The sequence below is a fragment of the Lampetra planeri genome, chromosome 27, assembly GCF_965212315.1.
Source record: "Lampetra planeri chromosome 27, kcLamPlan1.2.h2, whole genome shotgun sequence".
In the NCBI taxonomy this organism is placed as follows: Eukaryota; Metazoa; Chordata; class Hyperoartia; order Petromyzontiformes; family Petromyzontidae; genus Lampetra; species Lampetra planeri.
Genome location: NC_136133.1, coordinates 3638991 through 3696135, shown reverse-complemented (window position 1 = coordinate 3696135; position 57145 = coordinate 3638991). Strand labels below are relative to the sequence as shown.

The following is a 57145-nucleotide window of genomic DNA, read 5'->3' as shown; positions in this document are numbered from 1 at the left end:
GGAAACCTTGTATCTCCATATTTATATTATAATAAATAATTCATTTTATAACTAAAATAAATGTATTTATTTTGTCAGGTCTGCGACACAATCTTGGTCCACACCAAAGAAAGGTTCTCATTTACCGACCACCTTGTAAGTGCCACGCTGCTACAAGGAGAGATGTTTCAACAGCATGGCCATACATTCCCTGTTGAGGCTCTGAACATCACTGTCAGGGCATACCCTATGTTAAATAAGGCGAAGCTGAAGACTGAACTGTCTCTCATTTATGAGAGTCCAGAATTCAAGGGCTGCTGTGGTGCACTGGCGCTGTACCAGGTTTTGCTGAAGTACAACCTCCAGGATACTTTTTCAGAGACTGTTGCTCTGTTGAACATCCTCATAACCACTCCCATGACAACTGCTGAAGCTGAGAGGTGTTTCTCAACCTTAAAGAAATCAAGACATTCCTGAGAAATGTAATGGGACAGGAACGTCTGAATGCAATGGCTATGCTTTCCATGGAGAGGGAACTAGTCAGGAACATGCCTGCTTTCAATGAGAGAGTAATTGATCACTTTGCTACTTTGAAAGAGAGAAGAGCAAAATTTCAGTATAAGTAAGCAGTGTATTAAGCGAGTAATGTGATGTAAGCAGTGTAATAATAGTGAGTATAGAAACAAACAAGGAGATGTATTGTAAGAGTCACTTTATTTTTAATTAATATTAAAGTAGTGAAGTTGCCTTTACATGCTTAAGCTGTTAATTTATCCATTGCATGGGTGGACCTTATCCTTATCAATCATCCAGACATTTGCCCCCCCTGAGAGATTTTGCAGGAGCCGCCACTGGTATGGGGTAGTCCACTTCGCCTCCCTACTTGCCCGCGAAGAGGGGGAAGATGTTCCCAACAGACACGGAGTACAACTTCAGCAGCATCTTGCCGCTGGTGTCGCCAAAGTCCGAGTGTGACCACGTGCTCAGACAGCCCCTGTAGTGACGTCATCATTTCCGGCCGTGACGCGGGGGTTAGAGATTTCCTGTTGTGACACGTGGTTTAGAAATGTGACTGTGACGTCACAAGCGTCGCTATGTGTTATTTATTTATTTAAGGGACTCATTCCTTTCCTGTACTCACTTGAGTTCAACACAGTGACCTCTGCATTACAAATTTGACGTGATAATCATTTTCTAAAATGGTCATTTTATTTAACATTGGATTCAAAATAAACTATTTTATTCCTTTCAATGTCACGGAAAAAATAGGCAATTCATGCATGTGAATGCAATCATGCGGTGCTTGAAGGACACGTGTCTATCTCAGCCACTGTGTGATCAAGGAGATGGACATACAGAGACAGAAAGATAAACACAAAGTTACAGGTGTGACAGTATACGAGTCTCTCCACTCGTGTCCTCTTACACCTAGATGTACTGTAACACCGAGATATACTGTAGGTGTTAGTGACTTACACAGCGTGTCCTGCCCAAACTGACTAAAGGAAAATGCTATTTCTCTGTCTCTCTGTCCCGTGTATGTGTGTCTGTTTCTCCTTATCTTTGTGTGTACGCCCGTGTCTGTGAATGATGGATGTCATGCAGCGAGACCATGGGTAGGGGTTGAACAAGTATTGGGGACGCATGGTGAGCATAAAAGCCAGGGTAAGGATAGTGATGTTAAGCATAACAACGGGGATGTTCAAGGTTGACAAGGCCGTACGGGTACGCTGAACAGCATGAGAAGGGGGTAGAAAATATATTGGTAAAGAATTAATCAGTAGGAAACAGGTAGCTGATAGGATAGCAGAGGTCAAGAACCGAGGTGAAAAATATTGCAACGTTGGTGGGTTCGAAATAGCGATTCGATTTACAGAGGGGGTCTAGATGAGATTTGGAGGAGAGTCAGAGTGCGGCATGAGTGGACACAGGAGTGCGACAAAGTGGGGAGAGAACTTCTAGATTTGAAGCTTTCGTGACTGCAAGGATTCATACTCTTAGTTCTTTCGGTAAAGTCACGAAGGTAAAAAATGAAATCAAAATTAATAAAAAAATAAAAATAAAATAAAAACAATAAAATCACGACGTTTCGGAGGCAACCCAAGCTTCACCTGAAGACGGAAGCTTGTGTTGCCTCCGAAACGTCGTGATTTTATTGTTTTTTTTTTCATTTTTTACCTACGTGACTTTACCGAAAGAACTAAGAGTATGGGGAGAGAACGCCAGGGTAGCGCAAGTGGATTCGAGAGAGCGGTCGTGGGAGTTTGACATAGGCCGGTTCAATAGTTGAAAGTGAACCCCCCCCCCACCCCAAAATGTGGGGATAAAAGTTGATCCAATAGGTTTCCAAAAATTGTCGACCCCCCAAAAAAATTCACTTCCACCCCCCCCCCCCCCAATTTTGTTTAAATTTGTAGCCAAAATAAATGTCTACATACAATAAAGTATTTGTGTATGCGTGCCCCCGTGTGTGTGTGCATTTGTGAGGACGTAGTCATGCCCCTTCTAACAAGCAAGTCAGCATCAGCACTCAAAGTGAAAATAAACAGATATTTGTCTTTTCAAGTTACTTTACTTTATTTTATAACTTATATACCATACAGCATTTGTCATAGTTTTACGTGCTAATGTACAAATTACTTCTTATTTACGACTTTAACAATGCTTAATTTTTACGTCCAGTATGTGCAGTACATAGAATGTAATATTGAGTTCCGAGGTCCAAACAAATTGACTTTCGAAACGCGTGTTCATTCATAACATGTGTGTGAGTGTATGTCTGTGTCAAGAGCGGTGGCACTGCAGTTAGCTCAGTATTAAGAACCCGCCCACCGGAGTTCGATTCTCACTTAACGATCAATAATAGTTGGGAATTTTTATTTTATTTTAGCCTAAAATTAGTTCTTAATGCGGTGCATAAACTTCAGCACTGGGACGATGAAGATCTTCAGGCATGGCATTGATCAACAACCGCTTCGTGTGTCGATGCTGGCCTTGATTGGGCCTTGCTAATAGCACTTGTCCAACAGTCTGTTCAAGGCTGGATGCGGGATCTTTTTCGTGTATTCTTTCCGTTACTTTTTAATTGGAGCAACTTGAAGCTAAAGCGATTTTTAAACTGCCCGAATGGAAAAGTTTACAGGAAGAATTGTCTGAGCCATCTAAATTCAGATGTCTTGGCTGTCGTCGTGAGGATGCTGTTGGTGAGGGTGGTAGTGGAGGTGGCGGCCGTGGTGGCGGCAGCGGTGGTGGCCGTGGTGAGGGTGGTCGTGGAGTTGACGGCAGTGGTGTCCGTGGCGGCATCGTCTGTGGTGGCGGCAAGACGCAGCATCTCCATCTCCTGGTGGAGCATCTCCTTCCGCTGAAACAGCACCACGATCTCCTGATACAGCGTCACGTTCTCCTCGTGCAGTGTCTGGTTTTCTTGACGCAGCGTCTCGTGGTAGTCGATCGCTCGCTGTTGCAGGACATCCTCCCGACGCAACGCCTCCATCTCCTGAAGGGCCGCCTCCATCTGTTCGCGCAGCACCTTGTTCTTCTGAAACATCTTCGCAATTCGTTCTTCCTGCACCTCATTCGCCTGACGCAGCAGCTCGTAGTTTTGTTTGTGCGTTGACATAGCCGAAAAAAGACATGGGTAAAAACGAATAGTTTTGAAAGCGACAGGCACGGGAAATATTCCGAAGCACTGACGATGGCACGACATGACGCCTATTATTGTAATCGCCATCAATATGAACCCACTCGCAAGCAACGCCAGAGTCCATGACATTACGACCACGTTGGGGTTCGGGCATGGTGGCATTGATATGGGGTAGTCGACTTTGCCTCCCTCCTTGCCCGCGAAGAGGGGGAAGACGTTCCCAACAGACACGGAGCCCAACTTCAGCAGCAGGAGCAGCAGCAGCAGCATCTCGCCGCTGGTGTCGCCAAAGTCCGAGTGTGATCACGTGCTCAGAGAGCCCCGTGTAGTGACGTCATCATTTCCGGCCGTGACGCGAGGGTTAGAGATTTCCTGTTGTGACACGTGGTTTATAAATGCGACTGTGACGTCACAAGCGGCGCTATGTGTTATTTATTTATTTAGGGGACTCATTCCTTTCCTGTATTCACTTGAGTTCAACACAGTGACCTCTGCATTACAAATTTTACGTGGTAAAAATTTTCTAAAATGGGCATTTTATTTAACATTGGATTCAAAATAATCTATTTTATTCCTTTCAATGTCACATAAACAAAGTAGTAAATTCATGCATGTGAATGCAATCATGCGCTGCTTGAAGGACACGTGTCTATCTCAGTCACTGTGTGATCAAGGAGATGGACATACAGAGACAGAAAGATAAACACAAAGTTACAGGTGTGACAGTATACAAGTCTCTCCACTCGTGTCCTCTAACACCAAGATGTACTGGAGGTGTTAGTGACTAACATCGTGTCCTGCCCAAACTGACAAATGCTATTTCCTTGTCTCTCTGTCTCCGTGTCTTTGTGTCTGTTTCTCCTTATCTTTGTGTGTATGATAACCTTAGACTGGGAGTGATGGATGTCAAGCAACGAGAGCGTAGGTCGTTGTTGAAGTTGTTTAATAAAGAAGATTCCTCGAAGAAACTGTCTCTGAATCGTTGATACTACACATGGGTTAATTTTATTCAGTTTGGATCGAAAGCATTTAATGCAACTGCCCAAACGTTTTTGGAACCGCCTAGTTTAGTTTATTGGCATCTCCATTCTGCCATATCTGCCCTCATTTAAACTGACTCGATTAAAATTACAAAAAATGTAAGTTGATTCGGGAAATAAACATCTTATTCCGATCGACATTCACGAATTATATTTTTGTGCAAATTTTCAAGCACTTAACCCTCGTGTTTTTGTAGGCCTTACCACATTCGACAAACGTTTTACCCGCTGGCTGGCTGCAGGGCAGAAAGGATGGATGGATATATAGATGGTCAGTCTTCTCTCTCGAAGGAGGATTAAGGAAATCCGTATGCAATACAAATTCTATATTCATAAGAATGATAATGCACTGCACGCATTCTTAGACAATTTTCAGTCTACCATGTTCACATGGCCAGGAATTACACGCGATAACAGATTGTGTTTGGTCCATTCATGCTCATCCAAGCCTGTCTGCTTAATTGGAAAAATAAATCTTGCATGACCGTGGGTGGCTTGCGTTTTGGAATTTTACAAAGTGACAAAACCATTTAGTCTAGCGTAAGAAAAATGTACCGTTCGCCGCATGCCGACATGTACATCGGTTGGGAGTTTCTCACAACCAGTTTCCTGCACTGCGGGGACTGGGCCTAGAAAATGACCTTCACTATCTCGGGAAGTCTTCTTGGTTCTTTCGGTAAAGTCACGTAGAAGGGAAATAATAAAATAATAAAATAAAAAGATATTATATTATTTAATTATGTTTTATTTTTATTATTTTATTATTTCCCTTCTACGTGACTTTACCGAAAGAACCAAGAAGATGAATCCCTGCAGTCACGAAAGTTTTAAATCGAAAATAATCAAAAACCGTTTGCGACCTCTGGCGTTCGGCCTTCTGTCTTCTCCGTATCCGAAAACACCCCAAGTCCCACCAGGGAGCGCTGCTGCTGCTGCGTCCTGCGAACACGCGGCTCGCTGGACACTCAAAGAACTGTCCACCCGTCAGGCTTGATCCACCGCTGCAGTTGGCTCGCGACTCTCCAGCCAGGTGACAAAGAAGAATAACTGCTGCTCTAGCTACTTGGGAAGCCCTTCAGCCTGTGCTTGGGTTGTTGCCAATGATCGGAGAGTATTTTAGCGGCGCGTGCGTGTGTGTTTCATTGAACGCGCGGGTGATACACACTCGTGCTGTATTACTCCGGATCAAGGCCGTAATTGTACACATCCCCACCCCCCCCACCCCCAATATTCAAATATGCTCAAAATGTCCCCCCCAATATTATGATATATAAAAAAAATAGATTATGCTATGTAAATAATTCTTATGCTATGTAAATAAAAACAATCATTTGCTGAACCCTGGCCACAATATCTGGACTTGTCTTTAAAAAATCAATGCATAGATTTCTGTTTATATGATTGTGGTTATGGTTGTGCTTTATTAATCCCTAATCTCTACCATTACATACGATGAAACAAGAAATGGTAAAAAGTAAAAACAGAGCAATGTAATACAATACACTATAAGACATTATTGTAAAAAATAGAATAAAACTCCATCCCATGTGTTAGTGAATGTTTTTAAATTTTAGGCAGGAAATTCGTTTTAAAATTTAGATTTTTTTTCTGGGTTGGGACCCCCAGAAACCCTGAAAGATTTGCCCCCCCCCCCAATGTTTTTGACTCCATGGCTACGGCCTTGCTCCGGATTATAAGACGCTTCGGAAAGTAAGACGCACCCCTCCCCCCAAACTTACCGCATCCTCCCCCCCCCCCCCAACTTTGGAGTCGTTTTAAAATAAACAATTTGGAAATTGGGATTAGAGACCGTCTTCTTGTATAAGATGATTGCGGCCAGCCGGTGGTGTTGTCTCCTGACCTCTAGCTGGAGGTCATGTATCACCGTGGAGAGAGTGTTCTCAAACAGATTATACTGAGAAAACACACCTCCTGGAAAACGCATTGCATTTTCGCACACCAACTTCTGCTTTAAAATGCACTTGCAGAAAGGGAGAGGCGTGCGTGTCTATTGTATTCTGAAAAATGCGGTTATAGCTGTTTCGTGAAATAGCCATCTGCCACCCCGGGATAGATGGAGTGTGTAAATACAGTGTAATGATGCCATACCACACGCAAGACGGGACAAAGGCCAGGTTCAGACACATCGCTTTAACAGACTGTTGGGGCCAAGCGCTGTTAGCTAGCGGCAGCAGCGCCTATGCAGGCCGACACGGCACACGATGGGGTCGGTGGCCAGCACCAATGTTTACACACCGCACCAGGAACTCATTTTGAGGCTGAGTCGACCTAGGGGAGGCCCAGGACCGGTTCAGATCATCGTTACCGGTGTTGGCCGTGAGCGGGAATAAAATCACGACGTTTCAGAGGCAACACAAGTTGTGTTGCCTCTCAACACAAGTTGTGTTGCCTTCGACGTTTCAGAGGCAACACAAGTTGTGTTGCCTCCGAAACGTCGTGATTTTATTATTTTATTTTTTATTAATTTTAATTAAAAAAAATTTATCTACGTGACTTTACCGAAAGAACTAAGAGTATGAGTATCTACATGACATTCTTTGTTACGTGCGCAAGCTCTGTGAAAAAAAGAGAGGAGGCGGACCACGTGCATATTTCTACACACTCTGCCTGGCAGAAGCCACCCTCTTCCCACGCCTGAGCACTGCCGGTCAGACGCTGGCTACGTACACAACACGCGCGTCGTCACGCTCGCGCGAGCATAGCCGTCCCGTAGCTTTCACCTTGCTGCATCTGGGGGCTTGTCGCAGTGAGGATGGCACGACACGGCTCAATGTTAAACAAAACACTAAGCAAGATGAATAGCAGATTCGATCTGCTTTTGTTATGCAGTGGGCCCTTGCTCAATAGTGGTCTATTGACTGAGCCTATACTTTTATTGTACGCGTTCAAGCCTCGCTGATGATGAAACCCCGAATGTTGAATGCCAGTGCTTGCCCATAACCATCTGAGAGTTCACAAGGATTGAATCAAGCAAAAGCCCATCTGCTGCCGAGACAATAAATGTCAACCCCGGGTCCAGAATGTGCTCTCGTATTAAACCAATGCTCCTAAAATACATCACTCCCAGAAGGCCGTTTGGCCGGTGGGATGTGTTTAAAAAAATACGTTAATATGATGATTATTTTGATGTGCAGAGACATGAAAAGGAGACGTCTTGTTTTGTATTTATTGTGCTACGTACTTGGATGAGCGACTGTAGAATAGTATTCTCCGTGTTCTCTTTTTTTTAGGTTTTAGTGATTTTTATTCGATGTTACATCACAATAAAAAAAACTAACATGGAAATGGAAAGAACGACGAATGTTATTGATATTTAAAGTTCATGATTGCCTCAAAAGTCACCAGCATATAGTAAGGTGTGTGGGCGGATGAGTGGGCTCACGCTATCGCCAGGACTTTACTAAAATCCGTTTTTCGCTTTGAGTTCTTCCACCAACGCAATGTATGCTCATCTTCTTGGTTCTTTCGGTAAAGTCACGTAGAAGGGAAATAATAAAATAATAAAAATAAAACATAATAAAATATGGATGAGCGACTTTATTTTTATTAATTTATAATTTCCCTTCTACGTGACTTTACCGAAAGAACCAAGAAGATGAATCCCTGCAGTCACGAAAGCTTTAAATCGAAATGCAATGTATGCTGCTATGGCATCGTCTTTACTTTTGCCTTTCTTGGCCTTCCACGCATTCCACTTGGCTTTTCCTTTAAAGTCGAGCATGCCTGGAGCGTCGGTCGCGTTGTCCCCCACCATGACTTGCTTGAAACGGGGCGTACACTTCCAGCATCTCGTTAGTCTGAAGGTTTGGTCTTCAGATTCTTGACATCGGCGGCAGCTTGGTCAAACGTCTCCTCGCCCCGCCTCTAACTCGACCTCTATAAAACCAACGCCGAGCTGCAGCTGACACCGACATAACCGAACACCCGAGTTCTCAAGTTTGTTACTGAGACTCCGTTTCACTCTTTCTGCCGGAAAGGCCCCACGTTGAGCTGAACAACTCTTTTCTAAAGGATCACCGCAGCCCGAGACTGTCGGCTGTGGCAGGTTACAGGACGTTGCATGGTGGGAAAGTGCAAACAAAAAAAGCAAAAACTGATTTATTTAAAGAAAACACGCGTCGACACTTACTGCAAAACGGGATAAAGAATAACGTGCTTAATAACAAAATACAAAAAATATGTGTCGACAACCTCGTCACAGGTGAATATAAATAAATCATACATACGACCCCAGACTGCACGGCTTGTTGTTGAAAGCTTTCACAAATTATGGCAGAGGCGACTGTGCAGCGTGGCCTTAAGTTAGATTGGCTCTGGAATCAGACCGAGTTCTCGACCAAGGAATGATCGACAGACAATCGGAGGTCCGTCGAGAAGATTCCTTGGATTTTTTTAATGGATGGAGAATGTCAGTTAAAAATACTGAGCTCATTTGGATGTAAGAAGTATGCCGACGAAGATCGCCCGGTGGAGAGCTCTACGTAATTCTAGCGACGTTAGGTCAACGTTAGGTCAACGTCAGAGTCATGCTCAGAGTGATGAGTTTTGCAAGTAATAGAATTGGCTGGAGCGCAGGACCCTCCTGAAAAAAAGATTCTTGGAAATTCAATCATTTACACCATTGGAACTTCCTTTGCCAGTAGCAAAATATGATAAGGTGTCAGTTTTGATGCTAGATAAAAGGGTAAAAAAACAATTATCAGGACATATCATGTTCACACATTTTTGGTCAGTGAATATTACGAGTCATCATTGAGACTATTAAACAAAAAAAATGTACCAAATAAGGCCCACTGAGCTATATAGCTTTTTTTCAGAAGCGACCTGGCCACAAATGATAGCTCAACCAGACGCTTATCATCGTGTAGAAGTTGACTGCAGCCAAATACTCTAAAACGCGTGTTTCTAATTATGGAGAGGAAAAACCGGAGAACCCGGAGAAAAATCCACGAGATCACGGGGAGAAAAACACGCAAACTCCAAATATACAGCAGGCGTCAGAGGGTCTGGATCGAACCCACGACCTCCTGTATACCAGGTGAGGTAGTTAACATCTCACCACTGTGGTAGCACAATGAAAAGAGGATTAACGAACTCATGATGATGGATATTACATTGGTCAGGACCCATAGCTTAGACAGCAGTTTGCACGATCCCCAATCAGTTCCAATCCCAGTCTGTGGTCACCGCAGCCACTGTCATCCTTCCGGGCCAATAAAATGCCAACCAATTTGTGACAATTTAACACGTAGTAGGCTTTCGCGACCAATACCATCCATTATAGAGTTTTTTTTGTGTTAGATCGCATAAATATATAAGTGTGTCATTAAACCCGCCACCACCCGACACAGCCAATTAGTGAATTAATTGGTAAGGTAATTGGCTGTGGCGGGTGGTGGCGGGTTTAACGAAACATTTATATATTTACGCGATCGAACCCGAAAAAAAAATCTGTATTATGAATTCGTGACAAGTCATCGGCGGTTGTCGTACAGGGAAACGCATCCCCCGCCCCCGCCAGAGGAATGTGGAGTTTCCACCACTGGTTCGGGGATGTAGCTCAACACTTGGCGTGTGCGTACGGGCATTCTCTACGCAGCAATACAATACGAGCGAACGATAGGAATATATACATACGGTACTGTGCACAACACTGGAAACAACATAAACTACATAGTCATTTATTGGGCGTTAGCATTCACATTAAAGGGTGATTGTTTAATCGCGATGTTCACTTTCTTTTTTTATTTGAATTGAAAATAAGTTCGGAGTCTTTTTCTTTATCACATAATGCGTAGAAAACTTTTTTTCTAGAAATATATAAAACGTATACGCAAATCCTCTATATAAAATGAATTTATAACACAGTAAATGATGTACATTTGAAAAATTCTATCCAGTCGGAGACAGTTACAATCAACAATGAGACATACATACTCTTTGGTTCCTTCGGCAAAGTCACGTAGGTAGAAATATAATAGATCACGACGTTTCGATCGCAACACAAGCAACCGTCATCAGGTGGGAAACCCACAGCAAGCAAAAAACTGCTGAAGTAGGCGAGATATCTGCCGTGGCACGAGGTTATATAGTAGGCCTCGGCAGTAGGGGGGGGGAGTGAGGAGGTGGGGGGGGGAGTGAGGAGGCGAGGGGGAGAGAGGGGGCTGGGGGGAGAGAGGGGGCGGGGGGGGAGAGAGGAGGTGGGGGGTTGAAAAAAACATTATTTTATTACAAATCGAGAGATTCGTGTACTGTAAAAAACAAACACTCGATTTCACAGCACACGGAGTTGGCGAAGGCTGCTAGATGGATGCGATCCGCCGTACAGGTGACATTTCTCAGTTAAAAATATTTTTCGTGGACTGCTCTACTTACGAACATTCGACTTACGTTCAGATATACGAAAAACCTGTCCGCATGTCCAGTCATCTGTTCGGACCAAGAGTCGCAAGTTCGACAGCCGCGCAATAGATGGCAGTGGTGGCATCTACATCTGCATAACGTGAAGAACCAGTGGCATCTACATCTGCAGAACGTGAAGAATTGGTGGCATCTCCATCAACAGGAGATTCTATAACTTGTAAAGCCATTCCCCGTGTTTAATGTGCATGCCGTACAACTTGTTTGGAATCGACGGGAGTAAAGTTGGACTTACGAACAAATCGACTTACAACCAAACCTCTGGAACCTAACTCATTGGCAAGTAGATGAGTCCCTGCACAGGATACAGGATACAAATCCATGCTGCCACGGTATATTGGTTAGCACCGCTGCGCTTGCAATCCAGGGGTTGGCAGGTTCCATTTCCCGGCACGGCAATTGAAATGGTGTGGGACGTTGCTTAAATGCCGCTCGCTGCCTCCATCCACCAGAGGTTGCAACCGGGTACCCGATACCCGTACCCTACCCGATACCCAGCTACCCGTACCCGGCCGGGTATGGGTACCCGTCTGCGACCCTGGTGCGGCCGGGTACGGGTACGGGTAAGGAATCAAAACCCGTTTGCGACCTCTGCCATCCACCCAGCGTTACGAACGGGTTGGCCACGGTCATTCGATGGCCAAATCGCGTGCGGTGCACTCCAACGTGGGTACCACCACCACCACCGCCGCCGCCGTCGCCGTCGCCACCATCACCTCTTCCAGAGACGCCTGGCCAGTGTGGAAGAGAAGGCCAAAAACAACTACCGTCCAGAAAGAGGGAATTCAAAAAAGGCCCTCTGGCGAAAGGACCCTTTCCTCCAGTAAGTGGCGTAAGTGAGCAATTGCAGGGCTGAGCCTTCACCTTTTATTTTATGAACTGCTGAAACCGAGTTGCTTGCCCTCCTTCTCAGCGGAGCGCTGGCAGTGGTTCAACACTGCTCAGTCAGTGGTGGTTCGAGTAGAAACTCGCCTTTGTCGTGTGTTTGGTGATTAACCGTTCGGTCTCCTCCGATGATCAATTTGGTTCTTTGATCATTCTGTCTTCCCTCGCTTGCGTTGATGGATTGGCTCAGGGCAGCGCGAGACGTCCTTAGAGTGTACTGCGCACAACACAGACCAGTAATGAGTGACTCTGGTTAAGTTTCACATTTTGCAACGCCCACCAAATTCCTTAGATTCGGAGGCGTGAGAAACCACGGAGCAGAATCAGAATTAAATTTCGATTTGAAGCTTTCGTGACTGCAGGGATTCATCTTCTTGATTCTTTCGGTAAAGTCACGTAGAATGGAAATAATAAAATAATGAAAATTAAACATAATAAAATAATTCTAACGACGTTTCGGCCACAACGCAAGCCGAAACGTGGTGAGAATTATTTTATTATGTTGAATTTTTATTAATTTATTATTTCCATTCTACGTGACTTTACCGCAAGAACCAAGAAGACAGAATCAGAATCTTTATTCAACCGAGAGAAAATCCAATGAGCTGTGAAGCTCTTTGTTGACAGATGTCCAATAGGGGTGGGTCACACAGTTACAACAACAAACAATACGAAAAACGATCGGAGCGCAAAGTATAGAAAAGCTAAACAAATCACTAATCGTAAAGTGTATAAGCTAAACTCACACAAGTACATCAATACTCAAGGTTGAGCAACGCAGCAAAACAACAGCAAACACAGTCCCAGTCCACACCAAGACAACGGACACAGTCCCTCAACAAAAGACGGCCAGAACTAACAATTCCCCAATCCCTGTGGTCCTGTGTTGGGGTTGTATTAACCGTACATTACTCCGCGTGGTCCGCTTCGCAGAGGTAAAAGTTCCTGCAGCATCATTTTAACCGGGCAGGCCATTGGCGTCGATAGAAAACACGTGGCCGTGACCTCGAGGCCCAGTTGAGCAGTCTCTGGGTAAATAATTGAAATAATAATAATGATGATGATGGAATAACACGTCGTACGTACCCACAGTCTGGAGACGATGCAAATCAGCAAGACATTGAACAAGAGGCTGGCGACCAGTGTCCCCGTCTGGGCGTGAATTCCCACCGAGGATTTGCTTTCTGAAGATGATGCTTCATTCCCTGCAAGACGGACGACAATATAATTTATTATCTTCAGTGGGGGGGGCGGGGGGGGGGGTGTTGGTACTCACACTTTACCCCACCTATTAAAAGAGCATTTGAACCACACACCCTGTCGGAGGGCACCCCTCTGAGTGGGGGCTACCGGCCAATGTCGTTTAATGTCGTTCTCCCACATTCCTAGACTTTGTACAAGCACTGGTAAGCCCCCCCCTCCCTTCCCTTCGCACGGTTTTTCTGTCTCCCCCCCCCTCCCCTTTTCCCAATGAGAAATCCCCGGCGCGTTTGCGCAAAAGTGAACGAAGCGATTGCCGCGGAACCTCGTATCGTAACGGTCATTCGCATCGCAGCAGAGGCGGCGGCAGATGTGATGTGCCTGACGGGGGTGAACAGGCGCTACCCGGAACGGTTTCCTACTCGTGCACCGCGAGTTTTCGGTGAATCAATGGTGCTGAACTGCCGATCAAAGAATGGGGGGTGGTCCCCGATTAGTTCCTCAGTTTAAAAGGTGAAGGTGCAGTCCTGCAATGTTCTTTGTCATGCCACTGCCGGAGGAAGGGCCTCCGCAAGAAAGAGCTCTCGAGGTGTATTTGGCCTACTCTTCGTGGAGGAGGTGGGCGTACCGACATCTTATCCCAACACATGCGACTTACTGGACATCCGTGAAAAAATTGCTTTACAGCTCATCGAAATCCTCCAGTATAAATAAATGTCCTGATTCTGATATAGGACCTAATATATTTTAATTCTTGAAAACTGAAATTCGGACAATTTGAGTGTAGAACTAAAGTTAGTGGGGTTTCTTTTTTTTTCGTGCGGTCATCGGTGACTGGGCTGAGGCCATCAATCGACTCGCTAAAATTCGAGTCTCGTTTAATTTCAGCGGTGCCAGATCAGTGGTGACGTCGGAGTGACCATGCCTCCTTGCAAATGTCAGCACAGAGCAGCGGTTCACACATTCCTTTGGCCCCGCGGGGCTCCCCAGCCGATGCAAACATTACCACGGGTCGCCCAGCTGCCCACCCCCTGGTGAGAAAACGCAACCGCTTATCTCTGTAAATTCCGGTAAGTAAAAAATTATGTATATTATGCACATCCAAACTCTATTAAAGCAGCCGTTTGTTTAGGAGGGGAGGGCATTTAGATGTAAGGGGTAGGGTAGTTTCATCAGGGTAGTTTACGTAACTTAATTTTAACTTTCTTTTACCATTTTTATTTTGTGATGTCCCCCTTGCATTTGTGGATGGGTCATTGCGTTGTTACGGTCTCTGTTTTGGATGACCACAGAGGTTTGAATTTTCCATTTGTGCATCAGGTATCACCCGCATCTGCTGCCATGGTGTGTACGGATAGGTGACGTTTTAGGTAATGGCTTCTAAACACTTAAATCACTCTAAACTATGAAAAACTGTTTTTTTATTTTACCAGACAAGGCCCAATGAGCTATGAATATTGATTGTTTTTCACAAGCAACCTGGCTATCACAAATAATAGCTCAACGAAAGTGACTCATTACGTGAACATTTTTTTTTTGCAGAGAAATACTCTAAAACGCACGATTCTAAAATGCGGAGGGGAAAAACCCGTCGTGAGGGTAAAACATTGATTAGTGTCTGAATCTAGTTTACACAACAAAGGCTCGCTCCTAACAGCGTACTTCAGCCGCACCGAACCTCACAAAAATAATATTCAGGGCCTACCTTGGCTCCTCCCACCCTCAACCAGTATATACACAAGGACTGTTTTCTTGGAATTTCTCTCACTTGATACAGCTATCGTGCTGTGACGGTTCCACCTGAAGACGGAAGCTTGTGTTGCCTCCGAAACGTCGTGATTTTTATTTTATTTTTATTTTACTTTTATTAATTTTTATTTTTTAACCTACGTGACTTTACCGAAAAAACCTAAGAATATGAATCCTTGCAGTCACGAAAGCTTCAAATCTAGAATTTAAATCTAGAATGAAACAAAAGGGTTTAATAAACGTTGTCATCGTTGTCGGGATCAAGCTGCGTTTGCATCGCAGCCTCCGCGGACCTCACTGGAGGACCGTCGCGGACACCCTGGGGATCACACTCTTGAGAACCACCGGTCCACAGAGATGCGCTCGGTGGAATAAACTGAAGAGCAGATAGAGCTCCCCGGAGCCTGCACACGAGCACAGGTAATACTGCTGGCGATGGCGTAACGTAGCAGGGTCGCCGTGCACGGAAGTCATGCAGACCGCATTTTGAACCTTTCATGGAATGTGACAACTTCCCTTTTAGTAAAACAAAAACAATACCCCCCGGTGCGTTTTCACATCTATAACCTTGGGGTTTTCAGTTTCCCCAGTGGAGTTTATAAGAAGGAGCAGTTTTAGGTAATGCCCCGGTTATTACAAAGGAATCCATGTATCTACGTACGTGTGTACGCATGTTGAACTTCTTTCGAACCGTACTTAGCCAGCCGTGCAAATCGGAGGTGTGGGGGAGAGGATTGGAGGTGCACGTACTCTGGATGAATACACGTGTAGTGGTGTTAACTACTCGCTGTTCGCAAACTGTGAGAGAACAGATCGTAAACAAGGGGGTCCCACTCAATCAAACGGTCAGGGTCAAATGGGGTGAGGTAGGATCCAAACGCCAGATTGGGAAAGACCAATCGGAGGGTCCCACAAGATGGCCGGGGATTGGACAACCCGGCCACGAACAGGTATAAAAGCCAGAGCGCTGAGAGCTCTTGCCGAGTTCTGCTACACGAAGACCCAAGTCGGCCAAAGACCCTGGACCAAGCCCTCCAGCCCTTATCAGGGCTAGGGCTCAGAGTAACCAGTGGTCGGGGAGAGATCCCCTAGGTCCAGCCAGAGGACGCTGGGATAGCCTGCAAGGTCCGGAGGCTTGTACCTTCTGAAGGTAACGGGTGAGGGGACCATATACCCCTTAGTGTGATAGGGACTGTGTATTAAGATAATAAACAGTGTGTGCCATAAAGAAGTTTAGGAGTCCGTCCTTTACAACACTACACACGCACGCCTACTTCCCTTTGGCCAATGCAGCTGGATGAGGGCCTCTCCGTGCCATGCGGGTCATGGTGAGGCGCCTGGGTGAAAGGTAATTTGTCCATATTTAACCTCTCTCTCTCTCTCTCTTTCATGAGCATACATCACCACAATGGTCCACGTGGGTTTGGCGAAGGAAGAGAGCAGACGTGTGTGTGCGGAGAAGTATGGTACGAACCTACAGCCCACATGTTCAACCTGTCCATCAAAGAAGCATCAGTAACCTCTAGAATGGAAACATTCCTATGTTCATATTCTTGGTTATTTCTGTAAAGTCACGTAGAAGGGAAATAATATAATGATATATATAAAGCAGTAACATTTTATTGTTTTAAATTTTTATTATTATTTATTATTATTTTATTATTTCTCTTCTACGTGACTTTACCGAAAGAACCAAGAATATGAATCCCTGCAGTCACGAAAGCTTTAAATCAACATTCCTATGTTCGTCCACTTCACAAAGGGGGCCCTAAAGATGATCCAAATAACTACCGACCTATCTCACTTTTGTCCTCGTTGATGAAAATTTTTGAAAAATTCTTGAACTACCAAATTAGCAGTTTTCTGTCCGACAACAATCTATTACATCGAAACCAATCTGGGTTCCGAAAAAAATACAGCACCACATCTGCTGCATTAGACTCTCTGAATCACATTTACAGTAGCCTTGCTAATAAGCAGTACTGCGCCAGTCTTTTTCTTGACTTGTCCAAAGCCTTTGATACAGTCAACCACAACACCCTGCTTAGTAAACCAAGTTGCCTCCGTTTCTCCAAACACGCAGTAGAATGGTTAAACAATTACCTCTCTTCTCGCACCCAAACTGTATTCATAGATGGTTGGAGGTCAAACAGTGTTAAGATAACAAAAGGGGTCCCACAGGGTTCCATCCTCGGCCCCCTCTTGTTCTCTCTTTATGTCAATGACTTGGGCACTGACCTGGATCATTCCAGGGTAAATCTGTTTGCGGATGACACGATACTGATTACTGCTGGCCGCTCTCCGGATGACGTGATTGCTAAGCTCCAGGGTGATTTCAAGAAACTACAACATCAGCTAGTTGCTCTCAAACTAGTCCTGAATACCTCCAAAACCAAGGTGCTATGCTTCTCACCAGGACTAAAGCATGAAGTGATTTTTCCCCAATTATATTCCTTAAATAATCATCAAATAGAGCAAGTCAAGATCTATACGTATCTTGGGGTCATCTTTGATTCAAAACTGAATTTTCAAGATCACATTTATTATATTGGTAAAAAGACAACATTTTAAATTGGCTTTCTGTATCGACACAAGCACTGCTTCCCCCTATGTTCTGCTTAAAACTGATCAAAGCTACCATACTGCCTCTACTTGATTACTGTGACATCGTATATAAATCAACCCCCAGTACTATATTGAAGAAGCTTGACTCACCATTGGAACCTCATTTTCCAGAAGAAAAAATATGATAATTGGTGTTTTACCCTTTTATCTGGCAACAAAACTGACACCTTTTTTACAAGGAGTCATGTTTGCATAGACCACAATACGTGCAGTCATAATGCAAAAAAAACATAACTCTGATAATGTATGCACTGTCCTTGAAGTTGATTGGTCCACACCCGAGACAGCTTTCCTTAGAGCCTAGTCTCACATGGCGTTGGACCAGATGACACCAAAAGGCGCACAACTCAAAGACAATGCACCATCAGAGTATGAGAGCTCGGGGTAAGCACCATTGGAACCTCATTTGCCAGAAGAAAAAATATAATAATTGGTTTATTACCCTTTTATCTGGCAACAAAACTGACACCTTTTTTACAAGGAGTCATGTTTGCATAGACCACAATACCTGCAGTCATAATGCAGGTATTGTGCGCCTTTAAATCTAAATAGTCTTATGGTTTTTATTGTTTGACTTGCATCCCACTGGAAGACTTTGCTGTTTTTTCCTGGAGTTTTATGTCGCTTGTAGTCACTTTAAGTTGTTTCTTGTTCATGTTTTTGTTTGTCGCGGTTGCACCCGAGTGAAGAGCCGCATGGCTCCAGTGGCGTAGCTAAGATATTTTGCGCCCGGGGACGAACTATAAAATTGGCGCCCCCCCCCCCCCCCGTTTAATCACATACCAAAATGTAATTACATGACATGTAGGCTGTGTGTGGCGGGATATATAAACTTTTAGGTTGAGGTGTAGATGTGTGCAGTAGTTTCAGGCTGCCGCGCCCGTCGCAATAAGTTATAATGTAACGTTGTAAGCCTAATTTTGGCTCCCCTTTACCTTGGCGCCCGGGGACATATGTACCCCCCTGCCCCCCCCCCCCTAGCTACGCCTCTGCATGGCTCACAGGGTTATACCTCATAAATGAAAACTGAAACAGTGGATTTTGCTGTCCACAACGTAGCCTTGCTGGCACAGCCTAGAACCCCCCTCCCCCCACCGTTGTATGCACTGCAGGTCGCAACTTGAACGCCTGCTTGGCTTCAGAGGTCTTCCGAGATGTGACGACATCGCACGCATTCTGGGCGACTTGGCCCGAGCCAAAGCTACGCCGCACACCTCATTCATCGTGACCTACGTGACACCGAGTCAAGCACCGTGTGTGATGCAAGTTCTGGTAACTGTAGTGCATAAGCCCTCGGGATTTCCTTGTTCAAATCGCAGTTAGGTGTGGTGTTTATGAAAGCCGGATTTTTGGGGATTTATTTTAGACAATCTTAACGTGTCGAGAAGAAATTGAAAGTTGCCTACCTTAGACATGGAAATGTGAGTTACTTAATCGTTTAGGACAATGGTTCTTAATCCGGTATGCACGCATCCCCTGGGGTTTCGAGATGTATATATTAACATTGTACATTTTTTTATGCTTGAGAACGAAGGGGTACAAGGCTGCAGCAAGGGTTAAACACCACTACTTTAGGAGATCTCGTGTTCACGCAATCCATAGAGCGAGAGGCTATCGCAAAAGGAAAAGATACGTTTGCAATGACAGTTTTTTTGGAAATCATCCAAAAGATTCGAAGAACAAAAAAACCCACAATGTCCCTGTGAAGCAGAGTCCTTCGCTCCCAAATGAGCGATGAGGTTGGTGCTAATTTCCCGTTTACAGTCCCGAGCACGTGTTGAAATTTCCACATTCCCCATCGCGAAGGGAGCATAGAAACTGGCGTCATTTCACATAAAAACACGCGGTCTCAAAACCCCGCCACCTCCAAAATGTTGATTAAATTATGATGGTTGTGGTGGTGGTGATGGCAGGGGAGGGAACAGAGGGCGAGGAGGGAAAGAGAATGAGCGAACAGAAGCGATCTGGCACGCGGCTGCGTCTGTTTTCGCAATGTACGTGTGCGTCGAACTTCTTTCGCACCGCACGTGGCCAACTATGCAAATCGGAGGTGCAGATGGAGATTAAGACCACACTCGCTGTACCGCCATCTCCTGGCGAGCCAGGGTACTACGGCACCACGAAGCGCACGGGAAGGGATGTTCCACACGACATTTGTGTGATCCACCGAACCTCAGCTTTTACCGGAGTGCGTGTAGCCATCGCAGCTCGGTTTAGAGCGAGATGGTCTAACACACACACACCACAAAGACGCCAGTTCAAAACATGCCTCACTTAAAATTTAGTTTTGCACTTGGGGGCCGTCCATAAATGACGTCACGCGATGTTGGACGATTTTTTTACCCCCACCCCCCTCGTCACACGGCGTCACAAAAAGTCAGACCCCCCCCCCTCAAATATGACGTCACAAAGCTCTGCCCCCCCCCCCAACCATATTTCCATTTTGAAAATAAAACATGCTTCAAATCGCTTTAAACTATTGCCATTGTAGTGCGTATTTAATGTGGCGCTGCACTCTGATATTGTAGGAGTGTTGTTATAACAATTAGTGTTATTATAACAATTCTATATTTGTTGTGGATTCACTCTTCAACACACCGGTGGGCTAAAGTAGTGAACTATTTGTCTTTTGTCAACGTGACACTTTTTTTGCTGATTGGCCGTGTCGGGTGGTGGAGGGTTACGACACATTTATAAATAACGCGATCTAACCCAAAAACGTTTATTATGAATAATATAATATTGGTCGCGAAAGCCTGATACGTGTTAAACTGACGGTGGAGAGAGCCGAGGGAGTCGGGCAGGGGCCCACACAGAAGTCACGTGATTTGTGTGAGGCAAGAGCTGACTTGCATCTTGAGTTTGCGTAAGAAAGCCTTCAATTATACACAATACAAATTATGTTGAAACTACATTACGAAATTTTGCTGGCATGCGTCGTTATGGGTAACAGTGCTGCTCTTGGGAGGTCAATGATACGATCATTTATACAATCCACTTAGTGATGCATTCCTGGGACGCATTTATGGAAATCACCGACGGTGCTTTTTTTCTTTTTTTAGGCCATGGTAGGAATACCGGTGGCTCTGTGGTCGTGGCGTGAGCGGCTTGCAGTCGTAAATCATGATTTGAGCGGTTGACCCAGAACCTCAACCCTGTGGAGCCTATAAAATCGGTAGCACTTTGTGTATAGATCATGGTTGATGATATCCTCTCAACCAATTCTCGACGCGCTCCTTAACCGACCCGCACGGTGAAGTATGGTCGAACGGTCTTCCACGACCGGCACTTATTTTCCAGTAGGTTTTTTTTTTTTACCACCACCACCATCATCAGCCATGGTCCATCCACTGCTGGATGAAAATCTCCCCAACCTGTCGGCCATTTCTATCACGGTCTCATGATCAGAGGTCGCAACCGGGTACCCGATACCCGTACCCTACCTGATACCCGGCTACCCGTACTCGGCCGGGTACGGGTACGGGTAGCCGTTTGCGACCCTGGTGCGGCCGGGTACGGGTACGGGTAGGCCGTGAGTCACTGGTGAGTCACCGTTTGTCACTCATTTCGGGTAGGGTACGGGTAGGGAACCCTGGTGCGGCCGGGTACGGGTATGGGTAAGGAATCAAAACTCGTTTGTGACCTCTGCTCACGATGCAGAAATCCATCTATATAATTCAAGGGCCATTGTGCGAAATGTCGTCTCTTGTGTATGGTTTAAATTTGTCTTCTCCTTCTAAAGCAGTGGATTGTTGTTGTTGTTGTTATTATTTGTACAAGTACAGCTTCCTGAAACGAAAACATCCCTCTCTGGCATAAGAGTTATGGGATGGGCGCACTGCAATCCAGAGGCTCGCAGGTTTTCGAGTAACATTTCCAGGCACGGCAGTTGGAACAATAGGGGGGGGGGGGCTAGTTTCTTAAATAGCCGCCGCCCCCCACCCCCAACTCTCTAGCGCCCCTGTCCACCCAGCAGAATCAAGGGGTACAGCCACGGTGGATCGGTAGGTCGCGTACGGCGAGGTAAAGTGTGGGTCACTCCCAACTCTTCCAAGGTGCATGGCCAATGTTGAAGAGGAGGGCAGAAATATCCAGCCGAAGTGGCTCTCTCTGGGGGTCTCCCTCGAGTAGAGGCGCTTCCGCCGCCAGTAGCGATGTGAGCAGGCCCGAATCGGTTTCACTTCTCAAATCAGTGTCTTGAAACTCAGCCATTTGTAAACCGAGCTTTCCCTGTAATTTAAGATTTTAAAACAGAAACAAATTGTGTCGTCTGATTGGATTTCTCTGCAATTATTTATTCGCTTCTATCATAGTTCTTCATTTTTTGGGGTGAGGGGGGGGATTTCGAGTGGAGGCATTGATATGACTTACATTTTGTATCGATACTTGCGAGTGTAGTTTTATTTTTCTTTATGCACAGCGCTTTAAGATACTTCAACATGAAAGACGCTTGATACAATTTCGATTATTATTATTAGTATTGCAAGGCTGCGCTTTCATTTATCCACTAAGCCGCGTGTTGTTTTGCAACGGAGACCCAGGCAACAACTTGCACCATTGCTCCTCCCGCCTCTTAATAAAGGACGCGACTGTGACAATCTGTTTAATAAAATAAAGACACGAACAGACGACTACGCGGCACAAAACGTGAGCGTGCTATGGAGTGGAGCCAAACGTAATACTCTCTGGGCCAGTGCCAAAAAGCGCGGTTTGCGAAAACATCGTGGGAATGGACAAAAAGAACAAATACAGCGTAAGCTCAAGGGGGATGTATTATCGATTGCCACATGCGAAACGAACACCCATCCAGACAGGCTGAATAAACGCGCAGCAGTAATAGCCCACAGACACTCGGGGAGAGAGAGAGCTAAGGCATTTTTACCAAAGAGAGAAGTGAAACACTCCCTACGCCGTCTGTGTGCTAGTTCTCCGACAAAAAACTATAACGGGAAGCTGTGGACCTTCAAAGGATGATCCTGACGCCACTCGAAAGGAGCAGGCCACTGTGTGCTGGCGTCACGGTACGAATTTGAAAAAATGCACCGTAGATTACTCAATTTCGGATGGCACAACACAGAAAATGGATGGGCCTTCTCGAAGGACCAGGTACCCGGTCACGCTGTGCCGCACGGGGACAGTGGTCACTTGAGGGTGCCCCTCGAATGCCTCAATCGAGTTGTGGTGTTAAGGCGCTTTGAGTCGCTGTGGGTAATTAGCGCTCATGATGGTTACCTCTGGCGTCGGGTTCCTCATTCACGGTGTCCCTCTCCTTCAGGCGAGGCACTGTAAACACACAAACGGTGGAGAAATCACAGCTTGCGCCAATTTCAACGTTGTCCTAGTCCTGATTTATCGGCCGTGGTCGATCCACCACTGGATGATGGCCTGCCGAAGCTGTCGTCGCCTCTCACGATACTGCGATGTGACTACCCACCCGGCACCTGCTCGCGAACTGATTTCACCGCTCCAATTGTCCGCTGAACGTCCCTCGTTGGTGACGCGTCCCATTATCTTGGCTGCCACTCCGTTATTATCCCTGACGATCGTCCGTCGATCCTTCTAGCCGTGACGTGTCCCTGTCATTAAGGTGAGTACATCCTCAAATCAACGGGCTCCTCTGTCTCTCTGTGCAATTCCAAGCATGCGTCTCTCCTTGCTTCTTTGTGCACATTTTGGTTTTTGTTCTGTATATTTTCAGTTTGTTCATGATGTGTTTCTGAACTACGTGTTACAGCAGGCAGTGCACGCTGATTGCAAACATTATTCTTTCAGCCACATTGCTGTTATTATTTAACGTGCAGTTTCTAAACTTTTAAATGTGCAGGTTTTGTTTCGTTTATTTACATTTTCCTCTTGAGTGAGCAGCTATCACAGTGCCCTCGATGGCCCTCTGTAACTCAGTGGGCCTTGCCTGGTAAAATTTCATTGATAGTTTTTTTTAGTTTGTTTTTACTTGCTACGAACACATCTGATCTAAGGTAGCGAGCAGAGCCGGCCCAGCCACTAAGCGACCCTTGCAATTGCAAAGGGCCCCGTGGCCAGCAGAGGGCCCCCTAGAGTCACTGCTAGCTAGTGGGTGAAAAAAATCATACATCAAAGGGGCCTCCAACCAAATTTTGCTTAGGGCCCCCAAAGGTCTAGGGCCGGTTCTGGTAGCGAGTGATTACAACGATTATATCAGCTCCCCACCACCACGTGGTGGGGTGGTGGTGCTAATCGTGAACCTCTACAATAATTGGCGAACCTGCTTTCGCTTGGGTTTCATCACCCACCAGCGTACAAAACAAACACACGTTGGCCGTGCCAAGCAATGCATGGCAGCGCAACCCGAAAACACATCAGGCAGCTATGCTGCACAACCGAGAAAAAAACCTACGGCAATCGCATACATCGTTGGTTATTCGTGGACTTCACAATAGCATCGCACCCACCAATGTGGCAAATTGTTGACCAGTTTCCATAGCAGGCTTCGCTGTTGGTGAAATTTGTGGCTTCTTTCATGAGCCTGAGTAACTCCCTGAAGAATTCCATTGTTGATTGATTTCTTGCATCCATTTTTTCTGGGATCAAGTTCTGAAAATAAAACAAAACGTTTTGCGTGTTCAAACATCGGAGGCGACCCCACATCTCATTTATGTGGGGTCAACAGCTTTTCCCTTACTCCTGGACAATAAAAAATAAATATTTTACACATTCCATCCGCCACACCGCCCTCTGGGAGTGCATCGTTTCATCAGTATTGGATCAACACGAGCAAACTCGGGACCGGGTTTTAACACTGAACGTCAAAACGTAGCACACCGATTTTGCCAGGGTTGAAAATATGCACCCTCTCGTAGCTGGTCGGTGTGGCCAAGATGCTTTTGGTGACGGATAAAGATCGTTTGGAGGGCGGGTTGAAGCAATAGGCCTCGAATGGTCACGGTGGCAGATTCAATTATGTCACATGCCCTATCCAGCTCATGGGCCGTATGTTGTCGACAATTGTTTAGCGAACACATACGAACTCTTTCATAATATGCCATGGGGATCGTGACGCTGGCGTGCGACCACGACTGATTACGATCAGCGATCGGGTTCTGCAGACAAATGCTTCTTACGAGTTAAAGCAATCGGGAGGTGACCCGAAGTTTTATTTACCATAGGAGTGGGAAACTTTTTCTTTACTTCGGGTAAAAATGTGGCTTTTAGATACCTTTTGTGGGCAACCACACACCAAAACGTGCACACACACACACACCCTTATCACTTTTGTCACCGCAAGCGATAGACATGTGCCTTTCGGGAATTGTAGTGACTGGGCGCGTCGTTAAAATTATAACCACAGTGGTATGAACAAATAAAACAGGTGTTATGATGTTTGAACGCCACCTTTTACAAGGCATCAAGTTTGCATTAACCACACATATTACTTCTGGCAAAACATGTAAACAAACATGCTCTGATAATGATGATATAGGCATTGTCTTTGAAACCGATTGGCCTATACCAGAGACAGCCTTCTTTATGGCCTTGTCCCACCAGTGTTAGAAACGAGAATGCCAAACGGTGAACAGTACAAAGACAATGCAAGCACTGTAAGTATTGTAACACTTATTCGAGTTATATCTATTTTTTGATACTGGCAAAAAGGTCCCATATATATAACTGCTCGGCCCGAGCTATAAGTGTTTCCGATACTTGCATTGTATTAGAAAGGGTAAAGCCTATTCTTATTTTTCATACTTGGACACTGGCGAAAAAAGGTCCCATGATAAACGGTTTTGTGGTTGCCCGGTCGAAAACATTTTACCCCGCACCACTCGATTAGTGCGGCCAAGAAGTATGGTTGCAGGGACGGATAACGTGTCAATGCTGACACAGCACGAGATTAAAAAGTGGCCTTGTCACCACGGATACCAACTGTTACGGGGGGGCGGTGGGGTCAATCCGATGCTGGATGAGGGCCTGTACAGATCATGGTGGGGAGGGGTTATGTGACCATACTTCATTATGCTAGTCAGAGGCTGATCTATGAACTTCTGAAAGGAGGGGTTTGGGCCGATCCTGTGTTTTAAGTTTTTAGTAAGGTTTGTCACGTAAACAAAACGTGTCAATTCGTTACTAGTACAGCACACCGGTGTGTTGGAGAGTAAACCCATAAAATTTACAATTCGAGTACGACGTTTCGCCGGCAATTACAACCAGCATCATCAGGCGACCTTACTGATTGGCTGCGTCAGGTGGTGGCGGGTTTAACGACACATGTATATTCACGCGATCTAACCCAAAAACCTCTATTATGGATATTGGTCGCGAAAGCCTACGTATTAAATAGGGCCCTCGACCAATAACAATATTACTATAACAAATACAATCTATGCCTTGAGTTTCCTGGCTGGCTTCCGGCTGGGCTCCTGTCCACCCCCCACCAGTAACTCTGTTGCTTGTGGCTGTGGGCCGTCGCCAACCGAAACAGTGGAGGAAGTTCGGAAAACGCACACATTTGGAAGTGACACCAACGAAGTGGCAGCAACAATGTGCAGATGACCGACACGGTTCATTTTGAAATCGCTCTCGCATCTGCATTTGTACTGATATTCACGTAATTAATTATTTCTCCAGAATGTTCTTTTAAAACCTAGAAAATATATATTTTTTTTAATCTTAATTTTTATCATCTTGGAATTTTATCGCGTAAAAAAGGCGATTACTTTTACTGCTCCAAGGGATAGTGAGAATAGTAAGAACCATTCATAATAAAGTCTACGTATTAAACTCAGCAAGAACCATGACAACAGCTGTTTCGTATTTTCTATTGCTGAGGAACAACGGGTTCTCTTCTGGTTATAGCAATCATAATAATAATGATACAATTCTTCCACATTTATTTGGCAAATATCAATGAATGCTGTTGCACTTGGTGTGCTCCTCAAGATCTGCTAACGACGCCGTAGAACAGATGCAAGCGCATACAGTGTAGGTACAGTACAGTCCAACTACATCCGGGAATTTTCCTACGATGTGGCAATCATTTAACCGGGTAAATACTTTTAATAATCATGAACATTTTAATTAAACAATAACTTAACTGGGTAAATAAATAACAATTCAACTGGGTAAAGAATTTGTCGGTGTCCATTACCTCGGTTAATCCTTGTAGCGATGTGAAGTTCTCTATGTAGCGTTGGAATTTGAAACCCTTGAAATCCATGAGGTGGCTCATGTGGTCATGAGACTTATTCAGTGAGAAGATCATGAGATGAAGGTCGGCGAACCTTTTGCACTCGTTCACCTAAAAAAAAGCAAAGAGATTTGTCCACAAAAAGCACAATTCGGTTTTTGTCCCCGGCGCCGCAACTTCACACGAATCATTCCAGATAACGGTCACTATATTCTATTATTAGTTGTAGTATTATAACCTTTGTTTAACCCAGGAAACCCTCAGTCAAGAGACAACTTTTTTCACGAGGATCCTGCCTACATTTCTATAGTCGGATGTGGATTGTCGTGCTCCGGCGGTGTTGCTTTGTGTAATCTCAAGGAGTAATTTGCGGTTCATTTTTCAGCATTGCGATCTATGGGGGGTTTTGTTTTAGCTATGGGAGGAAGAACCTGGAAGAAACCCATGCCAAACAGGACGAGAGAGAGAGAGAGACAACACACAAACTCCACTCAGCAAGGCACCCGAGTCAGGAATCGAACCCAGACCCCTCCTTGCTGTGGAGGCACAAGAATTGCCACTTCTTTGATTGTTTTCCCTTTGGCATATGTGGGCGTTTCTTTTCTTCCCCAGCGACCAGAGGTCGCAAACGGGTTTTGATTCCTAACCCGTACCCGTACCCGGCCACACCAGGGTCGCAAACGGGTACCCGTACCCGGCCATACCCGTACCCTACCTGTACCCGGCCGGGTACGGGTAGGGTACGGGTATCGGGTACCTGATTGCGACCTCTGGGATGAAGCCATGTTGCAGGCGCGGGTGGGTTGATTCTAGGAACTTGAATTGTGAGAAGAGACAAGACGTTGGGAAATGAGTGACAAACGGTTACTCACCAGTGACTCACGGCCTACCCGTCCCCGTACCCGGCCGCACCAGGGTCGCAAACGGGTACCCGTACCTGGCCGAGTAGGGGTAGCCGGGTATCGGGTAGGGTACGGGTATCGGGTACCCGGTTGCGACCTCTGCCAGCGACTCTGGGCTCCCTTTGACATTGTTGTCAATGGCCAAACTTCCCATTGTAAAGACTGCCCCACCTCCCCAGACAATATAAAAGTTCTGAGTGTTAGATTCAAAGCTTTCGTGACTGCAGGAATTACTCTTTGGTTCTTTCGGTAAAGTCACATAGAAATAAATTAAATTAATTAATAATAGAATACGACGTTTCGATTGCAACACAAGCAACCATCATCAGGTACAAATGAATGAGAAAACATAGTAAACAGAGAGAGACACACACATAGGGCATATTCAGGGCCTACCTTGGCTCCTCCCACCCTCAACCAGTATATATACAAGGACTGTTTTCTTGGAATTTCTCTCACTAGATACAACTATCGTGCTGTGACGGTTCCACCTGAAGACGGAAGCTTGTGTTGCCTCCGAAACGTCGTGATTTTTATCTTATTTTACTTTTATTAATTTTAATTTTTTTACCTACGTGACTTTACCGAAAAAACCTAAGAATATAGGGCAGGAATTCCACACAACTCCCCCTCTGCCCCCCCCTCTCTCTATTTAAGGCCTCGACACAGAGACGTTGTCTTTCTGTGTGCCTATGTGCGTGTTTCTCTCTGTGTGTCTCCGTGTGAGTCTCTCTCTGCTTGTGTGTCTGTCTGTGTGTCTCCGTGTCTATGTTTTGTCTCTCTCTCAAATTTAGCAATCTTTGGAGGAACGTAATAAACCAGGTGGGGTGTTGACTGTTGTGTTTGCCGACTCTCTGTGTTGTATTGCATTATATTTCCAAGTTTACAATGTTTGTTTTCTCATTCATTTGTACTTGATGATGGTTGCTTGTGTTGCAATCGAAACGTCGTACTCTTCTTTTATTTTATTTCTTTCTTCGTGACCTTACCGAAAGAACTAAAGAGTTCTGAGTGTTGTTTCTTTCTCTCCCATTGTTTAAAAATGTTGGACGATCTCGAGATTTGGCGGTGATATTGCTGGGCGGCGCCTCGTTTGGTTTAAGGTCACCAGCTGCCCTGGTTTAGACAATATTGCTGCTGTACATTTCCACGTGATAAGCCACTTTGTTGAGCTATCATTTGTGGGCCAGGTCGATGTTGAAAAATAAGTTAATAGCTCAGTGGGCTTTACCAGGTAATTATGTTTTTATAGTTTCGTTTTTTTTTTGGGTGATTTGTTTACCTTTCCTAAACCTTGCACTCCTATCGAATGTTTGTATTTACTTGTTGCTGTGACGTTCTAATGCCGTGCCCCTACTGGACATCTGTGATAAAGAGCTTCATGGCTCATCGGATTACTCATCCATATATTAAAATAATCTGATTCTGATAGTAAGGGGGGGGGAGGGAGGGGATGGGGAGGAGGTGTTCATACCAATTTGCCGTGCCATTGGATCAACGCGTCGATGGGCACTGACGTGTAGTTCTCTTTCAGGTAATAGCGGGGGATGTCGCTGACCTGCAAACACACACGAGCGAGAGCGACGTTCAATGAGAGGAGCCGCGATCCTTCCACGCAAAACAATCAAAACGACTTTATACTATGAAACCTCCTTTACAAGTGGCAAAATATAGTAGTAGGTTTTTACCCTTTAAACTGGTACAAAACTGACACCTTTATACAAAGCATCATGTTTGCAATAACCGCAACACAAGCAGTCAAAATGCAAACAAAAAGAAACAACTCTGATAATGGTAATGATAATCACATCATTACCATTATCAGAGTTGTTTCTTTTTTCTTTTTGTTTGCATTTTGACTGCTTGTGTTGCGGTTATTGCAAACATGATGCCTTGTATAAAGGTGTCAGTTTTGAACCAGTTTAAAGGGTAAAAACCTACTACTAAGTCAACACGACTTTTGCGTTGGGCACGTTGCACAAGAAGGGGGTCAAACTGCTGGAGGGTCAAGATGACAAAGGCGAAGCCACAGCCGCCGCAACTGCTCGCCGCCGCCACTTGCTGGCGGAAGGTCCTCTACTTGAGGGAGATCAAGAGAGGCCCCCCCTCCCCTCCCCTCCATGGAGGGTATTTTGGCCTATCTTCTCTACAGCTGGCTAAACGTCTTGGAAGACGTGGGAGTATACCCACGCTTTGCTGATACGGATGATACGAATGTGGTGGATAATAAACCGCGCCATACTCGTCGTAGTATCGCAGCGAGCCCCATAAAAATGAGTCAAGGTAAACGTTATAAATCTGAGACGGTACTAATCTGCTGTTTGCACACCTATGACAGGGGCGACGTTATCTATAGGACAGCCAATCGTTGAGCTCCTCACAAAGTAGTTACTCATTTTAGAGACCCCCGGATGGATGATGAGCTAAGTCAAACTGAAACCGCTGAGCCAACCGGCCACTCGAATCCTATCTTCAAACCTGCAGACACTCGGCGGTTCTGGGCACAGCGTTGCCATTTTGGCAATGCTCACACTGGTCAACACACTTTTTCTGGCATAAGGTATTCCAACGGTAGTAGGGTAATTTCGGGGTGCTGATTCCAAATCTGGCATCAGTTTTTGTCTATCACATCAGATTTTTGAGATATCAAATATTGCATTTTCAATAAAAACTGCAGAAGAAAAATATTAAATAAGTGGATATCTACATAAAATGATATTATAAAAACACCATCCTAAAAATACAGCACCATATTTAACACTAAAGCAGTCACTGACTCGCAACAACTTGCAATCATAAGTGACAGAGTTAATTTTGGGTAAAATCAATGAAAATGGGGTATGCCGATAGCATAAAAATGAGATGTGATAGAGCAAATCTGAGATCAGATTTGGAATCAGCACCCTGAAGTTGGTCTAAAATAGCTGCAAAAGTCCAGGCCAGAAAAAAAAAAAAATTTTGTTGACCAGTGTCATCTGACCAATGCCAGCAGCCAATCACCTGTGAGAAACACCCACTGTGGTGTCGTTACCTGGTCATGGGCACTGCAGGGGTTGAGTTTCCGCTCAATGTTGTGCATCTGTGAGCAGAAGAGACGGACGGGCAAGGAGATGTCACTCCGGCAGCAACGGGTGCCCTAGTGTGCATGTCCCGATGTGTGATAATCGGGTGTCAACATTCGTGCTGACGCAATACAAATAATCTCGGCGCCAGCTAAAGTAGAGTTCACAGTGCAATTATGTCGCTGACCCTTGCAATTGACTGTCGCATTGTTGTTGTCGTGCTGTTTTTCATCCTCAGATTTAAAAAAATCTGGAACCATCCTGCCACCGGGCATCCAAAATGCGCCTAGTGCCTTTTTACCCACTTTTATTAATATATATTTAACTCACTCCGTCTATTGTATCCTAAAAACAAATCTTGTAACTCAATTTTTACCCACTTCCCAATGTCGTATCCACTGCAAACTTGGTATAGGTATGTCATACTGATGACAATACTATATTCTGTCATAGAAAATTATAAATATGTTTTAAAACATTCTTTTCTACGGCTCTCATTCTCCACGCTCAACTCACGTTGGCTGTAAATCACCACGTGGTCCCTTACGTCACGGCAAGCCTCGGAGAGCCACGCCCAGGGGCGGGGGATGTGGAAGGAGGGGAGGGGCGATGGGGGAAGGGGGCAGGGAGAGGGGCAGCTCGGACAGTACATTTCATTAAAGCGTGTTTTTTTAAATTGCAAGTGCACAGTTAATCCGCAAATCGGATAAACCACACACGGATAATGGAGAGTCTGCTGTATATAAATGTAGGTGGTCTGCGTCAAGAAATAACCCTTATTTAGCTCTGTGCTGTAAAGAGAGGCCCTTTGTCTATAATATTGCCTGTTGTTTATTCTGGGTTCTCTCTTCGGGGAAGCGTTAGTGTTACAGGTTTGGTGTTCGTCGTTTACCGCAGAGGTCCATCGACTTACCAGTGACCACGTATCATTGCACGAGTAATGTCCGAACACGTAGCACGTGCTTTCCGTGAGCGTGATGGAAATGAGGAAAACGACCTGTGGATGAGAGTGACAGAAGATGCAGTGGTGACTGAGTAAACAACAAAAGAAAGATATTTTGTGTTGCATTGCATTACATTTCCAAAAATTTGTTTTCTCAAACTGCCTATTTCTCTTTCATCATTAGACCTCCTTTGCCAGTACCAAAACATAATAATAGGGGTTTTTCCCCTTTTTTTCTAGCAACAAAACTGAAACCTTTTTACAATGAATCATGTGTGCATTAACCACAATACTTTCAGTCAAAATGCAAACAAAAAACACACTGATAATATATGCATTGTCCTTGAAACTGATTGGTCCACACCAGAGACGGCTTTCTTTTGAGCCTCGTCTTAATTGGTCCTAGACCAGATGACGCCAAAAGGCGTACAGCTCAAAGACAATGCACTATCAAAGTAATGAGGGCTCGAGCCCTCATTACTTTGATAGGTTTAAGTTTTGTTGCCAGAAAAAAGAGGAAAACCCCTATTATTGCCTATTTCTCTCTCTAAAATTTACCAGGCTCTCATAGGTCCATTCGCTCTTTCTCTCCCCCCGCCGCTTCGGGGTGGATTTCCAGACAGCTCTCCATTCACATGCTAATTTATCTGCTCCAGCAGACCCACCTCTCCTCTCTCTGCCCCCCCCCCCCACCGCCTCTCTCTATTTAAGGCCTCGGTACAGAGGCGTTGGGTTTCTGTGTGTCTATGTTGTGTCTCTGTGTTGTCTCTCTCTGCTTGTGTGTCTGTCTGTGTGTCCCCGTGTCTGTGTTTTGTCTCTCTCTCAAATTTAGCAATCTTTGGAAGACCGTAATCAACCAGGTAAGGTGCTGACTGTTATGTTAACCGACTCTCAGTGTTGGATTGCATTGTATTTCTAAATTCACAAGGTTTGTTTTCTACCTGATGACGATTGTTTGTGTTGCAATCGAAACATTGTATTCTATTATTTTATTTATTTTATTTCTACGTGACTTTACCGAAAGAACCATAGAGTAATTCCTACAGTCACGAGAGCTTCAAATCAAATATGTTTGTACAGTCGTGTATAATTTGCTGCTAGGATGCTGTACGCGAACATCATTTCGTGAGCACATCACTCCTGTTCTCATGTCCTTGCATTGGCTACCAATCAAATATCGAATTGATTATAAGGTCCTGCTATGGACCTACAAGGCTGCCAATGGGCTAGCCCCCACATTACTTACAAGAACTTATCCATTTATATACACCACCAATGAGGTCCTCGAAATCTTCAGAGCTCCTCCTTTTTAGTTTTCTGAGGTCAAGGCTCCATTCCGTGGGCGGGGGGGGGGGTGATCGGGTTTTTGCCAGTACAGCTCCAAGACTATGTGACGCGTTGGCCTCTGACAATAAAACAATCAGAATATTTAGAACTATTAAAATCTCGCAATGAAAACTCACCTCTCTAGAAATGGCATTTTCCCCATCGTTTTGGTCATTTATGCCGCTGGCTCTGTCTTATTTCCCTGATTTCCATACACCGGCACATTGTGATCCTTGGATCAAATGCACCATAAGAAATGTAAATTATTATCTATTTGAAAAATTAACACAATTGGCAATGTCTCTTGCACTCGAGAACGTCTCACTTTTTCAAGGAAGTCCACTGAGGCAATCGTCTCTGTGCGTAACCAAAGACGTAACGACTGCATCATTCAGTGAAACATTTTACATCTGCAACGATGCATTTCCTATTTTGTTAATCATCTTCATTCCATACGTGACATAAGGCCGCAGTGAGTTCCCTCCACTTCATCCTGTGCTTGCCAACACGTTGAAGCCTCGCCCCAAGAGGTCGATCGCTGCTGCCAGCTCATACTTCACGGTCTTGCGCCAGGTGGTCTTGGCTCTCCCAGGTCTCCTTTTGCCAGGTGGTGTCCATCTGGTCCATTCTGAGTATATGTCCAGGCCATCCGAGTCGTCGTCTCTCGATGTCTCGTGTGTGATATTAGGACAACCGGTCTTCACGTACAGTTCGGTGTTGTGGATTTTGTTCGGCCAGAAGATGCAGCAGATTCTCCTGAGGCATCTGTTATGGATGGACTCCATTCTCTTCATGTCGGTCTTGACAACACGCCAACTCTCAGAGCCATACAACAGCGCCGATTTAACATAGCTGTAATACAGCTGGATCTCGAGATACATTGTGCCGTGCACAATTAATCACCCAGCCAGTTGAACATTTCCATAAATAAATTGTATGACGGTGCTCGCCGCTAGTTTTTGTAGAATAGATCTCCATTTGCAGCAGTTGCAGAGGGTTTATTTGTTATTTATATACGCTGAGACCGGAAGCCCGTTTACATCTGGAAATCATGTTGAAGCAGCGCTGTATCTGAAGCGAGAGTGTGCCTGTTTGGGGTTTTTACCCCTTTACTCTGTGCAAGAAGTCACCAAGATACGAACATCCGCACTTACGAACGAACCGCCATGAGATGTTCTTACTTTTCACCATCTGACTTTGCGAACATTCGGCCGTGCTTACGAGCCGAACCGCGGAACAATTTTGTTCGGCTAAACGATCCTGCACGAGATGTAATGAGTCCCAGCGTTTCTCTGAAGACGGAAGCTTGTGTTGCCTCCGAAACGTCGTGATTAAAATTTTATTTTTATTTTACTTTTATTAATTTAAATTTTTTACCTATGTGACTTTACCGAAAAAACCTAATAATATGAATCCTAGCAGTCACGAAAGCTTCAAATCTAGAATTATTAAAGCCCCTTCCGGCAGTATCTGGACTCAAGATAGGTGAATATAAAGCAGATTTTTTCATGTTACTTTATTTTAGGTTTTACTTACTATACAGTACTTAATACATGCAAATGTACAATATTTCTTACTTATGAGTTGAACAATGCTTCCTTTTTTGTTGACCCGTAACACATTTCATAATGCTGACCATATGCGCGATTAACTATTGAGTTCCGGGGATACGAACAAATCGACTTATGAACGAGTCTGAGGAACTTATCTAATTGCTCGTAAGTCGGGGACTGTCCTACACAGACCTATACTAGGGAGCGGCCTGCCATATACATGGGGTCATGACCTGCCACACACCACTCACCACTCATAAACTCACCTCACAAACCACTCACCACTCATCAACTCACCTCACACACCACCCACCACTCATCAACTCACCTCACACACCACTGATCAACTCACCTCACACACCACTCACCAGAGTACAGTATCCTAGAGTGAGAATCCCCTTGAGATTGAACGCCCCCCCCCCCACAGCCCCCCCCCCCCCCCCCCCACAAAAGATAAAGGTGCAGCCCTGCAAGGTCTCGAATAAAGGGTGCTCTTAAGAGGGCACCGTTAAAAGGGCACTTGGCCTCCTCTTTCACGGGGGCCAGACATCCGATTAGCAACGGTTGCCGACGTACGGTGCCAAAGAAGTTCAGCACACACACATGTACACCCTCGCAAGAGTCGGGAGTGTCCTCACGTTGAATGTGCACATGTTGAATTTCTTTCCCACCGTACGTAGCCAATCCGTGCTAAACTTGCCGATCGACCCAAACCCGTGGTGAACTTATGTTTACACCGCTGGGCTTGTCGAGAGGCTGACGGTGTTGTAATTTAATCAACATTGCTTCTTCTTGGTTCTTTCGGTAAAGTCACGTAGAAGGGAAATAATAAAATGATAAAAATAAAACATAATAAAATAAAATAAATTCTCACGCCGTTTCGGCCACAACACAAGCAGCTTTCTACGTGACTTTACCGAAAGAACCAAGATGATGAATCCCTGCAGTCACGAAAGCTTTAAATCGAAATTCAACATTGACTCGTTGTTTTAACCGCTGCAAATCAAGGCCAGTGGTCAGTGTGTGCGAACCATCATCTGCACAGGCATCTGGCGACTCGCAGTAGAGGTGCCGAGGCCCAAGAACGCCACGTGAGATGTCCCCCGTTATGACCAAAAGGTGGAGTAGAGAGGACATTAAACTAAAATCAGCTGAACATAAACTAAACGGAGTAGAAATAACAACTGAAATAAGCTGACGGCAATTCCTGTCATAGCTCTCCGTCCCCATATATTCAGTAAAAACTATTTTTTTTTTCAAACATCCCGTCACCAACACGGCTTTCGTGGCAGTGCAAAGTGTCACCTGGGTTGGGTTCAATAAGACAAGGTAATATTTTAATATTCTTTGGGTCTTTCGCTAAAAGTCACGGAGATAGGTTCAAAGAAAATAACACAAAAAGAATATGAATTCCTGCAGTCACGAAAGCTTTAAGTCAAGATTTTAATATTTGAATGTTGCGTCACTGCAGTTTGGCGTCTGTTACAAACATCACGTGGTTAATGCGTTCGGACATCAAGTTTTATGTATGGGACCTACTGTTCGCCTTTTGCCATTCTCTGGTCTGACACGAGTGAGACTAGGCCATAAAGAAGGCTGTCGCTAGTGTAGGCCAATCAATTTAAAAGACAACGCCTATATAATTGTCAGAGCATGCTTGTTTACATGTTTTGCCACAAGTATGTGTTGTTCTACGCATACTTAATTCCTTGCAAAAAGGAACCTACTTAGCGTTTGAACATCTCAACACCTCCAATTAAATTGCCAAAACAGGGTAAAATCTGTTCTTATTTTTCATCATTTTTGATACTGGCAAAAAATGTCCCATAGACCGACTGTGTTGTGCCACTCATCCCAAAATCCACTGGCTGTATGAGTATTCTACAAAAACTTTACGCTGGTCACTGCAGTCTTAGGGAAGTGCATTACAATGCACAGTTTTTTTTTGTGCACTGCTCTCTAACTTGCCATAATGTCTAACCACAACCTGCCGAGTGCCCATTCAGCCACTTAACTGCCAAAGACCGATAACCCCCCCTACCCCTCCCTACACACACACACTTAAAGTCATTCTGTGAGTAGCGGTGCTGTGCAGGGTTATACATTTATAGACACTTACAGTGCACAATATAATAAAATGATTTACGAACACAGAAGAGCATTTAAACAACGTATCGCCGCCCCTTTGTCGATTCACTGTCACCGAGACCCTCCCACCACCGGCACTTGCGACCACCACCATCACCACCACTATCCACTTTCAAAAATCTGTATTCAAAACGAATTTCTTGAGAACTGCTTTTGTGTTTCGTTTGTTTTCCCTCCTCCGCGCCTCAGCACGGTTGGCTATGTAATTCGCGAAATAAGTTCAACGTAAATACCACAGTCACCAGCATGATCACCACCATCATCATTGCCATTGTCACGCTGCTATTATCAGTACTCTTATCTTGATTGAAAGCTTTCGTGACTGCAGGGATTCATATTCTTGGTTCTTTCGGTAAAGTCACGTGCAAGGGAAATAATAAAATAATATTAATATAAAACAATTGACTTTACCGAAAGAACCAAGAATATAGTATTCTTATCGTCAACATCATCATCTCTCGTTTTTTTTTACACTATTTTTTTGCAACAAATGAGAGGGGGGGGGGGGTGTTGGTGGTGGCGTATCGTGTCGGCATAACTCACCATTTTAAATGTGACGGAAGGTTGTCGGTTGAAGTCGCGCATCTTGATTCACGGCAGAGGCAGCGGCCGATTGAGCTCGACCTGCAGACCACGAGAATTTTTTTTTTTAAAGAGGAAGAATTCCATTGTTGATAAGTAATCTGACGATGGCGGCGTCGTTAATACCATGCGTGGGGGTGATGCCTTTCGAAAAATTCCGAGACTTGATTCGGAAAAACACCGCGACGGTCAAATTCGCGGGGGGATAAATCTCAGAAAACCCGGGCGTACTCGGCCACGCCGCTCTTTCGAATGCACCTAGCCTGGCACGAGCGTCGTGGTCGATGTCACGGCCACTTAGTGGCGAATGCATAGCCGATGGTTGCTTGCGTTGCAATCGAAACGTCGTATTCTATTATTATTTTATTTTCTACGTGACTTTAGAACCAAAGAGTAATATCTCCTGCAGTCACGAAAGCTTCGAATCTGGTTTGAATGCATAGCAGTCAACCCACACGGTTTGCCCCGTATTCTTGTGCAGGAAAAATTGACCTCTCAGGTTCATACGGCGTACAGCCGTTTCAATACGGTTGCAAACAAATTGTCTATTTGTTTGTGTTTCTCCCGTGTGATGGGACGTTGTAGGATGAACGTTGAGATTTGGGGGGGGGGGGGGGGCTCGTGGGGTGACCGATAAGGTCTGAATTGGTCTATAATTATGTAGGCACTGATACGAGTTGACAGGTATGCGAATGCGCAGAAAAACTTCCCCACCCTCCCCACCCAGCCCCTCGCCACCCAGCCCCTCTCCACCTTCCCCACCTAGCACCTCCCTCCCCACCCAGCCCCTCCCTGCACAAAAATCCCCTGTGGGCTGGTGTAACCAGGAGGTTCCTACCAGTATAACTGTCATCGATACGCCTGCCACTGAGCCTTAAACATTGCGCGATACATGCTATGACGTGACTCGTTTGCAACAAGAAGAAACAGAACCTGGCAAGCGTGCAAAGACGCGTGGAGGGATGCAAATATTGGAATTAAACGGAGAGGCAGAAAGAGGAACACGTGGCGGTGGATCGGGGTGGGAGGGGCTAGAAAGCACACGCGGGGTTAAAGCCAAAAGTAAAAACTGTTGGGGAAAGTGACCGGGACTTGGGCAGGACAGTTCGCTGGAGGGGACGATGGCCAACAATAGTGACGGAGCGGCGGGCCAAGGAACGGAATCCAACTGAGAAGAATGGCCGACAAGGAGATGGAGCTGTAAAATCGTAATATATTAAAAAATATATTTATGATGATACCCGCAGTAATAGTAACCCTCTACTGGGCTCACCAAATCAAATGCAAACCGTTGGTACCATCCATAAAGAATCTGACACAGCTCCAAAATAATTCAATTTCAAGCCCATCAGAGGTTAATGTCCGTAAGAAGTTGACTCCTCTAAAGAAGCTGACGGCTTGCCCTGCCTTCGCTTTAATTGCAGTGGGTGACGTGATTTTCAGGCCCCCAAACCCACATATTTAATGAGTCCATTAAATAAGCCATCGTACCCGCTCAATGGAAACCCACTCATGATTATTAATGGTGGGGTGGGTGCTGCATGTGGAGTGACGTCACCCACTCATGATTATTAATGGCGGGTGGGTGCATGTGGAGTGACGTCACCCGCTCATGATTATTAATGAGGGAGGATCCATGTGGAGGACATGACCTGCTCATGATTATTAATGAGGGGGGCGGGGGGCTGGCCGACGTGGAATGACGTCACGCCCGGGACACACAGCCATTCTTGGCTCATCTTCTTGGTTTTTTCGTCTCCTTGTCGGCCATTCCAGGAGTTTTACTGTGCCAGTATTGTTTTCTACAACTGCTAACTTCTTATTTCGTCACTCCAGAGCCGCCTGCTGTCAGCCACCTGATAGTGTCGTCACTTTGATTCTTGTCCACCCTCAAACACATTCCTGCGGAGGGAGCTGGTAGGAACGTTGGGTTGCTCGGTCAATGACCAGGGTCAACGGCGGCGTGGTGTATTCCGCAAATATGCCCGACTGTGACGGCGGGCACAAGCCGGTGTGAGTAGGTTGAACGTTAAGTTTTATAAGGACACCACGGGGTGACCAGCCCCTCCCCACCCAGCCCCACCCCTCCCACCCCCCACCCAGCCCCACCCTCCCCACCCAGCCCCTCCCCACCCTCCCCACCCAGCCCCTCGCCACCCAGCCCCTCTCCACCCTCCCCACCTAGCACCTCCCTCCCCACCCAGCCCCTCCCTGCACAAAAATCCCCTGTGGGCTGGTGTAACCAGGAGGTTCCTACCAGTATAACTGTCATCGATACGCCTGCCACTGAGCCTTAAACATTGCGCGATACATGCTATGACGTGACTCGTTTGCAACAAGAAGAAACAGAACCTGGCAAGCGTGCAAAGACGCGTGGAGGGATGCAAATATTGGAATTAAACGGAGAGGCAGAAAGAGGAACACGTGGCGGTGGATCGGGGTGGGAGGGGCTAGAAAGCACACGCGGGGTTAAAGCCAAAAGTAAAAACTGTTGGGGAAAGTGACCGGGACTTGGGCAGGACAGTTCGCTGGAGGGGACGATGGCCAACAATAGTGACGGAGCGGCGGGCCAAGGAACGGAATCCAACTGAGAAGAATGGCCGACAAGGAGATGGAGCTGTAAAATCGTAATATATTAAAAAAATATATTTATGATGATACCCGCAGTAATAGTAACCCTCTACTGGGCTCACCAAATCAAATGCAAACCGTTGGTACCATCCATAAAGAATCTGACACAGCTCCAAAATAATTCAATTTCAAGCCCATCAGAGGTTAATGTCCGTAAGAAGTTGACTCCTCTAAAGAAGCTGACGGCTTGCCCTGCCTTCGCTTTAATTGCAGTGGGTGACGTGATTTTCAGGCCCCCAAACCCACATATTTAATGTGTCCATTAAATAAGCCATCGTACCCGCTCAATGGAAACCCACTCATGATTATTAATGGTGGGTTGGGTGCTGCATGTGGAGTGACGTCACCCACTCATGATTATTAATGGCGGGTGGGTGCATGTGGAGTGACGTCACCCGCTCATGATTATTAATGAGGGAGGATCCATGTGGAGGACATGACCTGCTCATGATTATTAATGAGGGGGGCGGGGGGCTGGCCGACGTGGAATGACGTCACGCCCGGGACACACAGCCATTCTTGGCTCATCTTCTTGGTTTTTTCGGTAAAGTCACGTAGAAGATAAGTAATAAAATAATAAAAATAAAACATAATAAAATGTTTCATTTTATTATGTTTTATTTTTATTATGTTTCATTTTATTATGTTTTATTTTTATTATTTTATTACTTCCCTTCTACGTGCCTTTACCGAAAAAACCAAGAAGATGAATCCCTGCAGTCACGAAAGCTTTAAATCGAAATTCATTCTTGGCTCATTATAGTCGTACATTTTCAGAAGTTGAAAATTAAGATTAAAAAAATAATTAATTATATACACCCGCAATTCCAAATGTGAGGGACAGAGGGAACCCCTGCCACCGACCCCCACAAATATAGAAGTCAAACTCCGTCTTTGATCGGCAGCCGTGGTCAATCCACTGCTGGCTGATTGTGTAAACATGCAAGCCGCCACCACCTCTCACGATGGCGAGATGTGGCTACTCGGCGCCTGCACCCGAGTAGATTTCGTCGCTCCGTGGACACTCTCTCTGACGCGTTCCATTCCTTTGGCTGCGACTCCAGCCGCGACATGAATCTATTGAAACTATTTTTTTGTAATTTACCAGGTAAGACCCCCCCCCCGCCCACCACTGGACTATGCGTCTTCTTTTTCAGAAGCGAGTTGGCCACACATAGCTCAACGAAGTGGCTTATCATCGCGTGGAAATTCATACAGCCAAAAACTTGAAACGCACGTTGATTCTCAATGTGGAAGGGGAAAACCGGAGGACTTGGAGAAACATCCACGAGACGGTCGCTTGTGTTGCGAACGAAACGTCGTAGTTTTTTTGTTTAGTCTTTTTTGAACCTATCAACGTAACTTCACCGAAAGACCCAAAGAACATGAATTCCTGCAGTCACAAAAGCTTCAAGTCAAGAATACTAAGTGTTATGCCAGTTGTGTTAGCAGTAAGTGTGTGGTTGTCAATACAAATAACGCGTGGGAAAATAGGAAGCTATCCGTTGCTTGTCACAGTCACAATGCCGAGGTTGGAAGTTAAAACAACCCCCATCATCACTTCGGGAAAGTGAATAAAACGCGGACCGCATGGTGGCTCACCAACAAATTACAACCACGTGGATAAACTCCCCCAACCTCCAGCCACCAACCCCCATCCATAAAGAGAGACCGTTTCTCGGACGAACTGCCTCTCTTCTCTGAGTGGAATTCCACGAGGTCGCTGGGCCGTGCGTGCGCAGGGAGAGAGCGTGTGTGCTCGCGATGCTATCAATCGCGAGCAGGCAATCGCGAATATTTTTAAAAAAGCCTTGGCAATCAGTACCGATACCGCCGCGCATTTGGTCAAGAAAGCAAGGCTGAAAGTACTCACGGTTTGATCGACGCTGCGCTTGTAAGTCGACGGACACAGCATAAACAAAAAACTAAAATGAAAGTGATGAAGATGAATAAAAGTGTTTACGTTCGTTCGAGAATTTGAAACGGGACACGTGGTTTCATGCAGAGGACGGTGGCGTGTGGTGAGTGAGTGTGTGTGTTGCACGAGTGTGAGTCTTATACTCAAAAAACATAGAAGTGAAACTATTCTCCTTCCTTATTACTCTTTTTTCATGCTCCAAATAATCGCTCCTCCTTCCAGGAGAGCTGCGGCTCCCCTGCAGTGAACTTCGGCTTTATTTGCTGAAACTCACTCACTGATCGACCACGACACGTTTGAGCCCGATCTCAAAGGTAATAGGGCGCCTGTGTCTGAAGTGGTTACTTTCCCACGTCGCTGCGACGGGCAGATTCAAACCTGTGTACCGGAATTACTCTTTGGTTCTTTCGGTAAAGTCACGTATAAAGACAAAATAATAAATTAAATAATAGCATACGACGTTTCGATTGCAACACAAGCAATCATCATCAGGTATAAAAGAAATAGCAACAATAATCTAACCAGAAAACTATAGACAGACATACAAGCAGACAGATATCACAAAGATACACAGAGATAGAACACACATCGGCACACAGAGAGAGAATGTCTCTGTGATGAGGCCTTAAATAGAGAGAGGGGGTGGGGGCGGAGAGAGGGAGGGGCCAGAGAAAAAATTAGCATGTCAATGGGTAGGACGACGGGCGGCAAGGTACGCAAGCGTGAAAATTAGGAGAGCGGGAGAAAGACACACTAAATTAAATAACCTAGCAAAATATCGAAATGTAATGTAATGCAACACAGAGAGTCGGTCAACACACAATTAACGCATAGCCTGGCTGAATACGTATTTCAAAGATTGCTAAGTTAGAAGTTAAGTGTGAAATTTGAAAGACACAAACACGAAGATCGATACACAGGCAGAGAGAGAACAAAAAACCCAGAGAGAGAGAAAATTAAGATTGTGTACCGGAAGTTTCACAGCACTGAGATAGCTTTACTGAAAATCGCTGATGACCTCTACATAATCACGGATAAACAGTGCGCTGCAGCATTGCTTGAACTCGGTATCTCAGCCGCCTTCGCCACCATCGTCCATGAGATACTCATCAGGCGGCTAAGGTCAAGGTTCACTGGGGTGGATTGAGTCTGACCTCCATGGTCGATCACAGTTCGTCAAGCTGGGTGACGCACAGTCATCGCCTATGCCGTGCTTAGTCGGCATACCACAGGGGTTCCGTCCACGGGCCCTTCCTATTTTCAACAAACGTTTCTCTGACCAACTCATTGATGCGTGAAACAGAGATAGACTGCAATGGAGACTGTGACTTTCTCAATGGCGGTCTCCTACGCGTGCATTCCGTGCAACCCTGAATGAAGTGGTGCATGTCGCTCGACATCCCCGGCCAATAATAATTGTGTTGCAACGTTAGCAACGTTTTCCACACCCCAAGGCGTAACAACTTGTCCTCCTGCACCCCCGAGTCAGCTTGCCTCGGAGGGCAGTGGGAACTACGACACGGTGACAGCGTGAACTATCCTCGTCCATCATCAAAAGACCATCTCTTAGGACCGGTCACAGGCCGTCAGAGGGAGCGGACCCCTTCCGTCCAACTTCCGCTTGACGCCGCAAGGACACTATCCCCCAGCGCGACCTCCTAGGCGGGCTCCACTCCCTCAAGCGCTGCCATGAGAGCCAAGGGCCTCGCCGCCGAAGATGTATAACGACCCGCGCCCGATGCGCACGCACAACCATTGCCTAGAGGCAAATGGGACAACGCATCAGCGTTCAAATGCCGCATTCCTATACGGTACATCACTCGGAACGAGTACTCCTGGAGAATCTCCAGCCACCGCGAGAGCTGCCCAGAGGACTAGTCTACTCTGTGGGAGTACTGAAGGGCCGCATGATCTGAGAGAACCGCCTTATCGACCGGTAAGCCGCCTTGAAGCGCTAGGTGAAGGTGCTCCAGTCGCCCCCTGCCATGATGAATTTCCTGACGGGAGGCAGTCGGCGGGTTCGTTCAGTCCCTCTTCCAGCATCGACAGCAACAGGCGTCGCATCCGGCGACTGCACTTCTCCCGTGCTACACGTAATGGCGGCCTCCGGCCGGGTGGTCTCTGTGGCCCGCGTAATGGTGGCCGCTCCACTCGCGGACGTTCCTGCCCGTGCTTCGCTCTCCGGCGGCCAGTCTTCTCTCCCAGGCAAGGTGCGTGCAGTCAGCCCCGCCATCGTGGTCGCCGTCAGGAGCTCCACCATTTGCGAGACCATCGCCCTCAGGAGCTCAAGCTGATCCGACACCACGCGCCATCTAATTTTGGGCTGCTGCCGCAGAGAAGCTGTCGCTGGTCCCGCCGCCTCCAGCGCCGGGACCACGGTTCCCGGGGCTGTTAGGAGGTCCAGTGTATCATCCCCGTCATCGCCGGAAGACGCCACAGGTGGGTTCCGCTTCTTTTCATATTTTGACATATTTTCTCTTTCTTCTTTCTTCTCTCCTCCGATGAGAAAATAAAAAAAATTAAACCACTTCTGACTCTAAATGTAGTGAGCGACTTCCGTGACACGTCGAGTAGAAGGCTTTTTATTTGTTAAGAGCACACGGGGCGATACACTTCGTAAGGCAGCTACACATAGGCGATCCTAACACATAGCCCATCTCTGGCACACGCTACGCTAGCTGTCCGGCTAGCATAGCGGCAGCGATGGAGAGGGTCTTGCAGAAGAACAGTCACGTGGTCGGAGACGAATAGATGATGATGAGCAGCGACGCAGCCAGGACCCAGGACCCGCAACAGCCACGAACCTCTGGTTCGGTCCCCCTTATATCTGCCCCGGCGCAGCCAAGCCCCACCTCTGGCCACGCCCCCTTTCCAGAACCTTCGAGCCGGTTCTCGGAGCTTCTTGACTGACTCCGCTTTTCACCTTTACCCCAGATATGCCCCCCTTATAATAAGGCATTATGTAATGCACCCATAACCGTAATTACCACTCCAGGCAGACAGGTGTCACCCTGTCATTACACATGTCATCAATTCCAGTTGGTCATGCAGTCCATATGAAGGAAACCTATGACAACATGAAACAATTTTTGAGGTGCATAAACTACGACCAACATCAGTGGCAGCTTTGTGGCGATTTGAAGGTTGTTGCTCTCTTGCTTGGTCTGCAGACTTGATACACAAAGTACTGCCGTTTTCTCTGCAAATGGGATAGTCGTGCGAGAGATTCCCATGACATCCAGATAGATTGGCCACTCCGACAGTCAATTGGAGCCTGAGAGGAAAAGTGTTCAGCATCCACCACTTGTTGAATCAAAGAAGATTTTGTTACCACCCTTACACATCAAGCTGGGTCTGATGAAGAACTTTGTCAAAGCCATGGACAAAACACAAGCAGCTGAATAAGGACTAAACTATGTACTTTTTTAACATAATAATATTTTGCCTTTTGTTTTATAATACATTTGATTTATATAACCCTTTTGCTGATTTTTTAAGTGTTACATGAACAGGACAGGTTACATGTTATCATGTAAAGCAGCCAAAAACACATGAAAAGACCTAAGGTTTATTACAATTTATGAGTAAAACTCTCCTATCCACACAATATACAGTACACGTAAAATGTAAAAACTTTAATATCTTGGGAACAGTAGCCAATCAGTTGTTTAAATTGTCATATTTTAATTCAGCACATCACAATCCATAATAAACAGCACATTTCATCTCTGAGGCAGACGACGTCTAAAGAATTGTAGATCAGTGTTATTTTGCGCTAGTAAAAAAAAGTGCCATTGCCTGAAGCGTTACCGAGACATTTTTTCAGGTCACGGTGTTTTTGACGAACATGTAGAGTTTAGCGTGTACAGTCGTTCATGTCCACACATGTTACCCACAACTTACATGTAGAGTCAACGTGCGTTTGGATTACGTTGCTGCTATAAATTGTCACGCGATAAGCCACTTGGTTGAGCTATAATTTGTGGCCGGGTCGCTTCTGACAAAATGAGATATATAGCTTGGTGGGCTTTACCCGGTAAGTAAAAAAAATAGTTCAGTTTTGTTTGTCTATATTTTTTTTAAGTGATTTGTTCACCTTCCATATACTTTGCACTCTGATCGCGTTTTTGTATTGTCTGTTGTTGAAACGTTCTGATCCGCCCCACTTACTGGTCATCTGTGAGACAGAGATTTACAGCTCACCGGATTCCCTCCTGCACTCTAAATAAAGGTTCTGATTGCGTGTGCAGAGGAAATACTGGCGGTGATCGGATGAAGCTTTTCACGTCTCCGCGTTGCCTCAACAAAGTCGGCAGTTAACAATGTGTAGAGGAGTAGAAGAGAATAGTGGCGTCATGTGCGCTGTCCGGTGCGATGGCGTCACGGGACGTGGGGTCATGCGCGCTGGACAGTGCACATGACGTCACAGCTCCTCGAGGATAAAGGGGGACCCCGTGACGTAAGCGGGGTCGTAGCTGGAGTCAAGGGTCGAGAGAGGATGAAACGGGGAGCCAGGGTCAAGAGGGTAGGGACAGGGGCTATAGCACAGCGCCAGGGCTGGACATGGCTGTGCTCCTCGGTCGGCCGTGTTGGCTGATCCCACGGCCGGCGCAGAGGAGACAGCACGGGGCAGCCGGCTGTGTTGGGACCCAATGGGGCCTAGCCCAGGACCGTTAACCCTTGGGAAGTGGTTCACCCCTCCCATGTCTTGTGTAGCCCTTTAATAAACGGCGAAAGCCCTTAACCTCACCTCCGTCTCTGAGTGAGTCGTCGCCAGCTCCTCAACAAATGTGCCGTTCCTCGGGTTTCATACACAAGAGATTTATTGGACTGGCGGGACGAGTGCTCTGACATGGACAGTGCTGATGACGAAAACTGAACACGAGGAAGAATGTAAAAGTAAAAAATATGAACGTCGCCTGTTAAATGCACGAATTGCAGGATTTGTTTTATTTTGCCCCAAAAGTGTTTTATTATAAACAAGATAATTCAGATACACAACCAGCACAAACCCACAAATTGTGGATTACGGTGCAATGGAGACCTGTCTTAAAGCGCACGTTTCAATAAACTCTACAACCCTGGTGAGGTCTTCTTAGGCTCTGATACCGCTGTAGGAGAAGTAAAAAAGGGAGGGAGGTGGGGGGGCCTAAATGTCCTCATGAATGCTCTTAAGAATCAATGCTCACTGGAGGAGAGCTAGTGAAAGGGTTTGGCGGTGAACTGCCATATATTTTTTTAAAGCCAGGAAATGGCCCATTATTTGGGAGTTCGAGCATTCATTGGTGTCTAGGAAGCCTGTGGTTGCTGATAAGACGCAGAATGTAAACACGTCCAAAGTTTTTCATGTGTAGGTTGAACTTTCACACCGTGCTAATCGGAGGTGCGTTGAACCAGAGCTGCTGATGAAATGCACTCGCAGAAGACCGTGTGGCCGATGTGATGTGTAGAAAAAGTGATATTTTTTTTAAACTCTTTTTTTAAACACGCTTTTATGAAATGTACTAGTAATGGAAGAACTCCACGACTCCAGTAAGTGGACCCGAAGCTTGCCGTAACGTAAGGGAGCGTGGGCAATTACAGCCAACGTTAGTTGACCGTCGACAATTAGACCCAGGCCGAAACATAACCTATAAAAAAAGAATGTTTAAAAATATATATTTTTGGATAGAATATAGTATTGTCATCAGTATGACATAAGTATACCAAGTTTGCAGTCGATACCACGTTGGGAAGTGGGTTAAATTGAGTTACAAGATTTGAGGATACTACAACAACGACAACAACAGATAGAGTGAGTTAAATAAAAGCGTGTAACAATAATAATGAATGTAATTTAGATGTGGAGAGGCAAAGAGAGGAAGGAGATGCTCTTGCGTAACCTTTGAACAATATTTTCCACGATGCAAGTTTGGCTTTCTGCACGAAATGATTCCCATGTGGGCACAGGCCTTGCTAAGACAGGGGAAAACTTCGAGTGCCGTTAGGACACCCACACACACAGAGACGTACGTATGTGTTCATACGTACGTATAAAGGGGCCCGAAATAAATAAATAAATTTTTATATTCAAACACGAATGTTTTACTTGCATAATAAAGCAATTGTATGTTTTCATTTTCTACACAGCCAGATAATACGACAAATCGCTAACCTTAAACACCCAGTCGTTCATAAAAGTTGAAGGCGGTGTAGGACTATAGTAATAGAGCAAGTGCAGAATCACTCAACCGGAATTGATAGCCTGAAAGCATTTAGCGCGGGGCCCTTGAAAGTGCGGAGCCCGTAGCATATGTAGCTACTTTTGCTACGAAGATAATCCGACACTGACAAGTACGTATCTGTGTACATGTGTATGTGCACTTGCGCAGAAGGGGCAGAATGGGATCCCGCACCGATCAGTATCAGTGCACGGCGTTACACTCTGAAAAGAACAGTTCACAAGATGTATGCAAGTGCTTGTGCGTGAACATGAACTCAGAAACCAAGTGGTTTCAATTATGGGCGGCAGAGGGTAACTTCCGTGCCTCACAGCACGAAGGGGCCCTCGATTAAATTCCTGACTCGAGTGCCTATCTGCGTGGGGTTTGTATGTGCTCACCCCCCCCCTCTCCCTAGTCTATGGGTTTCCCTCTGGGTTCTTCGGTTTCATCCCATAGATTACAGGAAAAAATCGTGCGATGCAAGCGGTATTGGCCAAACATCTCCATGCTGAAACGTTGAATTGCAACTTACACACGTGGGACTCTGACGCAGCAACGTTGCCCCCCCCCCCCTACGATGATATCCTGGCAGGAGCCTCCTGGAAAAAAAGTGCATTGAGACTTGGTGAGACTTTCCTCGCTTTACTTCGGCCTCGCTGAGCACTCAAGATGCCCTCCTGGAAAAGTGAGCGGTCATCGATTCGGTGCTAAAAGGGGGTCACAATACGTATGAGCAAGATATGAAGGCTGCATTGGGGATTTCGGTAACAGCGCTGCTAATTATAATACAGATGGTAAACATTATTTTATAAATATGTTTTATAATAACATCGTGGGGTTCGATCCCGACCCTGACGCCGACTGTATATTCGGAGTTTGCGTGTCTCTCTCGCCTTGGTCGCGTGGATTTCTCTTGGGGTCCTACATTTGGAATCATGCATTTTACAATATTTGGCTGCGAAAAATTTCCACATGATAAGCCACTTCGTGGAACTATCATTTGTGGCCAGGTAGCTTTTAAAAAGAGCTATACAGTACAGTGGGCCTTACGTGTTGGAATAAAAAAAAAATAGAGAAAAATATCAAATGTCGCCCATTATATATATTTTTTGCTTAACGCCACAGTGTTTATGACAAATGCCTGGAGGTGATAGCTGGAAAATACTTGGGTAAAGAGACCATGTAGGGATGTGCGTGAAGATGTAAAGGCATATCACAGAAATCATGATGCATCACTGGTAATGTCTTAATGTGGGATTTGTGGGAATACCCGTTTTTTTGAGACGTAAACAACCTTGGTTTTGGGGAAAAAAATCACGAAATAATCTTCTGTATTGTAGAGAATAGAATTTACACAAATAAGCTGACAACATGCTTCCTTTCCATATCTGTCTTTCCGTATCAAAGCAGATATTATCTACACGTCCCATCAGCCACACGGCCTCCTGGGAGTGCATAATTTCAGCACCACTGGTTCAACACAAACACAACTCTGATGAGAGGGGAGAGGCAGGAGAGTGCGCGGAGTAGAGCGAGATGAGAAGAGAGAGGTAGGAGAGTGCGTAGAGGGGAGTAGAGTGAGATGAGAGGTAGGGGAGTGTGTGGAGGGGAGTAGAGTGAGATGAGAGGGGAGAGGTAGGAGAGTGCGTGGAGGGGAGTAGAGTGAGATGAGAGGGGAGAGGTAGGAGAGTGCGTGGAGGGGAGTAGAGTGAGATGAGAGGGGAGAGGTAGGAGAGTGCGTGGAGGGGAGTAGAGTGAGATGAGAAGAGAGAGGTAGGGGAGTGCGTGTAGGGGAGTAGAGTGAGATGAGAGGGGAGAGGTAGGAGAGTGCGTGGAGGGGAGTAGAGTGAGATGAGAGGGGAGAGGTAGGGGAGTGTGTGGAGGGGAGTAGAGTGAGATGAGAGGGGAGAGGTAGGGGAGTGTGTGGAGGGGAGTAGAGTGAGATGAGAGGTAGGAGAGTGCGTAGAGGGGAGTAGAGTGAGATGAGAGGGGAGAGGTAGGGGAGTGTGTGGAGGGGAATAGAGTGAGATGAGAGGTAGGAGAGTGCGTGGAGGGGAGTAGAGTGAGATGAGAGGGGAGAGGTAGGAGAGTGCGTGGAGGGGAGTAGTGTGAGATGAGAGGGGAGAGGTAGGAGAGTGCGTGGAGGGGAGTAGAGTGAGATGAGAGGGGAGAGGTAGGAGAGTGCGTGGAGGGGAGTAGAGTGAGATGAGAAGAGAGAGGTAGGGGAGTGCGTGTAGGGGAGTAGAGTGAGATGAGAGGGGAAATGTTGGAGAGTTCGTGGACGGGAGTAGAGTGAGATAAGAGGGGAGAGATAGAGTGTGTGGGAGTAGAGCGAGATGAGAGGGGAGATATAGGAGAGTGCGTGGAGGGGAGTAGAGTGAGTTGAGAGGTGAGAGATAGGAGAGTGTGTGGGAGTAGAACGAGATGAGAAGAAAGAGGTAGGAGTGTGCGTAGAGGGGAGTAGAGTGATTTGAGAGGGGAGAGATAGGAGAGCGCATGGAGGGGAGTAGAGTGAGATGAGAGGGTAGAGTTGGAGAGTGTGGAAGGGAGTAGAGGGAGATGACATTGGAGACGTCAGCAGGGGTGAGTCCATGTGAGATGCTTGAGATGGTGAGTGCCATCTTGAAGTTCATCTGGCACTGGATTGGAAGCCAGCTGTAAAAAGCGAGGACTGGGCTCTTGTTTACAATGCGAACGTGGAATCTGCCAGTGGCAGTTCGAATCGCGTGCAATGAGGAAACAAGGGATTTGGGAAGCACGCGGAGGAAATAGCTGCAAGCAGTAGTGTCTTTGGCAAATGTAGAAAACGGTGCACAGACGACGTTGAGCAACGTCGTGTGACATGAGACGCGGTAAAAAAAGCCAGACCTGTCACGTTAAAATCTCCACACGAGTGGAAGAAAGCCCGGCGATGGACACTCCGTGGGTCGGCCCTCTGGGGTCGCGATTTCCCCTGCAGGGTGCGTGGGGCGGTCGGCGCGCTGCGAACCCGGCGACCCGAGTTCGATTCCCGCTCACGGCCGCCAACACCGGTGACGATTGTCTGAACCGTTTCCTGGGCCTCCTCTAGGTCGGCTCGGCCTCAAATGAGTGCCTGGTGCGATGCGTAAACATTTTGCCATTGGGGAGACAAAGGCGGTCAGGCGTGGTGCTGGCTAACCGCACCCTCGTATGCCGTGCCGTTCTTTCAATGTGTGCTCGCTAACGGCACTTGCCCCAACAGTCTGTTCAGGCTATACGGGGGTTCTTGGTCTTTGAAGGTGGGGCTCATTTTATGGTTAAGTCTAAGGGTGGGGGGCTATACAGAGAGAACAAAATAAAAAAGGGGGGGTAACTTTGTTCCTAATCACTAGTTTGTATGGACACGTACGTTGAACTTCTTTCGCACCGTACGTAGCCAACCGCGCTAATCGTAGGTGCGGGGGAGGAGAAGACAACGAACTTTAACGCAACAACAACAAGCAGGTTCTCATCCGATAAGTCTTCAGTCGAGATTTAAAGTGCACGGCTTCCCCACTATCGGAAGGAGGCAGTCTGTTTTTTTTACGGCGATTCACATTTTTATTATTACACGCTTTTTATAAACTCACTCTGTCTGTTGTTGTTGTTGTATCCTCAAATCTAGTAACTCAATTTTAACCCACTTCCCAATGTGGTATCGACTGCAAACTTGGTATACTTATGTCATACTACTAAAATATTATATTCTATCATAAAAAAAAATAAACATGTATTTTAAAACGTTCTTTTTTATATGTTATGTTTCGGCTTTGGTCTAATTGTCCACGCTCAACTGACGTTGACTGTAATTGTCCACGGCCCCTTACATTATGGCAAGCTTCGGGGCCACTTCTGGAGTCGTGGAGTTCTTCCGTTGCTAGTACGGTACATTTCATTAAAGCGTGTTTTTAAAAAAGTGTTTTTAAAATATTTCTTATGTCCAATTTCCGTCTCTTTCTCCTAAGCAGCCTCTGAGGGGGGCGACTGTTGTGAAAGGGATGCCACATTTCCTCAAATGCCGTCTCCTTTTAGTTGAGAGCTGAGGTGTTCGGTCGCTGCTAGCACCTATGGGGGGAGTGGTAGCAATGTGTTGTTTAGGGCTCCGCGTTGGTGAGACGTTTTAAATATTTTCCTTTTTCTTGTTAACAAGGTAAAGCCCCACTGAGCTATACAGATCTTTCTCAGAAGCGACCTGACCACATATAGTAGCTCAAACAAGTTGATGTATCGTGTGGACATTCATAGCAGTCCAATTCTCTAAACGCACATTGATTATATAAATGCGGAGGGAAAACCCCGGAGGAACCGGAGAAAGAAAAAAAACACCACCACGAGGAGAGAGACCCGTCAACTCCAAATACACAGCAGGCGTCAAGGGCGGGATTGACCCCACAACCGAGCGAGGCAGCGAACATCTGACGACCGTGGCGCCCCTCCGACTCTCACGCCCGTTACCACAGGAGGAATTTGGGTTCAATTCCGACCCCTGACGCATTGCAAGGTGCTTGCTGTGCGTGCTGAAAATGTCAGCACGCCATATAAAACAAGGATAAATAAATAAAAAGTGCAATCCAATAACAAGACAACAGAATCCGATGGGGGGGGGGGGGAGGCGTTAAATAGATTGCATCAAAGTCATCGGTCTTTTGCTTCAAAAGAATTGGAGTAGAATTCTAGATTTGAACCATGTAAAAAAGATTTAACTACACATATTTGTACCATCTTTAGATTTGAAGCTTTCGCGACTGCAAGGATTCATATTCTTAGGTTTTTTCCGGTAAAGTCACGTAGGTAAAAATTTAAAATTAATAAAAGTAAAATTAAAATAAAATATAAATAAAAATCACGACGTTTCGGAGGCAACACAAGCTTCCACAAGCTTCCACCTGAAGACGGAAGCTTGTGTTGCCTCCGAAACGTCGTGATTTTTATTTTCTTTTTATTTTACTTTTATTAATTTTAAATTTTTACCTAAGAATTTGTACCATCTTATCTGACAGGTACTATTCTACTTTACCGAGTGTTGACATCCCCAGCGTTTACCAGTGTTGCTTACTTTTATGCTTATTATCAGCTAACACCGGCCACAACCATGAGCCGATGTGCACCATTGTTTCTCTTTTAGCCCCGCTCCCCAGGACCATCAGGTCATACCTATGGCTACCACATTCAGACAAGCCCCCCCTCCCCCCCCCCTTAACTTGTATTTAAGGGCTTGTCTCTTGGATTTTTTCCTCACTTAATACAGTAAATTCAGCTGTGACGGTCCCACCTGATGACGGAGACTTGTGTTGCCTCCGAAACGTCGTGATTTATTATTTTATTTCTATTATTATTTCTATAATTTTTATTATTTTTTTACCTACGTGACTTTACCGAAAAAACCTAAGAGTATTGGGAGTAGAAGTGAGTCTGACTAAAAAAAAAACACATCGGCAGGCCAGCGCCCGTATCACGGACGTGGCTGGGAAGGGCATTCCGAAAGGTGTCTTCTGAATGACGAATTGTTCCTGACTTGAGCCCTTCAAATTATTGACAGTTCCCGTGGTGAGCGACCGCAGTGGCGGGCACGAGGCGAGAGCATCAGCGTCACGAGCTACGAGTTTGGCCCCCCGTCCTTGCCAGCCACCGTGAGATTTGTTATCAACAAACGTTGTTTTCTTTTTGCACGAAAATGCCTTTTAATTTGCCTTCCACGTTTTTATTTTAATTTAACGACGGCACTCTTGCGCGGACTCCACATGGGTGGGACAAACGCATGGGACAACAAGAAGAAGCGGAGGTGGTTGTGGTGGTGGCGGCGTTTGGCTTCTGCCAATTGCGCATCGCGTTGTCTGTATACACGTTGTATGTCGTCACCACCACCACCACATGCACAGTGTAAACCAGGGTCGACAAAACGAACCTTTAAATTTCGATTTAAAGCTTTCGTGACTGCAGGGATTCATCTTCTTGGTTCTTTCGGTAAAGTCACGTAGAATGTAAATAATAAAATAATGAAAATAAAACATCATAAAAAAATTTATTTTATCAAATAAAACATAATAATAAAAAAATCTTTTATTATGTTTTATTTTTATTATTTTATTATTTACATTCTACGTGACTTTACCGAAAGAACCAGGAAGAAAAAAACTAACCTTTCTTTCGTTTTTTTAGCGGACGGGGAGGTGAATTGGGGGAAGGTATTGGTAACCAAAGGTGGCAAAACGCTTTGTTCAAACGGGGGTTGCGCGCTCGTCCACCGGCATCCGCGTCAGTACCGTTTGGGCGAGCCGACGAATGAGCGACGTCTTTCTCTCTCTTCACCGTGTGAGCGCTCCGAACCAGCGGATCGTGGAGTCGAGTTCCCCGAATCCAGTGCCGATGTGTGTGTGTGTGGTGCGCGACCGTGCAAAGAGACAAATCAAATATTGGTGGGGTGGTGGGGGGTCACCTGACCGATTTCCCCTCCCACCCGCTGAGCTGACAATGTAAGGTACTACGCCCACCGGGCAAGGGCCTTTTTCAGTGTGACAGGAGCGGCTTTCAGCGTTGGAAACACAACCACGTTACCATGTTGTTTATGCCATTTATTGTGAAACTTCCGTCACAGTTCCTATGATTGCTTTTTCATTGCTTTCATGGCTTTATTTTGGTGATTTACAAAAGTGTATTGGTTTAGCCATGTTTGTTTGTTGTAGTACAGAGTTATACTGATGGCCTAAATCTAAGTTGTCTTGTGGTTGTTGTTGTTGTTTGACTTGCATCCCACTGGGATTTTTGCACATTTATTGTAAATACCCAAAGATTTAATGAGAACAAATATGACTTAAAGCTTAGTAAATGTTAAATTGATTTCCAGCTCAAATGAGCATTGAGGAAGTGTCCAGCTCCCGTTTACACGTTCCTATGACTGGACCGAGTCTATCCAAAGGACATCCACTTTTGGCTTCCCTACAAAGTGGGTTACTCATTTTATCAACCCTGTAAGCATGATGAGCCGGCTCAACACAGTTGGCTACTCTTTTCAAATGACGCCGGAGGATCTTCAACGTTCACTGCGAAGCAGATGGCCCGTGAAGTATTTTGCAGTTAGCACACCCGTAGTGTCAATCTGTATGGTCTCAAGCAGGTCACAGTTAATGCAAAATTGATGCCTTGCAAAAGGTTTCTATTTGGTGTTTAGACACCTTAACACCTTCTGTTTTATTTCCAGAAAGGGTAAAAACTATTCTTATTTTTCATCACGGTATCTCCATATATATAAAAGGTAAAGTTGTGATTATGTGTGTCCGTTCAAAATGTTTAGCGTACTTCCCGACATGCAACAAACTGGAAATTTGTCATGTGGGTACTTTCCAGACTGTACACCATGCAAAAATGATAAAAATACACTTTTGTGTTTTTTTTTGGGGGGGGGGGGGGTCAATAATGCATATATTTTTTGCACGGCCAGTGAGCTGTGACGTCACATCTGTCACGTGACCCGCGCATGTGGAAGCGTAACGCATTGTAGTGTAGTGGTTAGCGCGCCGCGCTACGAACCCGTCGACCCGAGTTCGAGTCCGGCTCACGGCCACCACCGGTGACGATTATTTTAACCGCTCCTGGGCATCCCCTAGGTCGACTCAGCCTCAAACGAGTAACTGGTGTGGTGTGTGAACATCGCCACTGGGGAGACAAAGGCGACCGGGCGTGGTGAATCCAAGTCTCCCGGGCGAAGCCGGGTAGTAAAGCTAGTAGTTTATAAACTCAGCGAATGCAATGGTGGTGCAGCGGTTAAGCACACTGCAAGTATGAACCCGACGACTCGAGTTAGAATACCGGTCACGGCTACAGCTCGTGTCGTGAACGCGGTGCGGATGCGAACAGGCAGTCTGGTCGACCCGAGTCGTCAACATTTGAAGTTGACCCCCCATCCCCCCCACCCATTGCGCTAAGGGTAAAACCTATGACTGTGATGGTGTCACCGTAGTGGCGATATCTGAACTCCCTCGCCTGGAGTTCGTGGGTTCGATCCTGACCCTAACGCCTGCTGCTGTATATTTGGAGTTTGCGTGTCTCTCTCATCCTCATCACAGTGGCTAGGAGATCTTAACTGCCTCGCCTGGTACGCAGGAAGTCGTGAGTTCGATCCCGACCCTGACGCCTGCTGCTGTATATTTGGAGTTTGCGTGTCTCTCTCTCATTCTCATCACGGTGGCTAGGAGATGTTAACTACCTCGCCTGGTACGCAGGAAGTCGTGAGTTCGATTCCGACCTTGACGCCTGCTGCTGTATATTTGGAGTTTGCGTGTCTCTTTCTTTCCCCGTGGTCGCGTGCATTTTTCTCTGGGTCGTCCGGTTTTCCCTCCACATTTAGAATCAATAAACGTTATAAATGTCCACACGATGATAAGCCACTTCTTTGAGCTATCATTTGTGATAGCCAGGTCGCCTATGAAAAAGATCTACACAGCTCAGTGGGCCTTACTTGGTAGAACAAAAAAAATAGTTTTATAGGAGACGAAGCTGTCCAACGTGGATGACGTGAGCAAGCGTGAGATAGACTAATGTTTGCATCGAAAGATCATAAAAGACGGTGACAGTCCTCTTGGTTCTTTCGGTAAAGTCACGTAGAAGGGAAATAATAAAATAATAAAAATAAACATAATAAAATAATTATCACGACGTTTCAGCCACAACGCAAGCAGCCGTCCTCAGGTGAAGAACAGGTCTGTCAGAAAGACAGCCGTCCTCAGGTGAAGAACAGGTCTGTCGGAAAGACAGCGTCTGATGCTGCGTTGTGGCCGAAACGTCGTGAGAATTATGTTATTATGTTTTATTTGTATTATTTTATTATTTCCATTCTACGTTACTTTACCGAAAGAACCAAGAAGATGAATCCCTGCAGTCACGAAAGCTTTACATCGAAATATACGGTGACAGCTTAGGGAGGCCTTCATCTAACAGTAGATAGATGAGTGATGATGATGATGATATACTCGTTACAACGCCTCCCAACCGAGAATGACTTACGGAAACGATTCCTTCTGTTGACGTGCAGGTCTCAAACGTGGCCACTTTCAGTAACGTTTTCTTGGGAAATGACTCTCAACGCCTTCGCAACGATAGCAGGAAACGCACGGAAGGCGGTTAAAAATAGTTTGCCAGCATAATGTATTTCGCCG

At 45.8% G+C, this 57145-nt stretch overlaps 1 protein-coding gene across 2 annotated transcripts; it reads right to left on the bottom strand.

Annotated features, from left to right (window-relative positions):
* Positions 1-10873: 10873 nt before the first annotated feature.
* Positions 10874-55881, bottom strand: LOC144728037 (uncharacterized). Of its 2 annotated transcripts, none has more exons than XM_078607254.1 (10): positions 54257-55881; positions 37203-37283; positions 31603-31686; positions 30659-30706; positions 29102-29185; positions 26687-26836; positions 23994-24135; positions 22795-22845; positions 13075-13193; positions 10874-12205 (listed from the first exon to the last, which is right to left on the bottom strand). In XM_078607254.1, exons 2-10 carry the CDS (start codon positions 37242-37244, stop codon positions 12035-12037), a joined length of 891 nt encoding a protein of 296 aa, XP_078463380.1. In that variant the 5' UTR covers positions 37245-37283; positions 54257-55881; the 3' UTR covers positions 10874-12034. The 2 variants fall into 2 exon arrangements, with proteins under 2 accessions (XP_078463380.1, XP_078463382.1); XM_078607256.1 differs by lacking the exon at positions 54257-55881 and adding an exon at positions 41746-41949.
* Positions 55882-57145: the final 1264 nt, after the last annotated feature.

Excerpts from the sequence above, each read along its gene's own strand:
- LOC144728037 (XM_078607254.1), bottom strand. The coding sequence starts at position 37,244 with ATGCGCGACTTCAACCGACAACCTTCCGTCACATTTAAAATG. Across the intron at positions 30,707-31,602 it reads GCAATGATACGTGGTCACTG|ATGCACAACATTGAGCGGAA; the intron begins GTAAGTCGATGG and ends TTCTGCTCACAG. Across the intron at positions 24,136-26,686 it reads CGCTACAAGGATTAACCGAG|AACTTGATCCCAGAAAAAAT; the intron begins GTAATGGACACC and ends TTTTATTTTCAG.